The 72,089-nt window shown below is 35.4% G+C and overlaps 7 protein-coding genes and 2 long non-coding RNA genes across 9 annotated transcripts; all 9 read right to left on the bottom strand.

Moving 5' to 3' along the window:
* Window positions 1-1,067: 1,067 nt before the first annotated feature.
* On the bottom strand, window positions 1,068-2,848 carry LOC105971990 (malonyl-coenzyme:anthocyanin 5-O-glucoside-6'''-O-malonyltransferase). Its single transcript, XM_012996925.2, has one exon. The coding sequence runs from the start codon at window positions 2,657-2,659 to the stop codon at window positions 1,178-1,180; it is 1,482 nt and encodes a 493-aa protein (XP_012852379.2). The 5' UTR covers window positions 2,660-2,848; the 3' UTR covers window positions 1,068-1,177.
* Window positions 2,849-19,885: 17,037 nt separating this feature from the next.
* Window positions 19,886-20,361, bottom strand: LOC148765609 (uncharacterized). The gene is made up of 2 exons (XR_016029219.1): window positions 20,290-20,361; window positions 19,886-20,211 (listed from the first exon to the last, which is right to left on the bottom strand). It is a non-coding gene; the product is annotated as an uncharacterized LOC148765609 (long non-coding RNA).
* A 3,745-nt stretch (window positions 20,362-24,106) lies between these two features.
* Window positions 24,107-25,876, bottom strand: LOC148765608 (malonyl-coenzyme:anthocyanin 5-O-glucoside-6'''-O-malonyltransferase-like). Its single transcript, XM_088812201.1, has one exon. It carries the CDS (start codon window positions 25,607-25,609, stop codon window positions 24,227-24,229), a length of 1,383 nt encoding a protein of 460 aa, XP_088668327.1. The 5' UTR covers window positions 25,610-25,876; the 3' UTR covers window positions 24,107-24,226.
* A 2,287-nt stretch (window positions 25,877-28,163) lies between these two features.
* Window positions 28,164-29,725, bottom strand: LOC105972054 (malonyl-coenzyme:anthocyanin 5-O-glucoside-6'''-O-malonyltransferase). The gene has a single exon (XM_088811532.1). It carries the CDS (start codon window positions 29,662-29,664, stop codon window positions 28,315-28,317), a length of 1,350 nt encoding a protein of 449 aa, XP_088667658.1. The 5' UTR covers window positions 29,665-29,725; the 3' UTR covers window positions 28,164-28,314.
* Window positions 29,726-32,259: 2,534 nt separating this feature from the next.
* Window positions 32,260-34,379, bottom strand: LOC105953561 (uncharacterized). Its single transcript, XR_016029012.1, has 3 exons — window positions 34,060-34,379; window positions 32,854-33,179; window positions 32,260-32,763 (listed from the first exon to the last, which is right to left on the bottom strand). It is a non-coding gene; the product is annotated as an uncharacterized LOC105953561 (long non-coding RNA).
* A 6,535-nt stretch (window positions 34,380-40,914) lies between these two features.
* On the bottom strand, window positions 40,915-42,038 carry LOC105948927 (uncharacterized). The gene is made up of 2 exons (XM_088812055.1): window positions 41,706-42,038; window positions 40,915-41,576 (listed from the first exon to the last, which is right to left on the bottom strand). Exons 1-2 carry the CDS (start codon window positions 42,036-42,038, stop codon window positions 40,971-40,973), a joined length of 939 nt encoding a protein of 312 aa, XP_088668181.1. The 3' UTR covers window positions 40,915-40,970.
* An 8,767-nt stretch (window positions 42,039-50,805) lies between these two features.
* On the bottom strand, window positions 50,806-53,893 carry LOC148765607 (uncharacterized). The gene is made up of 5 exons (XM_088811827.1): window positions 53,664-53,893; window positions 52,204-53,164; window positions 51,164-51,980; window positions 50,972-51,047; window positions 50,806-50,860 (listed from the first exon to the last, which is right to left on the bottom strand). The coding sequence occupies exons 1-5, from the start codon at window positions 53,891-53,893 to the stop codon at window positions 50,806-50,808; spliced, it is 2,139 nt and encodes a 712-aa protein (XP_088667953.1).
* A 1,221-nt stretch (window positions 53,894-55,114) lies between these two features.
* Window positions 55,115-57,166, bottom strand: LOC105972095 (malonyl-coenzyme:anthocyanin 5-O-glucoside-6'''-O-malonyltransferase). Its single transcript, XM_012997032.2, has 2 exons — window positions 56,108-57,166; window positions 55,115-55,590 (listed from the first exon to the last, which is right to left on the bottom strand). Exons 1-2 carry the CDS (start codon window positions 57,075-57,077, stop codon window positions 55,205-55,207), a joined length of 1,356 nt encoding a protein of 451 aa, XP_012852486.2. The 5' UTR covers window positions 57,078-57,166; the 3' UTR covers window positions 55,115-55,204.
* Window positions 57,167-59,601: 2,435 nt separating this feature from the next.
* Window positions 59,602-61,402, bottom strand: LOC105972099 (malonyl-coenzyme:anthocyanin 5-O-glucoside-6'''-O-malonyltransferase). Its single transcript, XM_012997039.2, has one exon. It carries the CDS (start codon window positions 61,149-61,151, stop codon window positions 59,781-59,783), a length of 1,371 nt encoding a protein of 456 aa, XP_012852493.2. The 5' UTR covers window positions 61,152-61,402; the 3' UTR covers window positions 59,602-59,780.
* Between the last annotated feature and the right edge of the window lie 10,687 nt (window positions 61,403-72,089).

The following is a 72,089-nucleotide window of genomic DNA, read 5'->3' as shown; positions in this document are numbered from 1 at the left end:
TCAAATGACAAAATAAGGCTATTGAGAAGTATATTTTGTGGTAGAAAGGTGGTGCCTATTAGTTTCATGATGGGAAGATTTTTGTGCTCCCATTGAATAGTTTGGATCTGCAAAATTATTAAAAAAAATAGCGTTCCCATGGAATAAAACTTGATTTTCTGAAGGTGTGTTATCGGACTCTTGTCTATATATTCCGACCATTCTTGAGTTTTAGTTCAGAATTTACATATTATGGCAAATAGAAACGGCTAAGAAGAATTTAGGATTTTTTGATTAATAGGACGAAATATAAAAATGGTGGAACGATGATTAAGAATTGGGGCCACAAGATAAATAATTAGAGAATTGCGAATTTGCCCATCTTTCAGGTTTTCAACAAGTTGCAGGTAATTTTTCTAAGCTAAAAGTGATTTGAGGTGCAATGTACCAAACAATTTATGTTTAAAGGGTGCAATCTGCCAATTTTGCAATTTAAGGGTGCAAAGTGTCAAAATTGTGTAATTCAAGAGTGCAAAGTGCCAAGAACCCCATATATATTTGTCTTATCAGTTTAATTTTTTAGTTTTTTAGTTTCTCTCTCCTCTCACTTTCTCATTTTCTTTCTCTTTCATCCAGCCACTGCCATCACTGTTATTTTCTCATTTTCTACCTTCTCTCCATCTTGAAGTAACATATATCCCTCCTTTCGTCCTTTTTCTTCAGCCGTGGATCCGGCCAGCCACAACTCACCGCGACTCAGATCCAGCCACTCACGACTCAGATCCGACCACCCTCGCCAATATCCGACCAACCACCACGAAATTCCGACGGGAATAATCATTATTGAGCTAAAACCGGGTTTTTCTCCGGTTTCCGGTTTTACCGGTTCTTAGCCGTCGGACCGGATTTTCGCCCTTTGACCCGGTTTTTGGGTTTTCCAAGTTTTGGTAACCAACCGGACCGGATAGGCAGGCGGTTCGCGGTCGAACCGGTTGGACCAGCCGGTCCGATCCGATTTTCAAAACATTGAAAAAAACTCATAATCTATTTCTAAAAGCATTTGCAAACACCACCGCAATCACACCAACTTTTAGATATAAAACACTTAAAATTAAGTTAACTCACAATACATAACTTCCGCTTTTAAATAAGTTTTTGCAAACACTAGTGATAGAGTGATTACAAAAGTTGTCCCAAATCACAATTTTAGGCCATCGGCAAATATAGCAGCAAAAGCAGTCATTCTCTCCTTAGGCAAAGACAAACCAATCTCCAATCCACCCTCCGAATCATTCGACTTACACAACGACATCGAACACCTCTCTCCATCAATCGACACAACTTCGAACTTCCTCGCATTTCCCCACCCAAAATCCGCACTACAGAAATCGAATCTCGGCGAACCCGAAACCCCGACAGCTCGGGCCCACACATGTTTCATACTACCATCCATCCAATTCTCGGCCCCTTTCAAAGCCTCGTCTTTATTGTTACTCATGTTCTTGATAAGTTCAGACATAAATTCAGCCGCAACTAATAACCCTTTTTCGTCGACAAGCCTTTCATGCTCGATTTCCGCTATACCTACGCCTAGGCAATTGCCGAAGTAATTTGTGGGCACCGATGGATTCACCCGCTCGCGAACGTCGACCGCGAATTTGAAGTATTCGAGCGTACTATGATCTTCGTCTTCGACAGCATCTGCAGATTTCAACAAGGTTGTCCAAATGTAGGACGTTGTTATGACAAAAGACGACACGTGGACTAAACCCGGTTTCTTGGCCAAGACGAAATCTTTGAGCTTTTGGATATCGGATTGGCGGAGAGTGTACGTGGCTCTAACCCTGTTCGTTGGTAGTGGGGAAGATGATGGTGTGAAAGGAATCTTTTTCATGACTTCCCAGAATATACTGTCGATTTTGAGCGGATCGTTGATTACGGATCTGTCGAAAACGGGCGGAGATTCGCCGTGTTTGGTTAGAAACTCATCTTCTCCGCCGGATTTACTGATCGAAGCCCACGCCCGCATGAAGCTAGCGATCGATCTCGCGTCGCCGAGGCTGTGGAGATTGGAGAGGCCGATGCAAATTCCACGGCCGGGAAATAGCGTCACTTGCAGAGCAAAAACAGGGACTATTTTGTACTTGGAATCTTCCGTTGCCGGCGGGATCTCCGGCACGTAGTCGTAGAACTGGTCGGCCTCGCGCGGGTGGTTTCCGACGAGTTCGTCGAAGTCGCGGCCGGAGACGGCGATTTTGAGGGAGACGGAGTCGCCGGAGACGTAACGGAGGAGGGGCTTATGGTCGGCGGGGTTTAGAGGGTAGAGGAGGTTTCCGGCGACGGGGAGGTAGTGTTTGAGAGTGAGGGAGAGTGATTCTTTCAGTTTCGGAACTAGGGTTTCTAGGAAATGGGATTCGGAGCAGGAATATTTGTATAAGAGAAGACCGCGCATAGGTTTGGAGTGAATCCAGACGATGTCTAAGAAAGAGAGGGGCAGTTGTAGCTCGGCGGCGGCGGCGGAGCACGGCGGAGGTAGAATCTGACAGCTTTCAACCAAAGTCGTCGTCATTATATTGCAACCACTCACAGGAATACAAGTGTGGTGATATATGGAGATTTTATTCTCCCAGATTTTCTTTTTTTCTTTTTTTCCTGTCATTTTCCATATAAAACGGCCCATTTCATTTTCTTCTACCAATCACATGCAGTCATTAATTTCTTTTCCATTTAATAATAGGGTGTCCCTGATGTGCTTTTCATTTTGCTTTTATTTTTTATTCACCCGCCTACAATTCTTGACAGCAGCTCCCCGCCTTATTTTACTCTTTTTTTTCTTTTTCTCTTGCCACGTGTTATACATATATTCATAGTTGTGGTTCTTTCAGTGTGCATAGTTGGAATAAATAATTTCGTTTTAGCTACGAAAACATTATACCATAAATCAAATTAATACTTAAGGTCCAATTTAGTTATTCACTATTAGAACTTTCTACTTATCTTCAAATTTTATCGACTCATCGGTTTTAATTCTCATTCAATTTTCATCTAAAATAGCCCTTTTTTTTTTCCATAGCAACTTCATTACGCACAATCATAGTGAATAGCCTATACTAAAGAAAAACCACATCTAATTTTGTAGCACTCACACGATCTTACTATTTTTCCCATTGCATTTCCATCTAATAAAATAACACTTAATTTCACATGCAGTCGATTGGACACCGACAGTCCAACTACTAGTATATATATATATATATATATATATATATATATATATATATAGAAAATATACGTTGACTCTACACAATGATGATTAATGCATGTAGATGATTGATACATAATATAATATACCCTACAACCACAGCTACAAGAAAAAATATATAGCCACGCCACACACAAGCACAATATTATATATCGGGTTTCGGGTTTCGGAATTTCGGATTTTTTGAGCATTTTTATTTATATATTTGTTTGATTAATTTAAAAAATGCCCTCTGAATATCGATAATTAACTTGATAATCAAAGTGCTAACGATCAGAAAAATAATGGAAAAGAAATTAATGACTGCATCTGATTGGTAGAAGAAAACGAAACGGCGCCGTTTTATATGAAAAATGACAGAAAAAAAAAGAAAAAAAGAAAATCTGGGAGAGTAAATTCAAGGAGATCGGCACTTATATATATGTAATATACGGCAAAAAATATACACGCGTAATTTTCGTGCAGCGAAAACCCCTGTAATATATGGGGAATACGATGCTACACCCGGTGATTTTCACCGGGTAACTCTCTTATTAACATGTATCCTTTTTAATTTATTTTATAATTATTTTTCTAAAACCCAATGGGCCATAACTGAACCCGTAGTGAGAATCTTATCAATTAGGGTGCCTGGTTAAAATCACCGGGTGTAGCATCGATATTGCCGTGATATATAATAAACTAGTAAATACCTGCCCTAAACTTTAGTCAAAAGAAGAAACCCTTCTGGTTGACTTTTGTGTGGCTTACTCGTTGATGTGCGGCTGATAGCTGATTTTTAGACGTTAAATAATGAAATTGTACCTCGGAATGTATTTATATATATTTATATGGGAAAATTAGAGAAAATGCCAATCTAGAAAATATAGTTAGGGAAACACCCCCTCCCAAAAATAATTAGAGAAAACCCCGTTAGCTAATATTCAACTCAAATGCTATTTTAATAATTCTCAAACCACTCTTATTGATATTAAATCTCATTTTCATGTTTCAAAACCTAACTCATTTCAATTGCCGTTACTTTCTTCTCCTTTTCTAATCTTCTCTCTTATCTTATCTTCTCGACAGAGACAACGATGTGCAAAGAGGGAGCTCCCGTTTGAAAACGTCGATCTTCTTCATCTCAATTTCAAGCCTATTAATGTAATCTTCGAGCTTCGAAATCTTCTCCGGCGAATTTTGAATCCGTGAAATTTCGGCTAGAAAATTGCCGGTTGTTTAGTTTCCGGCGAAGCGCTGCAATCTAAGGTGAGCTCCGGTGGGATTAACGAACTCATTTTTCTTCCAGGTCTTAAATCCTTGGTACGGTAATACGCAAGTGAGCAGTGTGAAAACCAAGGGGTGTATGTATGTATGTGTATATATGTAGAGAGAGAAAGAGATGAGAGAGACAGGCGAGAAGATTCTAATGAACAACGCCGAGTTTTGACAGAGGTGAAAGGCAATGTGATTTCGATGTGTGCACTAACAGATAATTGTATTTATTTAAGCTAATCAACTATGCTATGATAGTCGATTAAGGTATCGACTCCAATTTTAATTTTTTTTTTTGGATTTTTTGTTTATTGATTCAAATTGTACAAACAATTATAATGTTTGTATATTTTTTGTTTTTGTAAAATATAGTTGAGTTTTCATTTTTTTGCAATTGTGATTTGTTATTTTTATAATTGATTCCTATTGTGTAAATCAATTATAATGTTTGTATATTGTTTGTTTTTGCAATATATAGTTGAGTTTGCATTTTTGTAGTTGTAGTTTGTTATTTTTAGTAGTCGGTTCCTTAATCGACTATAGTTCATCATAGTCGATTTAATATACCTTAATAAAAAAAAACGGAAACTGATATAGAAAAAAAAATTAAAAAACAAAAAAAAATTAATAAATAAAGAATTTCCTTAATCGACTATGCTTCATCGTCGATTTACCTTAATCGACTATGCTTTATAGTCGATTAAGGAAACTGATGCAGGAAAGAAAGAAAAAAAATTAAAAAAAAATCGTTGAGCGCGTGACGCAGTGATGAAGGGCGAGCGGGGGCAAAGCTGGAAAACATAATGGCTGAAAATCGATGTCGGCTTTTCTCAAATGGAGATAAATATTTTGGGCCTCTCTCCATTAAAAAGAAATAATGAGGGGGTTTTCTTTTTGGGCCTCTCTCTATTTATATATATTTTCTTTTTATTTTGATTGTTTAGAAATTAAAATATTATTAATAAAATTAGTGAACAATTAAATCAAAAAAATATTAAAAATTTGGTAATGAAATTAAGTATAGGTTTTTCTGAATACAAAATAAAGAAATACATAATACTGGAATTTAAGTTTGCTTTTAATGTACGAATAATTTAAAAATATATATATAAATTATCAGATAATCAAAATAGAAATAAAAGACCCAAATGTACTTGTCTAATTAAGGTATGATAAAAATAAAATAATTAAAATATTTATAAAATAGAAAAAAATATTAATTGCAAAATTCTGGGGGTATTTGTGTCTTTTTATATCAAGTCAACAATCGAATGAATAATGAGCCGAGTGTGCTGTATAAATAATTTCATATGAAGATTTTTGTTAATGTATTTAGTATGGCCATTTATTCTCTTTATATATTTATGCAAATTCCCCATTTGTCTCTCGTTAAAATTGTTTATGTTCGTATACTTCTTTAGTTCCAGAGTCTAACCGATCTCTTATTGTTGGAATATTTTTTTCAACAATTTTGATCTCCCTTTTTTTATCCCTAAGTTCCTAACCTTTTGTTTCTTTTGCATAGTAGCATATATTTTTTTTTTCTTTAACTTAAACTACGAAACGTTCTTACTCATTATTAATTTATATATATTTCATATAGATTTCTTAGTAAGTATTAGTTATCTAAACTAAAATTATATTCTAATATGATTGTATAATGTATATTACTTAGATTGTTTAATTGTCAATTACATTTGCTTAATTTGTTGCATTTATACATTTACTTAGTATTTATCGTAATTATTGTATTATCCGAGTTTGTCAACAAAATGGTCTAAGGTAGAGTACCACGTACCGATTATATCGTACCGAAAGTAACGGTATACAGAATAACGGTATACCGCAATTGTTTGTACGATAACGGTATAGATTTTTTCAATACCACAAATACGGTAGGTACACGGTATTAAACAAAATATTCAGTAACCGTACCGAAACCATCACTATTGAAATGTGATGGAGGTCTAACCAACAGTTGGCAAGATGATCCTATCCAAGTCCCAACCGGACCAGTGACGAGGAGCCGAGCTAAGCAATTTAAGGAGAAGCTTGCTGCATTGATCCATAATGTCTTAACTAAGAAAGCTTCATTCAATGGTGATAAACAAGGGTGGATTATGCATATTCAAGTGGCGGAGTCACCCGACAAGTGTGGGAACCATCCGGGCTAAAGATCAGTCCAAGTTGAGCAAATAAGAGCAAGAATGATGAAGACCAAAGCTCACCCTACCTTAAATTCGTGGGTTCATCTCTAATCAGCTCATATTAGTGTGTTTATGGGCCTATTCTATTAAGGCCCTCTTTAATTTCGTGGCTCACTTGTTTAGAGCCTTTATTAAGTAGATTTAGGGTTTTATTTTCCTTTCTTGAAGACTATGTTTTGGGGGCTATATATATGCCTTCTTATTCATTGTGAAAAGACAGCTTTTGATCATTAATTAAATTGTGAGATTATTCTCTCTAGTTCTTTAGAACTTTTCGAACATATCGGAGGATTCCGTACGTTCACCCGACTTATCAATCAATCTTCCACAATTGATTGTGGCGTCTTCACATACCAAGGTTCTTGTCTCTTTATAGACAACGGGTCGCGGTTCCACCCCCTTTTGATTCCTTCTTTTGGACGGTCCAGCAGTTGATAACCGAAGTATTGTTATCGGGTCTCGTCACATGGTTGGCGTGGTTCGTATCATTTGGTAATCAGAGCCATCTTCCAAGAAGGTTTCGTCTATCCTTTGAGTCTTTTGTTGTTTTTGTTTCGTTTCTTTCCGTATTCCATATCTTTCTTCCTTCTAGTGTCATCTCTTCTTCTTTTGTTTTGTTTCCGTCATCACATCTGTTCTTGAGTCATTAAATTCGTCCAGTATCTTGTTCGTCTTGAGTCTATTGTCAAAAACAAAAAAAAAAAAAAAAAAAAAAAAAAAAAAATCCGAAAAAAAAAAAAAAGGAAAAGAAGCAAAATTCGAAATTATTTGAAAGGAATAAATTCCTTGTTGGTATTATAAGTAGTTGGAAAGGATCCGAATACTGCATCTTAAGTTAGGAAAGGTATATTTTGTTTCCTATCCTCGGGATCCTTGAATATCTTGTCTTCTACTCCATATCTACTTCCTTCCTACACTCTTTTGTTTCCTATAATATTAATTTCGAAATTCAAACAAAATAAATTACTCGTGACTATCCAAAGGTCATTAAATTCTGCTCATATTCTATTTCGATTCAAGTTCATCGTTCATCTTCTCTATCAATTCCTGATAATTCGTGGTGAACTGTTGCTGAAAATTCTGATATTTGTTTGGTGAGTTTGATTGGGACTATTGAGAATTTGAGAGGAAAAAGGCAAGAGTGGTGAGTTCATAAGAGGGTAAAAGCCAAAATTGATTGTGTGCAAACACGAGTGAACTTGAGCGATATCCATTTATTGAGTGAAACACGTAAGGGAGTGTGTGAGGTCCATATTTTCTTTCTAACATTGTTTTGCAGGAATCATGTCTAACAATCAAACAAATTTGGAAGACACACATAGGGAGGTTGATCCAAAGTTTATGATGGAGGCGTTGATGAGCGAGATGAAGAGATTCGTGAGGGAAGAGATGGAGCAGATTCATGAGCGGATGGATCAAATGGAGAATTCACGGCAAGAGATTCCCCAAACCATTCCTAACATGCAAAGGAGAGGACAAGCTCCACCTAGAGAGGCTAGGGCAGAAGAGGATGAGTATTACAGTGATGACTTCGATGACCAACATTCCGTTGCTGTAAATCGAAGGTTTGGAGCGAGGGTTCGTGATGCTCGAAACCGCGAGGATAACAATTTGGGAAACATAAAGGTGAATATACCATCGTTTCACGGCAGAAACGATCCTGAAGCTTACATTGAGTGGGAGCGAAAGATGGAGCTGTTGTTTGATTGTCACAATTACTCGGAACACAAGAAGGTGAAGTTGGCAGCGATTGAATTCTCCGATTATGCCATCATTTGGTGGGATCAATTGGTGCTGAATAGGAGGAGAAATAGGGAGAATCCAGTGGCAACCTGGGACGAGATGAAATCCCTAATGAGAAAGCGGTTCGTGCCAAGCTACTACTTCCGGGAGTTGTATCAAAAGCTACAGAATTTGAAGCAAGGAAATCGGAGTGTTGAAGAGTACTTTAAGGAGATGGAAATTTCAATGATCCGAGTAAATATTGAGGAGGATCGGGAGGCTACTATGGCAAGGTTCTTGGCAGGGCTGAATAGAGAGATTGCTAACGTAGTGGAGTTGCAACATTATGTTGAGATGGAGGACATGGTACACATGGCCATCAAGATTGAGAATCAGCTCAAGCGGCGGGGTAACAATCCACGACCAGCCCCTAGTTCGAGTTCATCTTGGAGGCATAATGGTGTTAGCAAAGATGAGAAGCCAGCTATGATTAAACCCAAATTCGAGCCAAAGCAAAACACTACCAGCCATGCAGCCCAAGGTAAAATCGATTCTAATACAACTCGGAATCGTGATATAGAGTGTTTTAAATGCCATGGCAGGGGTCACAAAGCAAACCAATGTCCAAACAAGAGAGTTATGCTGCTGCGTGATGATGGTGGGTTTGAGACTGAAGAAGAGGAGGATTCCACACCACCACAAGAGGATGATGGAGAAGAAGAATATGCAGCACATGGTGAACTTTTGGTTGCAAGGAGAGCTCTAAACGTGCAAGCAAAGGGAGATGAAGAAGCACAGCGAGAAAACATCTTCTACACTAGATGTCATGTTCGAGACAAGGTGTGTAGTATGATCATTGATGGAGGGAGTTGCACCAATGTTGCTAGCACTACGATGGTGGAGAAGTTAGGGCTGCCTACAACCAAACATCCACAACCATATAAGCTGCAATGGCTTAATGATAGTGGAGAATTGAGGGTGAACAAGCAAGTGTTAGTATCATTTCGCATTGGGAGGTACGAAGATGAGGTACTGTGTGATGTTGTTCCGATGCAAGCTGGACACTTGTTACTTGGTCGACCGTGGCAATCTGATCGACGGGCCAAGCATGATGGTTTCACCAACAAGTACTCATTTGCGTTCAACCAAAGAACAATCACTCTAGTGCCTTTAACGCCACAGCAGGTCCATGAGGATCAAGTGAGGTTACAAAAAGAGAGTGATCAAAAGAAAATGAGTGAGAGTGCAAAAGAAAGAGAGAGTGAGGCTGAGAAAAACAAGAGAGAAAATAAAAAAGAGAGTTTGGCCAATGAGAGAAAAGAAGAGGGAAAAACAAGTTTATATGCGAGGGCGAGTGATGTGAAGAGAGCTATGCGTTCGAATCAGCCGATGATTGTACTTATGTACAAGGAGGCCTTTTTGAACACTAACAACGTTAACTCTTCTTTGCCTAGTTCCGTTGTTTCTCTTTTGCAGGACTTTGATGATGTATTCCCAGAGGAGCTACCACCGGGGTTGCCACCAATTCGAGGCATTGAACATCAAATTGACTTTGTGCCAGGAGCTTCTATTCCAAACCGACCAGCCTACCGAAGCAATCCCGAGGAGACTAAGGAGATACAAAGGCAGGTCACGGAGTTGATGGAAAGAGGGCACGTGAGGGAGAGCATGAGTCCGTGTGCTGTTCCGGTACTTTTGGTGCCTAAAGCGGATGGAAAGTGGAGAATGTGTGTCGATTGTCGAGCAATCAACAATATAACGGTAAAGTATCGTCATCCTATTCCACGCTTAGATGATATGTTAGAGGAATTGCATGGTGCTTGTGTGTTTTCAAAAATCGATTTGAAAAGTGGGTATCATCAAATAAGAATGAGAGAGGGTGATGAATGGAAAACTGCTTTCAAAACAAAGTATGGTTTATATGAGTGGTTAGTTATGCCGTTTGGGTTAACTAATGCCCCTAGTACTTTCATGCGATTAATGAACCATGTTTTGCGATCTTTCATTGGTAAATTTGTTGTAGTTTACTTTGATGACATTCTTATCTATAGCAAAAATCTGGATGATCATGTTGTGCATTTGAAATCCGTTTTACATGCGCTTAGGGAAGAGAAGTTGTATGCTAATTTGCAGAAATGTACATTTTGCACGGATAAGCTTGTCTTTCTTGGTTTTGTTGTGAGTGCACAAGGTATTCAGGTTGATGAAGAAAAGGTTCGAGCTATCCAAGAATGGCCAAGTCCGACGAGTGTAGCGAATGTTCGAAGTTTTCATGGCCTTGCTGGTTTCTATAGGAGGTTCGTGAAGGATTTTAGCACAATTGCAGCACCACTGACCGAGGTGATAAGGAAGAATGTGGTGTTCAAGTGGGGGGACGAGCAAGAGAAAGCATTTCAATTAATTAAGGAGAAGTTAACCAAAGCTCCTTTACTCGCTCTACCAAATTTCGCGAAAACATTCGAGATCGAGTGCGATGCTTCCGGAGTAGGCATAGGCGCTGTTTTGATGCAAGAGGGACGGCCGATTGCATATTTTAGTGAGAAGTTGAGTGGGGCAGCCTTAAACTACCCGACTTATGATAAAGAGCTGTATGCCTTGGTTCGAGCATTAGAGACATGGCAGCATTATCTTTGGCCTAAGGAGTTTGTGATTCACACAGATCATGAATCGTTGAAGCACTTGAAGGGACAACACAAGCTGAACAAGAGGCATGCCCGATGGATGGAATTCATTGAGACATTTCCTTATGTCATCAAATACAAGCAAGGTAAAGAGAACATTGTAGCTGATGCACTGTCTCGAAGGTACACCTTAATCTCTACTCTTAATGTAAAATTACTTGGTTTTGAACAAATTAAGGAGTTGTACATTAAAGATTCTGATTTTGGTACTGTTTATCAAGCATGTGAAAAGGGTGCATTTGATAAGTTCTATAGGCATGAGGGATTCTTGTTTAGGGAAGATAAACTTTGCATTCCTATGTGTTCTATACGTGAATTACTTGTGCTTGAATCGCATGGGGGAGGTCTTATGGGTCACTTTGGTTTCGAAAAGACATTACACATGCTGAAAGAACACTTTTATTGGCCACACATGAAGAGAGATGTTGAGAGAATTTGTGGTAGATGTGTTACATGTCGTCAAGCTAAGTCTCGAGTGCAGCCCCATGGTTTATACACACCATTGCCTATTCCCAATGAACCGTGGGTTGATATTTCTATGGATTTTGTGTTAGGCCTGCCTAGGTCAAAACATGGTAGGGATTCGATCTTTGTTGTCGTTGATAGATTTTCTAAAATGGCACATTTTATACCATGCCACAAAACTGATGATGCGTCGCATGTTGCTGATTTGTTCTTTAAAGAAGTTGTTAGATTGCATGGCATGCCTAGGACAATTGTTTCTGATCGTGATGCTAAGTTCTTGAGTTACTTTTGGAAGACCTTGTGGTGTAAGCTAGGAACAAAATTATTATTTTCTACTACTTGTCACCCACAAACCGATGGTCAAACTGAAGTAGTAAATAGGACTTTGTCTGCCTTGTTGAGGGCAATTATCAAGAAAAACATTAAAACATGGGAAGAGTGTTTACCACATGTTGAGTTTGCATATAATCGAGCTGTTCATTCTGCTACTAAGTTTTCACCGTTTGAAATTGTTTATGGTTTTAATCCTTTAACTCCAATGGATTTAACACCACTACCTTTATCTGAGCGTGTTAACTTGGATGGAAAGAAAAAGGCTGAACTTGTGAAGCAGATTCATGAAAAAGCAAGGCTCAATATGGAGAGGAGAACAGAACAATATGCAAAGCAAGCGAACAAGGGACGTCGCAAGTTGGTTTTTGAACCTGGAGATTGGGTTTGGCTGCACATGAGAAAGGAACGATTTCCAGTACAAAGGCGTTCTAAGTTGCTGCCGAGAGGAGATGGTCCTTTTCAAGTTCTCGAGCGAGTGAATGATAATGCGTACAAGCTGGACTTGCCAGGTGAATATAATGTTAGTACCACCTTCAATGTTGCTGATTTGAGTTATTTTGATGTAGGTGATGATTTGAGGACAAATCCTTTTCAAGAGGAGGGGAATGATGGAGGTCTAACCAACAGTTGGCAAGATGATCCTATCCAAGTCCCAACCGGACCAGTGACGAGGAGCCGAGCTAAGCAATTTAAGGAGAAGCTTGCTGCATTGATCCATAATGTCTTAACTAAGAAAGCTTCATTCAATGGTGATAAACAAGGGTGGATTATGCATATTCAAGTGGCGGAGTCACCCGACAAGTGTGGGAACCATCCGGGCTAAAGATCAGTCCAAGTTGAGCAAATAAGAGCAAGAATGATGAAGACCAAAGCTCACCCTACCTTAAATTCGTGGGTTCATCTCTAATCAGCTCATATTAGTGTGTTTATGGGCCTATTCTATTAAGGCCCTCTTTAATTTCGTGGCTCACTTGTTTAGAGCCTTTATTAAGTAGATTTAGGGTTTTATTTTCCTTTCTTGAAGACTATGTTTTGGGGGCTATATATATGCCTTCTTATTCATTGTGAAAAGACAGCTTTTGATCATTAATTAAATTGTGAGATTATTCTCTCTAGTTCTTTAGAACTTTTCGAACATATCGGAGGATTCCGTACGTTCACCCGACTTATCAATCAATCTTCCACAATTGATTGTGGCGTCTTCACATACCAAGGTTCTTGTCTCTTTATAGACAACGGGTCGCGGTTCCACCCCCTTTTGATTCCTTCTTTTGGACGGTCCAGCAGTTGATAACCGAAGTATTGTTATCGGGTCTCGTCACATGGTTGGCGTGGTTCGTATCAAAATGTGTTGAAGTTAGGTGGCAAGTAACATGGCCACCATTTATTTTATTTGTCAGAGCATCTCCATCACATTGAATTCCCGTTCTTCCCCTCTCCTTCCTCCTTCACCTTTCTCCTTACATATAGTCTATTAAATGTTACACTTAATGTAAAATATCGGGTAGTTTAGATCTATATAAATAATTATTCACTAAAAAGATATACAAATGGGTGTATGTATTATTATGTGTAGATTAATGGTTCAGGACCATTTGATGTATTTCATCATCAGGTGTAACATTTACAAAACCGGTTTATATAGTTGACATTACATTTTTTTTCATTCCCTTTCTTACTATAATAACTAGTAATTGACCCGTGCGATGCACGGGACAAACTATTAGTTGGTATGCGCACGATAAATATATTATCTTCATTTGTCTATGGATCCATAATTTATAGGATACAATCATTTGTGTATGCATTTATTTTCTAAAGAATACAATTTTTTATCATTATGAAGGAGTAGAAATACTTTCTTTTTTTTGCTAAATAATATTCAATAAATAAATTGAAATTGCAATTTTTTCACTGATAATAAACAATGTATTTTTAGTCGCAATTTCCGACTGTAAGATCATTTCCTACCCTTAACACCATTTTTTCACCAAATTCTATTTTTGGTGGTGAAAAAATAGTGTTATCTCCCACCCATAGTACACCATTCTATAATTTCTCTATTTTTAGTGACAAAATAGTGTATTTGGTCTCCCATCAATTCCATCAAATTTTACACCAAATAATAAAATATTAATATTTCACCATTTTACCGTTTATAGAGAATATGATTTGGTTTGGTCTCCCATGGCATTTCACCAAATATATTACAAAATTATAATTTTAATGTTAATTGTAAACTTAGTCTATTTTATTACCAAAATATTGATTATGAATTTGATCTTAAACAATGATTTTATTAAGTATATAATTTAAAATTATGATAAATATCAAAAATTTATTGAAACATGAATGAAAATCGACTTAGATTATTATCCATATAATAAAACCACGAATAAACAATAATTTTATTAATTATTTCCTAAAAACCTTACAACATAAATTAATCATAAAAACATTACAACATAAGTTAATTATAAAAACATTACAGCATTTCTTTTGGCCAAAAAAATTATTTCATTGATAACAGGGGCCTCGTTAAAACCTTGTTTGGCCTAACAAGGAAAGAGTACCCCTTATTAGCAGACGAATCTCATTCACCATGATTATCGTTATCATCTTCAACATTATCTATTTGATCACGTTTATCCCACAAATGTGCTACCAATCTTCTCCTTAGTTCATTATGCTCTTCTCGATTTATCAGATTTCGACGTCGACTAAGAAAATTAACATATTTTGTATTATCTAAATCTCTTGAAAGCTTAGAAGGCGGGAGAGTGGATAGTAGTAATAATAATAATAATAATAATAATAATAATAATAATAATAATAATAATAATAATAATAATAATAATAATAATAATAATAATAATAATAATAATAATAATAATAATAATAATAATAATAATGATAATAATAATGATAATAATAATGATAATAATAATAATAATAATAATAATAATAATAATAATGATAATAATAATGATAATAATAATGATAATAATAATGATAATAATAATGATAATAATAATAATAATAATAATGATAATAATAATAATAATAATAATAATAATAATAATAATAATAATAATAATAATAATAATAATAATAATAATAATAATAATAATAATAATAATAATAATAATAATAATAATAATAATAATAATAATAATAATAATAATAATAATAATAATAATAATAATAATAAAAATAATAAAAATAATAATAATAATAAAAATAATAATAATAATAATATAAATAATAATAATCATAATAATAATAATAATAATAATAATAATAATAATAATAATAATAATAATAATAATAATAATAATAATAATAATAATAATAATAATAATAATAATAATAATAATAATAATAATAATAATAATAATAATAATAATAATAATAATAATAATAATAATAATAATAATAATAATAATAATAATAATAATAATAATAATAATAATAATAATAATAATAATAATAATAATAATAATAATAATAATAATAATAATAATAATAATAATAATAATAATAATAATAATAATAATAATAATAATAATAATAATAATAATAATAATAATAATAATAATAATAATAATAATAATAATAATAATAATTATAATAATAATAATAATAATAATAATAATAATAATAATAATAATAATAATAATAATAATAATAATAATAATAATAATAATAATAATAATAATAATAATAATAATAATAATAATAATAATAATAATAATAATAATAATAATAATAATAATAATAATAATAATAATAATAATAATAATAATAATAATAATAATAATAATAATAATAATAATAATAATAATAATAATAATAATAATAATAATAATAATAATAATAATAATAATAATAATAATAATAATAATAATAATAATAATAATAATAATAATAATAATAATAATAATAATAATAATAATAATAATAATAATAATAATAATAATAATAATAAATAATAATAATAATAATAATAATAATAATAATAATAATAATAATAATAATAATAATAATAATAATAATAATATCTTAAATTTTGAAAACTAATTCACTAATTAACACTAATATATTTACTATAAATACTTTGATAAGTTGATAATCACATGAAATTAGTTAATATAATAATTGTATATGCTAATTATAAAATGGTGTTAATTACACCAAATCCTATTTTCACTTCTATATTTGATAGAAAAAATAGGATTTGGTGGAAAAACTGGTAAAATGGTGGACGGGTGGGAGACGAAAATTTCTTCACCAAAAAATTTGCTGAAAATATAGGATTTAGGGATATGGTGATATAGAGTTTGACTAGGGTGGGAGACTAAACTAAATCACTATAATTTTAGGTGTAATGGTGATTTAGAAATTTAGGTTGGGAGACTAAAAACACCTAAATTAGGTGATAATTATAGGATTTGGTGATGAGTGGGAGATACTCTAAACTAGATATGTTCATTACATAAATGTTAATATAATGACATCAATTTTTATTGTCCTTGAAATTAGATACGATATACATAGTTTGCAGTTTTCACTACAAATTACTCCTAAAAATTATAAGTAACATTATATATTAGACTGTGTATGCTAAAAGCAATATATGTAAATACTCTCTCTCTCTCTCTCTATATATATATATATATATATATATATATATATATATATTAAAGCATAAAAAGCTTAAATTTAACATTTAGATAAGCATGGGTCCACAATAATGCACACTCGGCCAAAATCAGGTTGAAACATGCAAACAATATATACGAACATAAATTTCTATTTTCTACAAAATACACAAAATAGTACAAAAATTATCCAGTTTTCAAAAATAATTCATCTTAATCTTCTAATTGAAGGTTTAATAATCCACCAAAAACATTGTCCAAATGTTGATGAGACTCATCGGCCGTTTGGCCAAACTTATTTAAAATATCTTATAAGTTCTTAGGTTATCTTTGACAAAATATCCATTCATTTTGTTATTTTTTCCATACTAGTAATTGTACCCGTGCGATGCACGGGACAACAAATTGCATTTGGTTAATTTTGTCAAATCATCTCTTTTAATAACATGTCCAATAACATATAAAATGAAATAATTGTTATACATAAAATTTGAAAACTTTGATATAAATTAATGAAACACATAATTTAACATATTCAAATTACCTATAAGCCATGATGGAAAAAGATGTAAACTAATTGGCACACAGTCAATAGGATGAAGAAGAAGATAAGAAACAAAATCTAAACTCGGGTTACCAAAAGAAGAAGCCTTAGGTAGGGAAGAAATAAAATTCAAATGTTGCAGACATTCTGTAAAACGATGTCATAAAATCCACTAGGGATGAAAATCAGATTTATTTACCCTTTTCTGTAAAAATCGAAAATCAGATTATTATAAATAATATCTAGGATAATTTGATGAAAATCGATAATAATATTTAAAATAATATTTAGGAGATAAAAATTTGATAAAAAAATCAAAAAATAATATTTAGGAAATAAAAATCTGACAAAAATCGAAAATAAAATTTAAAATAATAGTTAGGAGATAAAAATTTGATAACAAATCGAAAATAATATTTTAAATAATGTTAATGAGATAAAAGTTGATAAAATATGAAAATAATAACTAGAATAATATTTAGGAGATAAAATATGATTAAAATCATTCCATAATAACTCCAATTCCACATTCATACCACTCCTCGGTATTATATTGAACCATATAGGTTTCCTTGATTGCTTCAAACGTATATTGACCAAACTGATGAATTGTATTATAAAGATGTTTAGGTATGTTTCTACATAAATAATCTTTAGCGCATATAAGATCCTTTCCAATTAATAGTTTGATTAAGTTAGGTGTCTCAGAAAAAAGTTGAAAATTATATTTAAAATTATAGTTAGGAGATATAAATTTGATAAAATTAAAAAAAATATGATTTATAATAATATTTAGGAGATAAAAATTTGATAAAAATAAAAAATAATATTTAGGAGACAAAAATCTAATAATAATAAAAAATAATATTTAAAATAATATTTAGGGGATACAAATATGATAAAATTCGAAAATAATATTTAAAATAATATTAAGGAGATAAAAATTTGATAAAAATTGAAAAAAATTTACAAATATGACATTAGGGTTTCTTAGGGTTGCCCTATCGTTTCTTTCTTTTATATATAAGATATAAGATATCTAGGAGATAAAAATTGATGAAAATCGATAATAATATTTAAAATAATATTTAGGAGATATAAATTTGATAAAAAATCAAAAAATAATATTTAGGATATAAAAATATGATAAAAATCGAAAATAAAATTTAAAATAATAGTTAGGAAATAAAAATTTGATAAAAATCGAAAATAATATTTCAAATAATGTTAATGAGATAAAAGTTGATAAAATACGAAAATAATAATTAGAATAATATTTAGGAGATAAAATATGATTAAAATCAAAATTATGATTTAAAATAATATTTAGGAGATAAAAATTTGATACAAATCGAAAATAATATTTAGGAGACAATAATCTGATAAAAAACAAAATTAATATTTAGGAGATAAAAAACTAATAAAAACATGATAAAACTCGAAAAAAATATTTAAAATATTATTTAGGAGATATAAATTTGATAAAATTCGAAAATAATATTTAGGAGATAAAAATCTGCTAAAAGTTGAAAATTATATTTAAAATTATAGTTAGGAGATATAAATTTGATAAAATTAAAAAAAAAAATATTTATAATAATATTTAGGAGATAAAATTTTGATAAAAATAAAAAATAATATTTAGGAGACAAAAATCTGATAAAAATAAAAAATAATATTTAAAATAATATTTAGGGGATACAAATATGATAAAATTCGAAAATAATATTTAAAATAATATTAAGGAGATAAAAATTTGATAAAAATTGAAAAAAAATTACAAATATGACATTAGGGTTTCTTAGGGTTGCCCTAGCGTTTCTTTCTTTTATATATAAGATGTAATAGCATATGTACGTGCAGTTCATTCTAACCTTGTAATTAATTTGGATTTTAGCTACTAATACAATATCACTAAAACCTTAAACAACATATCAACTATTCAAGCTTAAGAACCATTAAAAAGTAAGAGAATCAGAACTTGGACACTAAACTGGCGCTATCAACATAAAACGTGAGAAAAACTTAATCTTGTCACTTTGTAGGCAGAAGAAAAAGGAGGTTATTTTCAAGATTCAGATAAGATAACATACACAGATGAAATTTCCAGATATATGTACGACCGTGCAGAAATAAATAGAGCAAAAACACAGTAAAAGAATACAAGCGGAGAAGATAACATACAAAGGTGAAATTATTGTAGCAGTTACCTTGTCCCTTTACATGTTATCTTCTAAAATGGATTACATGGTTATTTTGTAATAAACATTGGGGGTTGACAATGTTATTTGCACAATGTTTGTTCAAACTTAAAGAAGAAGTGAAAATGCATATACGATCAGCCTTAACATTTGTTACGGCGGAGGAGAACACACACACACACACACACACACACAAAAACATGTATAAAAATGATGATGATGATGATAAAGAAAAACGAAAAAAGGAACAAAAAAGAACAAAAAGTTTCTTGACTGTCGATATTTACAAAAAAAAAATAAAAAAATTGCATAAACTCTGTGGTATAGAAGTAGACAAATATAAACATGTAAAAGAAGTGAACGTTCATATAGAGTCATACTGTGTAGTGTATTGCTTCAGGAGTTCTCTGTAACCGTCTGGTAATACATCTCTTAAGTTCTCCAACCAATCATTCAAATCCGTCGACTGCATAATCTGGTCATACAATGATGAATGCAAACCCAAGAACAAATGCCTGCGTTAGAAAACTAAGTCAACATGTTTTGAATTTCTTCAATTATTTGAAAAACCTGCAATTAATCAATAAAACGTTGGGGAACAAAAATAAAAGCATTGGCCATAAGTACGAAGAGGCACAATTCGTATATGATTATTATCCATTACATCCCACGAAAGATCAATATAGGTACAACATAAGTAAACTCATGTTATGAGAGAGAGAGAGAGAGAGAGAGAGAGAGAGAGAGAGAGAGAGAGAGAGAGAGAGAGAGAGAGAGAGAGAGAGAGGTACAAAACAACAAATGAAAGAGAATAACGTTTATCCGAAACAGAGATATATTTTACAAAACAACTTCCGATTTTGTTAACTTCGGATTCCTTGGATTTTCCGTCAAATGGGAATCTAAAGAATAACATATTTGCATAAATTAGATGACAATATGCAGAGCAAAATAAACTGAACTTGAAGTAAATAAATCACCTTTCCTGAGAGAAGAGATGGAGGGACGTGGAGAATTATCATCACATCCTAACCAAGCATCATCATCATCATCATCATCATCATCATCATCATCATCATAACCCTTGAATCAAAAGCAATTAGTTGGCAAATGGCACCAGTTCATAATCGGTATATATATATATATATATATATATATATATAAGTATTAGGAGAAATACTTACGGTGGTTTCAATTTTCTCCATTGTTGCAGAACAGTCAAGGGAGTGCTGAAAAGAGACGTGTTTATACGATAAATATGCAAGTGCAACTAATGTGAAGTTGAGAAGTGGAGGGAGAAGTTTCTACACGTGAGAAGTTTTGCAGTTAGAAAAACGTGGGTAGTTCTGTACAAAGTGGGACGGATAAAAAAAATGAAAAAATAGGGTTTCGGGGCAAAACCTTTCTTTTATATGATTTGTTCGACCCTACACCCGGTGATAAATACCGGGTGGGTCTTCTGCTGCCACGTGTCTCTTTTTTGTATTTTATAATAGATTTCCCGTTAGGGTTTACCTTTAGGGGTTTTAGAAAAATAAAAAAAAAAACACGTGGCAGCAGAAGACCCACCTGGTGTTTATCACCGGGAGTAGGATCGTAGGAACCCTTTTATATATAAAGATAAGGGCAAAGCTCATTCTGCACTAATGTACTATGACATTCATCGCCTTAAGAGCAACTCTAAGGAAGAATTAAATAGTATAACTTCTATTTTCATACTTCAAAACTTAAATTTTCATCTCTAAACGGAAAATTAAATTGGTAGTTATTTTGATATTCAACTTCTGGAGATACAAAAATGCAAACTGGAAAAAAATGTATCAAAATATTAACTATCCAATAAACCTATTATCAATTGACATGTGTAAATATTAAATGTATTTATACTTTATTTAAAATTTGATGATTCATTTAATCCCTGTAGTTGAGGTAAATAAGTATCAAATTAATATTTGATGATTCATTTTGATACTTTGCCATTGGAGTCCCTTTAAACTATCAAATGTGTTGAAATGGTTCCTCGGTTTGCAAAATATTCACCACCTTATTCATTTGTTTCATATGACTATCAATGTTGACGTGGCGAATTCACTTTAAAAAAATTATTTCTTAAACTAGCATGGATTTATTCGGACACATTTACCCCCTGAATTGTCATTATATTTTTATTTCTCAATTTTCCGATTTGTTTCAAATGTCGATCTACTTTAATGTGTTGAAAATTTGGAATATACATTTGTCATTTTATATTATTCTATTTCCAACTCATAGAGGTAGGTGAAAAGATCTCAAATAAAAAAAATGGCACTTGAATGAGGAAAGACAAAAGTAAACAAAATTAGAGAAGAAAAATAATGGATTTAGTTAGTGATTGTGAGTTAAGTTAGTTTTAAGTGCTTATTTCTAAACGTTGAGGGTATTTGCAAATAATTCGGAAAATAAACTTAAACAGAAAAAACAGAGTTAGGGGTGCTTTTACAAAAATAACTTAAAGCAGATTATTTTAAGAGAAGCAAAAACAAAAGTTGATTTTGCAAATACCTGAAAATAAATTATGAGCAAAAAAAAGCTCATAATCACTTTCAAAAGGCGTTTGCAAACACCACCTTTATTACGGGGTAAGTACAGTTTGCACCTCTGAACTATAGGGTGTGTCACAAACACCCTCCTTGAACTACGAAACGTAACAAAATGGTCCCTATTATTTTTAGTCAACCGTCAAAAAATTAACACTATTAGTATATGTTTGCATTTACCCAATTTGTCCCTAAAATATGTTTGCATTATCGGGTTGTATCTTTGAGTACAACCATAGTAAAGCACAACTTCTTCCAAAATCAAATCTTGATCCACTGCCACCACAAACATCTAGCCGACAACTTTTCTCCTCGCCACCACTGCACCCACTTCTATGAGAACCTCTTCTTTGATGGTCCCAACTAGACACGGCCACGCGGGTCCAGGTCTGACATTTAGGGGACCCGAAACCGACCCGTGGGGAGGCGGGTCCACCTGGGTTAGGGGTGGAAATCGGAACCGAAATTCTGATTTCCGCCGATTCCGTTACGAAAATTTTCTAATTTGGAACAAATTTTTCATTTCCGAATTTCGAAATTCCAATTTCCGAAATTTCTGAAAAAAATCGGATCGGAATCAGAATGTGATATATAATATCCGGAATTTCCAATTTCCGATCCAAATTGATTCCGAATATTTCCGATTTTTTTCCGAAAATTAATACATATCTAAGAATAATTATATACTTATTTACATATTTTTTATACTAAAATTTAAACTAAGAATAGAAGCCCGGCAATGTTGGCCCATTTTACACTTTTACCAAGTATTAGCCCATTTTACAAGTAAACATACATTTGCTTTCCAAACCCTATCCATCTCCTCTCGTGTGCCGCTCCCCTCTCCACTGTTCTATTTTTCTTTCTTCACTTCATTCCTAATTCTTCTGGATCACGCATTTTCGTCTGTGTAATAATTTTTTTCTCCACGTGTGCATTTGTTTGCGGATCCGTAGATGTATTTCTATTTGTTTCGGAATACGAAGAGAAGAAATAATAGCAGTTGTTCTTTCAAGATTTGATGTTTTATTTCTTCATTTCTAACTTTGTTCCTAGAAAGATTTTAGCCTTTTCATTCGAATTCCCATTCTTGGTTGTGATGCACTGTGTGGATAAACAACCATTGATTATTGTTGGGTTTTAGCTATTTTTTATTGGCTTCAAAGTGTTTTTTTTTTCTTCCCCACTTTTATTTTGAAATTTCTTCAAAATTTCGAAAATTCTGAAATTTCCGAAATTTTCGGAATCGGATCTCATTTTATGATTCCGAAATTTTCGGAATCGGAATCGGTACTGATATTGTAGTTCCGAAAAAATTCGGATTTTTTTCCGAACCGGTTCCGATCCGTCTGATTTCCACCCCTAACCCAGGTCCATCAAGGTCCGGGTCCAAAGCGGTTTTCCAATTTTTTTTCTTTTTTTTTTCCAAATAATTACAAGAAAGAAAAAAAACTTAAATTGAAACTTGAAAAAAATAGAGATGAACTTTAAATTCAAAATTAAGAAAAAAAAATTGAATTTAAACACTAAACAATTTTAGAAAAAAATGAAACTATTAAGACCTTGAGACATAAACTAAATAAAATGAAAGTTGTTAAGATTGTATTAGAGGCATTTATAAGTGTCCATGAAGGAAAAATGATCAAAAAGAAAGGAAAAATATATTGTGTCAAGGGTGCAAAGTGTTAAAATGGTATATTTCAAGGGTGCAGAGTGGGATTAAGCCGATTTATTATAGTGTTTAAATAAGTTTTATAATTTTAAAACTGTCAAATTAGATATATTTCATTTTCGTCCCCAAGGTTTGAAGGGCAATGTGGGAATTAAGTAAAATATATTTGATTTTGGCAGTGAAATTGAATTTGGAGGATGACATTGAAGCAAATTAGAACCTGAGGGACTAATTTAATTTTGGCTGTAAACTTCAGGGATGAAAATGAATTTTACCCTAAGTTAACTAGTGATTGTGAGTTAAGTTAATATTAAATGCTTAATTCTAAAAGTTGGGGGTGTTTGCAAAAAAAAAAAAACCTGAAAAATTAACTCAAATGAAAAAGACAGATACATGGGTGTTTTTAAAATTATAGCTTAAAGCAGTCTATTTTAAGAAAAACAAAAGCAAAAAGTTGTTTTGCAAACACCTAAGAAAAGATTATATGCACAAAAAAACTCATAATCTATTTCTAAAAGCATTTGCAAACACCATCGCAATCATCCCAACTTTTTGATATAAAACACTTAAAATTAACTTAACTCGGAATACATAACTTCTGTTTTTAAATAAGCTTTTGCAAACACTACATTAGTGATTACGAAAGTTGTAATAACATGAATCCACAAATCACAATTTTAGGCCATCGGCAAATATAGCAGCAAAAGCAGCCATTCTCTCCTTAGGCAAAGACAAACCAATCTCCAATCCACCCTCCGAATCATTCGACTTACACAACGAAATCGAACACCTCTCTCCATCAATCGACACAACTTCGAGTTTTCTCGCATTTCCCCACCCAAAATCCGCACTACATAAATCGAATCTCGGCGAACCCGAAACCCCAACAGCTCGGGTCCACACGTGTTTCATACTACCATCCATCCAATTCTCAGCGCCTTTCAAAGCCTCGTCTTTATTGTTACTCATGTTCTTGATAAGTTCAGACATAAATTCAGCCGCAACTAATAACCCTTCTTCGTCGACAAGCTTTTCATGCTCGATTTCCGCTATACCTACGCCTAGGCAATTGCCGAAGTAATTTGTGGGCACCGAAGGATTTACCCGCTCGCGAACGTCGACCGCGAATTTGAAGTATTCGAGCGTACTATGATCGTCGTCTTCGTCTTCGACAGCATCTGCAGATTTCAACAAGGTTGTCCAAATGTAGGACGTTGTTACGACAAAAGACGACATGTGGACTAAACCCGGTTTCTTGGCCAAGACGAAATCTTTGAGGTTTTGGATATCGGATTGGCGGAGAGTGTACGTGGCTCTAACCCTGTTCGTTGGTAGTGGGGAAGATGATGGTGTGAAAGGAATCTTTTTCATGACTTCCCAGAATATACTGTCGATTTTGAGCGGATCGTTGATTACGGATCTGTCGAAAACGGGCGGAGATTCGCCGTGTTTGGTTAGAAACTCATCTTCTCCGCCGGATTTACTGATCGAAGCCCACGCCCGCATGAAGCTAGCGATCGATCTCGCGTCGCCGAGGCTGTGGAGATTGGAGAGGCCGATGCAAATTCCACGGCCGGGAAATAGCGTCACTTGCAGAGCAATAACAGGGACTATTTTGTACTTGGAATCTTCCGTTGCCGGCGGGATCTCCGGCACGTAGTCGTAGAACTGGTCGGCCTCGCGCGGGTGGTTTCCGACGAGTTCTTCGAAGTCACGGCCGGAGACGGCAATTTTGAGGGAGACAAAGTCGCCGGAGATGTAACGGATGAGGGGCTTTTGGTCGGCGGTGTTTAGAGGGATGAGCAGATTTCCGGCGAGTGGGAGATAGTGTTTGAGAGTGAGGGAGAGTGATTCTTTCAGTTTTGGAACTAGGGTTTCCAAGAAATGTGATTCGGAGCAGGAATATTCGTAGAAGAGAAGGCGGCGAATAGGTTGGGAGCGAATCCAGACGATGTCGAAGAACGAAAGCGGCAGTTGTAGCTCGGCGGCGGCGGCGGAACTGGGCGGAGGTGGAATCCGGCAGGTTTCAAGCAAAGTCGTCGTCGTCGCCATAGCGACCTTTCAGGAAAACAAGTGTGGTGGCCGGAGGAGATTTGATTGGCCAACAAGATGATATATCATATATATAGACTTATTTGTTTTATCACGTTCTTTTTTCTAGAGTATATATTTTTGCTATGTTTATAGAAGATGATTGACATTGAAACGCGTTGAAGTTAGCTGTCTTAATTCCACTTTGCACCCTTGAAATATACCATTTTGGCACTTTGCACCCTCGAAATAAATTAATAGCACTTTGCACCCTCGAAATACAATAAATCATGCATAAATTTTTTAAAGCTAAAAAATATAAATTTAATATTTGTAGTGATATTTTTTTAGGATGCCAAATGTCAAATATTTTTTTTATTCATCAATCATTTTGAAACTATAAAGTTCAAAAATAAAAATACATTCCATCAACATATTTAAAAATTATATTGTTTTATCAAAATAAAATATTTTACGAAAAAAATCATTCAGCTATTACGTTATCAAGTTATCTGAAAATTATTTTTTCTTCCAAATATTTTCACCTAATATTTTACAAACTGTGACATAAAAGATCCACAATCGAATAATTTAGTGATAAAAGATTATTTTTTTTATTTTTCTTTTGTAAGATAATGTAGTTTTTTTTAAATAATCCGGTGTAATTTTATTTTTTCGCACTTTGTCCGCTCGAAATTAGGTTTGAGGTTCAAGTAAACAACAATTTTTTTTATTTTGTACCCCAAAAAGAAAAACACCAATGAAAAATAAATTGCCTTTATTATTCAATTGAGGGTGCATTGTGAATGATTTATTGTGTTTTGAGAGTGCAAAGTGCTATTATTATTTTTCGAGGGTGCAAAGTGCCAAAATGGTATATTTCAAGGGTGCAAAGTGAAATTAAGCCATTAAATGTTGATGTGGCAAGTTGACTTTAAACTTTTCGTTTCTTAGCATTTAGATTTATTTGGACGCATTACCTCTTCACTTGTCTTTATATTTTTATTTCTCAATTTTCCGATTTGTTTCAAATGTCGATGCACTTTAATGTATTGAAATACATCTCCCATTTTATATTACGGTAGACTATATATGGCTACTCCCCTAAGTTAAGGATAAATTACGAAAAAATCTTTTATGTTTGTGTAATTACAACCACCCATTAACTATAAATTTTCTTACACGTCCACCCTTATGGTATTAAATTCAACATAATTTTCTACATTCCATAGAATGTTCTCTAGTATGTACTCGTTTTATGTTGAAATGCAGTTTCTGATTCAGTCAATAGACACATCTTATGATCATTTTGTTTCAAAATATGGAGCTCGAATGGGATAAATCAGGTATAAACTGGAGAATATTCTTCATAATCTATAAAATTCCACTAAATGCACCGTAAAGATGCACGTATAAGAAGATTTGTAATTAAATGATAATTGTAATTATAAAAAAAAATGATTTTTTTGTAATTTGCGTTAAGTCAAAGGATGGGTGTAATGTACCCTTTATATTATTCTATTTCCAACTCACATGGGCAAGACAAAAGATCTCAAATAAAATAATGGCAAGAGAAGATATCTCAAATAAAATAAGGGAACATTAAATGTTGTACGAGGGCTTCAATATTTTACTGCAGCCTCCTTTCTCACTTTTTCTTCTCTCTCTGATTGTGCGCCTCAGATCTGTTTAAAACCTATGCTATTATTTTGTTTTCGTTTTTTACCCTCTTCTTACTCTTCCTTCTTCCTTAATAATATAAAACTAGTTTTTATTCCCAGTTTTATCCGGTTTTGTCCGGTCCGACCGGAGATTTTCCGGTTCTCAGCACAGCGACCCGATTTTTTCACCTTTTCGGGTTTCTACCCGCTTCTGTCTCTCTCTCCACTCTACAAAATTTCTATCTCTCTCTTTTGTTATCTCTTTTTCGATTTCTTTATTTTTTTAATCCCAGATCTGTACACTACCATCGTCTCCCCTACTCTTCCTTTCGTTCACTGCCGTCGCCTCTCTCGCTCTCTCTTTGGTTATCTTTTTCTCTCTCTGTTGATTTTTTTTTTCCATATATATACACCACCGCCGTCGTCGCCGCCTCCCTCTACAACAACTTCGTGTTCCGCTACTGTAGTTTTATAGTCGGATATGACTACAGGCCAGCTTTGTAGTCATATGTAAGATATGTAGGTTTTTTTTTCCTAATGTATAGTGATGTTGACAGATTTTTTTTCGTAAATAATAGTTATTTTTTATATAAATTGTTAAATGTGAACAAGAATATGACTATAGTCATATAATTGGAAGAAGATAGTGGAAAAACAATTTTAATATTGACTTTTCAATTTTCTCAAAGAAGAGAATATTGAATGGACTTCTGGCTTTTAAAAGAAGTATTGAGTGAGTTATGGAACAGCCACCATATGTTAATAAGTTGACCATATATTTGATGAGATGTTGTTCAATATGTTCATTTTTAAAAAAGAATGGTCCAAATTGTTTTAATAGATTTTTTTACATAAATGCAAAAGCCGTTCAAACTTCAAATCGTATAAAAATATTAAAAATAATACAAAATTGGTTTGGTTTGAAAAATCATAGTTTATATAAAATTTTGCATTGATATAGCTCAACAAAAATAACAATCAATAAATGGAACCGTGTGCATATTTCTGCCCCATCATTTATTCTTCCTAATTCCAATTCTTATAAAAACACTTATTATTACAAAATCACGATTTTAGGCCATCTGTAAATACAGCAGCAAAAGCGTCCATTCTCTTCTTAGGCAAAGACAAACCAATCTCCAATCCACCCTCGGAATCATTCGACTTACACAACGAAATCGAGCACCTTTGTCCATCAATCGACACAACTTCGAGCTTCCTCGCATTTCCCCATCCGAAATCCGCACTACACAAATCGAATTTCGGCGAACCGGAAACCCCAACCGCCCGGGCCCACACTTTGTTCCTACTCCCATCCATCCAATTCTCGGCGCCTTTCAGAACCTCGTCTTTATTGTTCATCCGGTTCCTGATGAGTTCAGACATGAACTCAGCAGAAACTGCAAGCCCTTCTTCACCGACGAGCCTTTCGTGCTCGATTTCCGTTATGCCCGCGCAAAGGCAATTGCCGAAGTAATTTGTCGGCACTGCTGGATTCATCCGCTCCCGTATGTCTACTGAGAATACAAAGTATTCGTGAATACTCCGATCTTCTACGTGATCGTCTGCAGATGATATCAACAAGGTTGTCCAAACGTAGGACGCTGTCACGACGAAAGACGACACGTGGCCTAAATCCGGTTTCTTGGCCAAGACCGAATCTTTGAGCTTTTCGATATCGGATTGGCGGAGAGTGTACGTGGCTCTGACCTTGTTCGTGGGTAGTGGGAAAGAATATGATGGCTTGAATGGAATATTCTTCACTGCTTTCCAGAATGTATCGTCGATTCCGAGAGGATCGTGGACCATGGATTTGTCGAAAATCGGCAGAGATTCTGATTCTTTGGATAGTTTGCACATGGAAGCCCATGCACGCATAAAGCCGACGATCGATCTCGCGTCGCCGAGGCTATGGAGATTGGAGAAACCGATGCAAATTCCCCGGCCGGGAAATAGCGTCACTTGCAGAGCGAAAACCGGGACTATTTTGTACTCGGAATCTTCCGTTGCCGGAGGGATTTCCGGGACGAAGTCATAGAACTGATCGGCGTCGCGTGGGTGGTTTCCGACGAGTTCGTCGAAGTCTCGGCCGGAGACGGCGATTTTCATGGAGACGGAGTCGCCGGAGATGAAGCGGAGGAGGGGCTTTTGTTCGTCGGTGTTTAGAGGGTAGAGGAGGTTTCCGGCGAGTGGGAGATAGTGTTTGAGAGTGAGGGAGAGTGATTCTTTGAGTTTCGGAACTAGGGTTTCCAAGAAATGGGATTCGGAGCCGGAATATTCGTAGAAGAGAAGGCGGCGAATGGGTTGGAAGTGAATCCAGACGATGTCGAAGAAGGTAAGTGGGAGTTGTAGCTCGGCGGCGGCGGCGGAGCTAGGCGGAGGTGGAATCCGGCAGGTTTCAAGCAAGGTCATCATGGCGACCAAGTGGGGTTGGAGGTGATTTGTTTTGGAAACTATATAATATATAAATATATATATATGTATATATATATATATATATTTAACATACTAATGTTTTTATTTATTTTATAATGTTTCATCTAGTAGATGATTCTATAATGTTTCTAGAAGATGACAAACTTTTAATTTGTTTTTTGGAAATTGGTAGATGGTGGAATGTGGAGAACGGTGGTTGCATGTGGCGGGTTTGTAAAAGGAATTAAACAATTGGGGGGTGGAACGTTGTGAGCGGTGGTTGTGGGGAATATGGGTGTGTGGTGGAAGGTGGTGAACGGTGGTTGTGGTGGTTTTGTCATTTGTGAGATGTGTTCAAGTTAGATGGCCAATGGGACCGGCCATTGTTTTTGTTTATTTGTTCCGGTTAAATACACTTTGCACCCCTAAAGTATAATTTATGTAACACTTAGGGCCCGTTTGACAGGATTAAGCGATGAATGCCTGAATGCTGAATACGTGTCTGAATGGATAAGAGTTGTGTCCGAATGCTGAATGCTGAGCAATTAAGTCCATTTGATAATTGAATGTCTGAATATTGTTATTTTCCTATTATACCCTTATTTAATGCTGACATTTTATTTGTTAATTAATTAATTTTGATTAACATCTATAAATAAACAAAAAACAAATAAGCATGATCTACGTAATCAATAAAATTTAAAATTTAAAATATTTAACATAGATAAAATATAAAATTCAAACAACTAATAAATATAACATTCACAAATAAAAATAGCTAAAAAATATGGAAATACATTAAAGTCGCTAAAATTGACCTAAAAGATTAAAGTCGCTAAAATCAACGTCAAATATTTAATAAATTCTAAATGGTCACTCACTCAATGCATCAATCAAGTTGTGATCTCATCACGAACATTAGCCATATACTGCATGTCATCGACCCCCCACCATGGTCCGGTAGTTGTACCATCATTCTCGTGGTCTTGTCCATCCTCATTCGCACCATCAAAAGGCATATTGGGTTGATCAAGCTCCTCAAAAAATTTATCACTAATACGCTCCTTTCTTATAAAATTATGCACAGCAAAACAAGCAATCACTATATTTCTTTGCACATCTAATGAAAAAGGGGCCATCTTTTCTAAAATTGGAAATCTATTTTTCAGAACTCCATAAGTTCGTTCAATGACATTCCTTAGTTGAGCATGAGCATGGTTAAATTTTTCTTCTTTAGTCAAAGCACGTCTACGACGATAGTCTCCTAACCAGTATTGCACATTGCGATACGGAACCATAAATCCTCTAGTATGTGTGTATGCTGCATCACAAAGATAGTATTTACCTGTAATAATAATAAAAATAATTCAAGATTAGATTTAAAGTATAAATGATTAGAATTTACAGTTTGAATTTAAAGTAATACCAGCGGGAGGCCATGGAAAACCGTTTGTGGGATCAGCAACTGTATCTGTTAAGACTCTTGAATCGTGTGTTACCCCTTCCCAACCTGCCCAAACGAATGTAAACATCATATTAAAGTCGCATATTCCTAAAACATTTTAATAGCATTGGCTCTTTCCTCTACCCCTGTACATAGTTTCCTTTGAAATTGGAACAACTGCATGTACTAGTGTACCATCAAGTGCACCTACTGCTCCCTACAATAAGATAAAAATAAGTTACGGAAACAAAAAGAAAATTAAATAATGATAGAAAATGGAACGATGCACAATATCTACCTTAAAAATTCGGTGTAACCTCCTAAAACTTGCCGAAATATTTGGATTTGGGTCAAATGTTGTTGGTACTATTATGTCCCTTGACATATTCATCATTGCACTCAACACTTCGTGAAAATACGCATGAACTGTTTGTGAAGAGTGTTGAAATCTACGCTTCACTACACGAAGACGCTTATTATGCCCAATAATTTGCAAGAACATTGCCATTTTTTCTTCTACTGATACATGTCTACTATCATGCAGCCACCCTCGTTGTCTAAAATGCATGCTCAAACGAATATATGCAAGACGAGACATGCGCATTAATTCAATACATTGTGTGTCTGATCCAGACAAGAGCTCCAATGTGTAAGCATGTCCCGACAATGTTGAATTATTATCTCTGTTTCTTGGTATGCGCATCAAATATCTCGGACAAATTTGTGTGTACCAATAGATCATCATCAATATCATAATCTCGTAAATTTCCATATTGATCTGTTAACAAAACTGATCAATACATTAAATATTTGAGAATGTAAACTATCATTAGCAAATATTGAATCATAAAGGGAACCTAATTCACAAGGTAAATGTAAAACAAGTCTATTATTATAAAAAGTACCAACTAAACAAGTCTGATACTAAAATTGAAACTAATAACATAAAAAGTTTGCAATAACTTACGAAACTTAAAATAAATCCATCGTCATAAATAAATACTACTAAATTATTAAAATTTGATACATAAGCCATTGCAAGTTAAAATTAAAATCCCGTATTTTGTCCAATTCTTTTAATCCATTCTTTTAGAACTCCGACATTATCCTTAGGAAGCGCCATCCAAGCTTCTCTATCCCATATATCCCATATATGCTTTCAGAACTCCGACATTGTCCTGCACAACTGCCAAAGATTACAACAGCTGAAACATATAAGATGTCTTCTTTATCCCATTCAAGTTCATCCAATTTAGCAATACAATCTGTAACTGAAGGCCCACTATTATTTTTAATCATAAACTTCAAAGCTGCTGACATCTCATTTATTAAATTATTATCACCGGGCGAGGATTGACTATTTTTCTTTTTCTTTTTAGGCTTTTCTCCTTGAGAACGATGGGCGAAATCATTAGTCTCAGTCCCTCTGGTATCCCTAAAATTTCCATCTTCCTCACAATAAGAAATATCTTCTATGTCTCTTTGTTCCACATTCCGGACATTACTCGAAGAAATGAGGTAACACCAGGATTTTGTTCTTGGGAACTAGGTCCTCAAGAATGAACACCAGTAACAATGGCACCGTCGAATAGTGCTCTACAAAGGTCAGGATAAGGTAGAGGTGCAAGTCTTAAACTCTTTGCCTTAGGATGAGCCTGTATTGAAGTATCAAATTATAATTCTTAATAAAATCTTATAATTACTAATAAAAGTTAGATAAACCAATAAAAACCTAAACAATAAACCTTTATATACTCTGTCCACTCTTCATTTGTCATGTTGATGGTGTTGGTGGCATGATTGTAAATATTGCCTGTTTTCATAGTTAACGGCAACCAAGCTTGATACTTTTGTTTTAAGTAGTCATATCGATTCTTCATTTGTCTTTGACAAACAACAAAGTTATGATTTTTCTTCAAAGTGTTCATAATTGTGGCCCAAGATTCTGACTTCAGACTACCTCCTTCTCTACCATTTAGAGCACCTTCTTACATACACGCTTCGAGAAAACATTTATCTACTTCACTGTTGTTCCATATGACTCCATTATTTTCATCCGATTCCTCCATTCCTATATTCATGAATATTTATTCTTCAAAGTTAACCCTCACGAGTTGTGATTAAAAAGTAGAAACAAATGTCATGGTGGTATTGATAATTTACAATTAGTCGAAGCTTCAAGAGTAGTTTTTGCAGTGTATGATTTTTTTTAAATGCTAAATAGATGAAGGCTATGTAATGAGATATTGCATGCTTATCGTATCTTTAATTAAGTATTCTTATTTATGGATCATTGTACCAAATCAGTATTTTTTATTCCATCGAAAATCAAAACGACTTAATCTAAAAAAATCATGTCTAGAACAAATTGTACACAATACACAAGAATCAACTGAAGCCTGAAAGATCACTCCATATAAAATATATATATTTAATTCATAAAGGATCACTCCATATAAAATATGTATATATTCAATTAACAAAGTTACAAAATCTCAAATCAGAAGTACACGATTTTGAGAATATACAACTACTACATAGTGGCCCAGAAGTCAACGTTAACAAATGAAATATATATATATATATATATATATATATATATATATATATATATATATATATATATATATATATATATATATATATATATATATATATATATATTCAATTAACAAAAAGTAAAATTTCAAATCAGTAGAAGTACATGATTTCGAGAATATATAGCTACGACATAGTGGTCAGAAGTGCGAGAAACAGCAACTAACAAATTACTACGAATCAAAAAAAAAATTACAGGTTAGATCGATTTTCTATAACGATCCCTGCTCAATTATATATTAATTTGTGTATAATTATAATTGCAGATGGAGTAATAGAAAACTCAACAAAAGAAAATAAAACTATAATAAAGATTAAGAATTTGTCAAAACCGAAAAAAAAAAAAAACTTACTTGGAAATTTCAAAAATTGTCTTGCAGAGTTCTGCTATAGATTTCAGTGATGTGTGAGCAGTGGTGATGAAAAGACTCGTAGGAGGGATATATTATATGATGGTAGGGTTGGAATTTACAAGATTATTTATGGATAAAAGAAATAAAAAAAATATTCAAAACTAGGTCTGACTGAATAAGCGTGAGAATTGCGGCTGAATCGGTAAGCAATAAATCTTTCAGTTAAGAGATTCCCTCCAAACACGCTAAATATTATTATGCTGACCAAATCAGCAGAAATTACTCATTAAGAGGCCAATAAGAGGTAATCAAACGGGCCCTTACTCTCATTAAATTATTTTGGGTAATACTTATCCCTTCAACATTAATTATTTTATATTTTTTAAATTTACATAATAAATATAATAATCAAATAATTATTGGATGATATAAAATTCAAAAGTAACTAAAATTGATTTATTGAAAAATAATTAAAAAGTAATATATATTGTATAATAATGAATGACAATATATTTTAAGAAATTAATGAACTAGAATAAATTTAAATACTTAAGATTACTATTAGTTATGTATTTATTCTTAAAACTTATCGATATGAAAATATTCGATTAATTGGTCCAACAACAATTAGATGTTATTTAGTATTTTTGAATTTTAAAATACTGTATTATTCAACAAATATTTTTAGTTGTATAATTTAATTATTCTTTTAGTTATTCCTTTCAATAAAAGAGAAAATTTTAAGGTATTATAATTTAGGGGCTCTTTGAGGAAACCCCCTCATTACTTTTTTTAATAGAGAGAGGTCCAAAATATTTCAGTCCATTTGAGAAAAGCACAAACCCATTTTGAGCCATTATGTTTTCCAGCTTCGCCCCCGCCCGCCACATCATCACAGCTGGGTCACGCGCTCAGCGATTTTCTTTTTTTTTTTCGTTTTTTTTTTCCGCTTTTTTTTTCCTTGTTTTCTGTATCAGTTTCCTTAATCGACTATGGAGCATAGTCGATTAGCCTTAATCGACTATGGAGCATAGTCGATTAAGGAAATTCTTTAATTTTTTAATTTTTTTTCTACATCAGGTATATTAATCGACTATGATGAAGCATAGTCGATTAAGAATCTGCTACTAGACATAACAAATTACACTTGCGAAAAAATGCAAAATCAACTATATTTTACAAAACACAAAAAATATACAAACATTATAATTTGATTTATACACTTGGAATCAATAAACAAAAAATACAAAATAAAAATAAAAAATTGGAGTCGATCAACCATAATCGACTTTCAGAGCATAGTCGATTAGCTTAATCGACTATTGAATATGTACATAGTCGATTAAGGTTTCAGCCTGCGCGAATTTCTCTACACCACCAACCCAGGAAAAAACCACCAAAACAAAACCACACTTCAAAAAATTTGTAGCGAAATTATATTAAAATCCATAACCTGCCCTCCGTTGGCCAATAATCATTGGCTAAAATTTTCGAATCCAACCCAAATTATTTGTACCATCACCACACCATATCAACTCCTCTAAAAGACTATACTCCACCCTTGCATCACCGCGTTGTACCTTACCCTCCCTAAATTGTACATTGCACTCATACCTGGGCATTCTTCACTCCCCATAAATATTCACGATCTTTTGTCTTCTCCAATTTTCATTTGTACCAAAATAGCTTATGCAAAAAAATTGATGGTACAAAACAACCAGCCCCAAGGAGAGGCTACTCCGCCTCAGGCGGCGGCATATCCCCTAACCCGCCGTACCACCATCTCCTCCAGCAACAGAGCATGAAGGCTGGAAATGATTATCACAGAACATCCACCTAAGCCATGTATTAAGAATATTATGAAGGCCGAAGAGGAAGTGCGCATCATATCGGTGGAGGCGGCGGCGCAGCGGAGTGGAGAGAATATGGTGAGATTTGGATGGAGAGGAAAATAAAAGACGAGAGAAAGGAGTAGGGTTAGGAATTAAGTTATTAAAACTAAATAAGGGTAGTTTAGGAATTATTAAAGATTCATTTTGCTAGAAATATACCTAAGGGGTTTTTCTCTAATTATTTTTGGGAGGTGGTGTTTCCTTAACTACGTTTCCTAGATGAGGGGGTTATTGCTAACTATCCCTATAATTTAAAATACAACTTAAAGTGTGCTTGAGGGGAGTAAGTGTTACAAATGATACTTAAATTGGATAATTGTTACAAATGGTATACTATAGGGGTGTAAACTGTATTTAACCCTATTTGTTACAAATGGTAAGTGTTACAAATGGTAACTGTTACAAACGATTTTTTTTCTCTTTTTCTTTTCAACACCCTTAAAAATATTGTCTACGTGTTTTTTTCCTAATCATTACATAGGTTTCATTAAGGTTGTAACAGGCAGAAATCGGATCGAGTCGGTAGACATTTTCTCACGGTTAATCGGTGCGGCCATGATTAATCGACGATAAATAGAAAATAAATTGATTTTTTGAATTTAATATAATATAATTCTAGATATTATTTGTAAATACTCAAATCTTATATAAAAGTATTTTTAAACATGATTTAACATATATAATAAAATTTTAATAACAATAAAATCATAATATAATTAAAATCATTACAAAATAAAAAATAAATAAAAAATCTTCTGCATCCCAATATATGCTTGAATATGGCAAGCATATATCAGCTCTTTTAAAAAAAAAAATTAAGATTAACAAAATAAAACATGTTATAAATATATTAAAGAAAATCAAGTAAAACAAGAATATGGGAGATCAAATGTAAGGATAATAGAACCTTTTCTTCTTATTCTTTCTTGTTTTTTTTCAAATCTCAAGTGTGTCTTTGTCTATTACGAAGTAAACTATTTATACTTGCAAGGAAGATTAATGTCCTAAGAGTTACAAGAGTGTACTTCAATTAAAGACCATTAATGGTTGGTAACTCTTCATTAATTTGGACATCCACTTAATGCATTTTCAATGCATTTACAACACCCCCCCTTGGATGTCCATCTTTATAGAGTAATATGCCTCGTTAAAAACTTTTCCAGTAAAACCCCATGGGAAAAATCTGGACAAAGGAAAAAGAGTACATATTCATGTGGAGCTTGCGATCGTGAAACACTGCCTCGTTAAAACCTTGCCAAGAAAAACCCAGTGGGATAAAAACTTGGACGAAGGAAAAAGAGTACAGTGTGTGAGAGTTAATAATCACGCTCCCCCTGATGTCGACAAGAGATCTTTGAGTCGACGCATTCCAATACTATGGACCATCTTCCTGAATGTTGTAGTTGGCAGTGCTTTAGTGAATAAATCTGCCAAGTTGTTGCATGACTGTATCTGATGAACGTCAATATCACCATTCTTTTGTAGCTCGTGAGTGTAGAAAAACTTGGGTGATATATGTTTTGTTCTATCACCTTTAATGTAGCCGTTTCTGATTTGTGCAATACAAGCGGCATTATCCTCGTAAAGTATTGTGGGTGTATCTCGTATTGAAGTCAGCCCACAATTTTCTCGAATATGTTGGATCATTGATCTCAACCATATACACTTGCGACTGGTTTCATGCAATGCCAGAATTTCTGAGTGATTTGAAGAAGTCGCTGCCAGTGTCTGTTTCACTGAACGCCATGAAATTGCAGCACCGCCACAAATAAAAATGTAACCACTCTGAGATCTGCCTTTATGTGGATCAGAAAAGGTAGCCGGCATCTGCATAGCCCACTATTTGGGGTTCTGAATTGTTTGAGTAAAACAAACCCATATCAGTTGTTCTACGAAGATAGCGTAATACATGTTTAATGCCATTCCAATGTCTTTTAGTAGGCGCAGAGCTATATCTTGCTAATAAGTTGACCGAAAAAGCAATATCAGGTCTAATGTTATTTGCAAGATACATTAGTGCTCCAATGGCACTAAGATAAGGTACTTCTGGACCAAGTAATTCTTCATTCTCTTCTCGAGGGCGGAATGGATATTTCTTTATATCCAACGATCGAACAACCATTGGACTACTCAAATGATGAGATTTATCCATGTAAAATCGTTTAAGAATCTTTTCTGTATATGTTGATTGATGGATGAAGATTCCGTTGGACAAATGCTCGATCTGCAGGCCGAGACAAAATTTTGTCCTTCCGAGATTTTTCATCTCAAATTCTTTCATCAAATAGTTTGCGGTCTTTGTGAGCTCTTCAGGAGTTCCCACAAGATTTAGATCATCCACGTAAACCACAATAATAGCAAATCCACTATTAGATCTTTTGATGAAAACACAAGGACAAACTGGATTATTTATATACCCTTCTTTAACAAGGTATTCACTTAGACGGTTATACCACATTCTTCCAGATTGTTTTAAACCGTACAAGGATCGTTGCAACTTAATTGAGTATAGCTCACGAGACCTTTGTTTAAATGCTTCAGGCATTTTAAATCCTTCAGGGATTTTCATATAAAGATCACTATCTAATGATCCATATAGATATGCAGTAATAACATCCATAAGGCGCATGTCAAGCCTCTCTGTGACTGCTAAACTGATCAAATATCTCAACGTGATTGCATCGATCACGGGGAAATATGTTTCATCATAATCAATTCCGGGTCTCTGTGAGAAACCTTGTGCAACTAATCGTGCTTTATATCTCACGATTTCATTTTTCTCATTTCGTTTTCGTACGAATACCCATTTGTATCCAACGGGTTTTACGCCATCCGGTGTTAGGACTGCTGGTCCAAATACTTTACGATTTTCAAGGGAATTTAATTCAGCTTGAATAGCATTTTCCCATTTTGGCCAATCATTTCTATGTCGACATTCTTCGACAAATTTTGGTTCGGGGTCCTCATTTGCAATATCAATTGCAACCCCATAGGCAAAAATATTATCAATAACAACTTTATTTATATCCCAATTTTTTCTGTTATTCAAATAGTTTAAAGATATCTCTTCGGATATAAGTTCTTTCTCATAATCCTCTCCAGGGGCATCATGTACTTTAGACTGATCAGTCACATTTTTCATAGCGCTTTCTTGTTCACAGATAATATTCTCTTCAGGAGAATTTACTTCTATTACCCTTTTCTTTCTAGGGTTCTTATCTTTTGCGCCAATAGGGCGCCCACGCTTCATGCGAGGTTTCATTATCTTTTCATGTTGTCCTTCAGGGACATCAACCTGTGCCGGGTATATGAGATTTTGTTACCGTTTTCATATCGGTAAAAGCATCCGGCAATTGATTTGCAATATTTTGCAAATAGATTATCCTTTTTACTTCTTTCTCACATTGGTTTGTGCGTGGGTCAAGATGAGACAAAGACGGTACATTCCACGTAATTTCACGCCGTTCAACTTGAACCGACGATCTTTCTCCCCCTAACGGCGGGAAAATTGTCTCATCAAAATGGCAATCAACAAATCTTGCCTTAAACAAATCACCCGTCAGGGGTTCAATGTATCTAACTATAGACGGGGAATCAAAACCAACATAAATTCCAAGTCGTCTTTGTAGACCCATTTTTGTTCTCTGAGGTGGAGAAATCGGAAATAAACAGCACAACCAAATATTTTTAAGTGAGAAATGTCTGGCTGCTGGCCAGAAACAAGTTGAAACGGTGAATACTTCTGAAATGAACTTGGTCTAATCCTGACCAATGAAGCAGCATGTAATATTGCATGTCCCCAAATAGAAGTGGGTAAATTAGACCGTAAAAGCAAAGGTCTAGCAATCAGTTGCAATCTCTTAATAAAGGACTCTGCAAGTCCATTTTGAGTATGTACATGGGCAACTGAATGTTCAATATCAATACCAATTGACATGCAATAATCATTAAATGCTTGAGATGAAAATTCACCGGCATTATCAAGACGAATAGTCTTGATAGGATAATCGGGAAATTGAGCTCGTAATCTTATGATTTGAGCAAGAAGTCTAGCAAAAGCAACAGTACGTGTTGACAATAGACTTACATGTGACCATCTAGATGATGCATCCAATAGAACCATAAAATAGCGAAATGGTCCACAAGGTGGATCTATAGGTCCACAAATATCCCCTTGAATTATTTGTAAAAATGTTGGGGCCTCACTACTAATTTTCATTGGAGATGGTCTTATAATTAATTTCCCTTGTGAGCATGCAATGCACACACATTCATGGGGCAAAAGAATCTTCTGGTTCTTTAAAGTATACCCATATGAATTATTTATTATTCGACGCATCATGGTCGATCCTAGGTGACCAAGTCGATCGTGCCAAAGAGAGTAAAGTTTCGGATCATTGGATTTCTGGTCCATCACAATATTTGTTTCTATTGCGCTTATAGTCGCATAATACAACTCTGATGAGAAAACTGGGAGTTTCTCTTTAACATGCTTCTGGCATGAAATATTGGTTGTAATACAAAGAAATTTCATATTCCCCACATTCATAGTCTCGATATGAAATCCATTGAGACGTATGTCCTTGAAACTTAATAAGTTTCTTTTGGATTTATTAGAGTACAAAGCCTCTTTGACTAAAATGTTCGTTCCACCAGGCAAAACAATATTAGCTCTTCCGGAGCCATCAATTAGTTTGGTAGTACCAGAAATTGTACTAACACTTGCCTTTGCCAATTTCAAACTCGAGAAATATTTTTGATCTCGAAGAATTGTGTGTGTTGTTCCACTGTCAACCAAACAAATGTCTCTATCGTTCATGTTGCTCACGGACTCATTATATTCCATTTTCTGGGAATACAATAAATAATATAAGAAGATATAATAAAATTTATTTTCTTATATCAATCAAACCACCAACCACGCATCAAAATTATTTCGAACTCATTTAGGGAATGAAAGATAAACATTATTTAACTCAAATGCAACATAAATGTAATATTTGATCAATCCTGATTGATCTATTTGTTGCCATCATTGTTATCATCACCATGAAATTTGATTTCATCAATTTCTCCACTTGGCGCGGGAAAGAAATCAGCAACATCCAAATGGGTAAGGTCCATTGGATCAATATGATCATTCTCGGTGTTGCTAAAATCAGTAAAATTGATTTCTTTCCCTTTTCCTTTTCCCTTGATGGATGCTTGATATAAATCCACAAGGTGCCTTGGAGTACGACATGCACGTGACCAGTGCCCTTTCACTCCACACCTATGGCAACTCTCATTTTGATTATTATAAGGGCCAAATTTTACAGCCTTGCCCTTGTCTTGTTTTTCACCATTTTTATTCCACTTCGGGTGGTATGGTGCAACTCTAGGACCATCTTGATGTCGACCGTGATCACGGCGATACCCACGCCCACGGCCACGACCCCGACCACGATTATACTTGTTTGCATTCACTTCAGTGAATGAAACATTTGCATTTACTTCTGGAAATGCTTGTGATCCTGTTGGGTGGGAGTTATGATTTTTCATCAAGAGCTCGTTGTTCTGTTCAGCAACGAGGAGGCAAGAAATCAATTGAGAGTATTTGGTAAAACCTCTTTCACGATATTGCTGCTGCAGGAGCATATTAGAGGCATGAAATGTGGTAAATGTCTTTTCTAACATGTCATGTTCTGTGACATCGTCTCCGCATAATCTCAATCGAGAAACAATTTTAAACATGGCGGAATTATACTCATTTACCGATTTAAAATCTTGCAAACGCAAGTGCATCCATTCATATCGAGATTTAGGAAGTATCACACTCTTCTGGTGATCATATCTTTCCTTTAAGTTATTCCATGGAGTAGCAGGGTCCTTTACCCCAAGATACTCGGATTTTAAGCCCTCGTGGAGATGATGGCGAATAAAAATCATTGATTTCGCCTTATCTTGTTCACTTTCCTCATTACCATCCTTAATGGTATTTCCGAGGTTCATGGCATTCAAATGAATCTCAGCATCAAGGATCCAAGTTAGATAATTTCTTCCGGAAATATCTAGAGCAGCGAACTCAAGCTTGGTGATGTTTGCCATAGCACTGTATCATAAAATTAATAGTGTTTTAGATTATATATATACTCAAAACTTCAGGTTTGAGTCTAATTTATTCAATATATCCAAGCTTCAGGCTTTGATATTCGATATAGACTTCGGGCCTATATTTTCTATAAATAACTTCATGTTCTTATGATAATTTACATAACAATAAAGCAAATAAATAATAATTAAAGAGATAGCATTTTAATTGATGCATAATAAATTAATATAATTATTGTATCAAAACGTTTAATATCATTAAAAGAAAAACGTAGGCATGTAAAATACACACATGAATAGATAATAAAATGATTATGCCAAAAAGAATATAATAATTCTATGAGTACATGCAAATATATACGTATACACAAGCATATATGCATATATGTAAAAAAAATGCTAAATGGATAAACAAATTTTATTAGCGTAGGCATGTATAGACATACGACGTATATTAATGCACAGACATATACATGTATTAATGAAATCAGTTGTAGCTAGTGTTATATGATTTTTCAAAAACAACAAAAGTTAGGGCCGAGAGAAAGTGTTGGAAATATATCTATATGTCTCGTACTGAGATTGAATTGTGACAATAAACATGAAATGCATGTCTATTACCGAAACCAACTTCAAATAAAAACATGAGCAAACTCGTGCTGATAACGTGTTATAAATATATTAAAGAAAATCAAGTAAAACAAGAATATGGGAGATCAAATGTAAGGATAATAAAACCTTTTCTTCTTATTCTTTCTTGTTTTTTTCAAATCTCAAGTGTGTCTTTGTCTATTACAAAGTAAACTATTTATACTTGCAAGGAAGATTAATGTCCTAAGAGTTACAAGAGTGTACTTCAATTAAAGACCATTAATGGTTGGTAACTCTTCATTAATTTGGACATCCACTTAATGCATTTTCAATGCATTTACAACAAAACAAAGCATAAACTCATTTTTTATAAAAAAAAATGATTTTTGACCATTTTTACTATTAAAGTTTGACCCGCCTCCAAGGCTTGACCGTCTGAACCTGCCTCAGACTGCCTAAAACCACCTCATAGACAAAAATCGATTTTTGAAACTTTTACACCAAAATTGTAAAGGTGTTGGATCGCCTCCGCCTCGAATACCGATTAATCTGCCGTCTCGACCGATTTTTAAAATACTGGATTTTTTACATCTCTCAAAATCGACCACATGTACGAGTCGCGTAGGACCCGAGTAAACAGTAATTTGGTAACAGTCAGAACAATCAAACGCACATATTGCCCGAAAGTGGGTCAAACTATCGATTTTCACCTCTAACATAGGGTCAATGGGGTTAAGAAGCATTTAACATAGGTTCACACCAATGAATAAAAACGTTAAATAATTCTAAATATAGGGGGAATATCCGTATTAGACAAGCTCTTTTTTTTTTGAAAAATTTAAATCCTGTTACAAATTATGAAAGTAGGGGAGGAGGTTGACATATACTCTAATAGTAGAGGGTTATAAAATATTTAAACACATTTAATACCAAAATTTTATAAAAATAATACGAAATTAATGTGGTTTGGAAAATCCATAATTTATTTAAAATTTGCATTGATAAGCTTAACAAACAAAACAAATCAATAAATGGAACTGTAGATAATAAAGTTTGAAAAGAGGTCCGAGAATACAAGTCGTGTCCGTTTTCATGCGATTTATTGAAGCATGTACGAAAAGACAACCACCGGTACTAGACTAGACTCTTTAAACGGCTGGTTCGCTTCCATACGAGATAGGACCAAGTCCCCGCACAATCATTAAAACCACACTTTATAGTTGTACCAGATATTTATTTACTTTTATTATTTTTAAGTTTTAACTAACTTTAATTTGATTCATGTATATAAATTATAGGCTAAAACAAAGACGCGTAATTTAAAACAAAGATCAGTTAATTAAAAAATGGCTTTCAAATCTTGAGCGGTTTATGAGATGTGCTATTCTACGGTAGAGACTGTCCACTCATAAGCATGGCAATAGAGAGACCGAAGAGTATGAGATGTGCTATTCTACGGTAGAGACTGTCCACTCATAAGCATGGCAATAGAGAGACCGAAGAGAGTCCTATAGGACTGAAATTACATGTGAAGAAGCATGGCAATGGAGAGATTTAGGAGAGTTCTACATAACTGAAATTACATATGAATAATGTTTTTTAGTTAGGTGCTTGACATTTTTCATTATTGTTTTTTCTTTTCTTTTTTTACAGTAAACATCACATTTTCTTATTGGACGTTTTATTCTAATTTTTGTGTGATTATAATGAAAAGAAGAAAAGAGAAAAAAGAATAGCACTTAACATTGAAAGAAAACAAGTATGGTTAGTTGATGAGTTTACAATGAACATATTTTTATTTATAGGCTTCAATAAATAATTCTAGAGACCTACTAGAATTGATCTATCTCTAAAAATATTTTTATGATCTAGATAATTTTGAACCTCTTAAAATATGGCATATCTCATAACATTTCGATGGATGCAATGCATGTTGGTGACTAGCTAGTCTTCTTGAATAGTTTAGATATTTATAAACATTTCTTAAATGAGTAAAAAAGAAAGGGGAAACTACAGATAAATCCATAATCCAAAACTCAACTCACAGATCAGTCCCTAGGTAGTTTCCCCAAGCAATTCAGTCCCTACTCACGCGCCTAACATGCAGTTCAATCCCTAATAAAATGTGCAAATACTAAAATACCCTTTACTTTATACTAATTTTACATAACTTCTTTACAACTTCCAACGCGCCGTTTGTGTTACACGCTCTTTGCCCGTTACATTTCAAAAATCAAACAACAAAAAAGAAGCTAAAAAGGCGCATAAAAAAACCACCGTTCAGTTATACCCATTTTCAGACCAAGAAGAAACGAAGAACAGAGAAACCAAGAAGAAACGAAGAACAAAGAAGGAAGAAATTACGAAGCACGAAGAATCAACAAACCGCAGAAAAATAATAAAGCGAACAGAAAAATAAAAATAAACAAACCCATTTATAAACAATGGTGAAGCAGGGCAAACAACAAGGTTTGATTTTTTATTTTTTTTTCATTTTCTTGGAAACAGACCCATTTGGGTGTTGATTAAACAGGGCAAAAAGGTTTATTTGTTATAGAATTTCATGATTTTGAACATATCCACTCATGGGTATTATGCCTCGACTTTATTCGGTGTTTCCCCTAATCATTAAATCGGTTCCAATATTTGTTGTTCTGTTGTTTGGGTTTGCAAAGATCATTTATTTGTTGTCGAATTTCATGATTTTGTAACAGTTTTCTCATGGGTATTATTATTCGGTGACATTAGCATGTCCCCAAAGCATTTTGAGTCCTAACAAGGGTTTCATATAGGATATGGGAAAGAGGCTTATTGTATTGTTCGTACTGGTTCTATAGTATGTGTCATGCGCAGTAATGGTATTAATAGTGCATTTAGATGGTAGTAACATGTGGTACTCGAAGTATAATGTTTGATGGTTCTGTAGTATGTGTCATATGCCACAATAGTATTACTAGTGCCTTTGAATGGTATTACTAGTGACTTCGGATGGTATTGACATGTGGTACTAGAAGTATAATGTTTGATGGTCCTGTAGTATAAGTCATATGCCATAATAGTATTACTAGTGCCTTTGAATGGTATTACTAGTGACTTCGGATGGTATTGACTTGTGGTACTAGAAGTATAATGTTTGATGGTCCTGTAGTATAAGTCATATGCCATAATAGTATTACTAGTGCCTTTGAATGGTATTACTAGTGACTTCGGATGGTATTGACATGTGGAACTTTATAGTACGTTGTATTTGTTATAATTGTATTTGTTTTATGTGTATGTAATTGCAGGAATTGTTGTAAAAGAAGATTGCAGCAAGCTATCAATAGGCTGCAGGTGCTCACCGTTCGCCTTTCAAACAACTATGGAAGGTGTGAAAAAAGTGATGAAGAAACAACATTATGAAGTACTGAAGAAAAATCCGTTCTATCACTACATGGACATGCCTAAAATAAACCACAGCTTCCCTAGGGTTGTGTCTCTCATGCAAGCGTACAATGCAGAAGATCGGGCCTTCTGGTTTGGGGGAAATACTATACGCTTGGAATTCACTCCGCAGCAATTATCTATCGTATTAGGGCTGCAGTACGAAGGCATACCGGTGGATGTGAATATGGATGGCAGAGACACTGATTTCATTACACGAATTTTTGATGGTAAGTTATCATTAATGACGAGGCCATATATTGGTTATAAACTGGAGGCCTATGCAGTTATGACCGATCAACAATCTGTTGAAGATTTCAGCAGATTGTACACTATTTATCTGTTTAATACTATTCTACTGCCAAAGGGTAACAAAACGTTAGAAAGGTGGGTTTATCCGCATGTAGAAGATTTGGAGGTTTTAGGGTCTTTTGCATGGGGAAAGTTGGTATATGATACTCTTGTTGAGAATATGGAGATGTATCTGAAGGGGGGGTTAAAGTATTTTGATGGATGCACTATCGGCTTATTGGTAAGTGATATCTAATAGTGAATATATATTATATTATATTGAATATACCAATTAATAATGATTCCAAAATACGCAGGCATGGGTGCATGAAAGGATCACGTCACTAGGGGTTTCCACCAGCGTTTACAAATTTCCCCGGTTCTTCCGGTGGCGAGACAGCAAAATCCCAATCGATGAAGAAGCAGCTAGGTTGCTTTTTGATCAGATAAAACAAGTACAGGTAACACTTTGAGTTACAAAATATATAATGTATTAGGTATTTGCTAACAAATTTTTTACGTTTATTAGGTTATACCATTTTCTGTGTACCCAAAAGAGAAAGCGTTGCTTTCTCCGGTTTTGGAAGTAATTTCTGGCCCAGTTGTTGGAATTAGTGCTGATAGGTTTGTTGAAATAAGTTCTGAAGGTAGTGAAGATGAGATTGAAGACGTGGAAGCAACACCTGTAAGTCATTAATACAATAAACCCTAAACTTCATACTTCCGTTCACATTGGAACATACTATATGTCAACTAATATAATACTATTGTATAACATGTTTCGTACTATTGTTTTTTTTAGTTGCAGCATAAGAAGAATAACATAAAAAGGAAGAGGGGGAATGTAACAGAAGAAGAAAATAAATAAAAAAAAATGCAGAGTAAGAGAAAGAAAGAAAAAGAGATAGAGAAAGAGAAGGAGATAGAGATATGGAAAGAGCAGGAGAAAGAGAAAGAGAAAGAGAAAGAGACAGAGGGAGAGAATGAGAGAGAGAATGAGAGAGAGACAGAAAAAGAGAGAGAGACAGAGACAGAGAAAGAGATAGAGATAGAGGCAGAGATAGAGATAGAGGAAAGGGAAAAAGAAGGAGAAAAAAATGAAGTAGAGGGGATGGAAGGTGAAGGAGAACGAAGTGAAGAAAGAGAGAGAAATCAAGGTGACGAAAGTCAAAGTCAAAGGCCAAAGTCAAAGGCCAAAGTTCCACGCGTGCGAGGACGAGGACGAGGACGTGGTCGTAAACAAGTTCATGTGTCCAAGGTTTCGGTTTCAGTCCCTGGGATCAAGGTATTTATGATTATATTAGTATTACATTATTATTATTTTTTGTCATAATTGGTGTGATTTATTCGTTATATAGACTGCCGATTATTACCGGGGAAGAAAGGACTACGTACGTCGTGACCAAATATCCGAAGAAGAGAGGATATTGTTGGATCTGTTCTTGGAAAGTGTTGATTTAGGGTAAGAGCACAACCACCTTGATAGTACATGTTAATGTCTTTAATGGTATATGTCAAGTGAATACATAGTACATATTGACTGCATGTTATAGTATGTAGTAACTTTGTACATAGTATAAGTCTACTTATCCAATAGTATATGTTGACCACATGTTATAGTATGTAGTAACTTTGTACATAGTACAAGTTTACTTATCCAATAGTACGTGGTTATGTCTTACTGTAGGGAAATTATTGTGGAGAGAGGCCCACATCAATTGACGGGAAGGCATATGTGCGAACTTTTATTTGATGAAATGCTGAGTGCAGAACACATAGATTTGTACTTGAATCTATTATGTTCCGAATCTATCATGAACCAGCATGGACATGAGATTGATTACCTTGACTCCCCTGCCCAGGTATATAGTGGTTTAACAAATAATTTTGCATACATTACAATGTTTATCTAATATTCTCTATTATGTTTCGTAGCAAGAGTTAATGTCGCGACCTCGGGTGGACGTAGAACGAATGAGCGATGCCAAGTTTGATCGTCTTCTCAATGATTTTACTATTTTTGGAACGATGGCTTTTGACAAGCTAAACACAGCAAATATCTTCAGTAAAACATTTGTCATGATACCTATCAATTCCAGTGAACACTGGTTCCTGCTTGTTCTGAACCCAATAGATAAATGTATTTACCATTGGAACTCCATAGACTATTCTCCGAATTTCCCAGGATTGCGGATTATGTCGTAAGCCCATATTCTTGTAATTAGTTATTCTTTATTCTTACGAATTGTTGTAGACTAATATAATATTTTATTTTCGTAGGCCTCGTTTTACAGCAAGGTGGTTGAAAGAAGGTCTGGGTTGGAGATACAATCGGAAGCTAAATGGGTTCATGGATGCAGGCAGCAGGATGGGAACCTTGATTGCGGCTTGTTTGTCTACATGTGGGCATATTGTCATGCTGTAAACAGTGAAGATATTTGGTTTAAGGCAAAAACTTGCGATATCAAAATACTTCGCCCAAAACTAGCAGCTATCTTTCTGAGGCATCGGGGAGTAGAAGTGGAAGCTAAATATGAAATAGATCTGGCGTTATTGTGAAAAAACTGGGAGTGGAAGTGTTTTGGGGTTCTTGTGTTTTTTGTAATTAATTAATGAACAGGTGAATGTGTTTTTATGCCATAAACAATCTGTCCTTTTGTTGTAGAGCTAATAATGCTATTGATTAGCTCTACTCGTACTTTTTCATTGTATACATTGTACTATATGTTTCGATGAAATGTACTTGCCTTTTGAACACATGGTACTTTATTTTGCGATTAATTAGTTTGTATAAAGAATATAAGCGTACCATAAAAATGAGCAACAAATACTTTCTAGTCCATTCGAAGATACCTTGTCAACAATAGACTTGTACTTATTTGATGAACAAAGCGTACTTCACATGTGTATTTACGAAAAACTTACCATAATCGATGTTGATCGACTCCCACATTGTCTCCATTTATGTTTTAAATGATTATTTTAAGGTAGGTGAGCATTATTGTTGCGTTTGGAATACAAGATCCCATAAATATGTTGAATTTCATACATGATACTCATTTTCCTCAATTTTTACCATAGTCGATGTTGATCGACTCCCACATTGTCTCCATTCATTCTTAATAGTCTTAAACCGAAGAGTTGTGTCTTAAAATGCGATCATATGGATGCATTGGCCCGACAATAATATATAGAGTGTAAAAATACTATATGAATGGCAAACATATACTTTAGCAGTGAACAAATAGTACTATAGTTACGACTCACGTGTACTTTACCAGCATATTCATTGTACTTAATTGATGAATAAAGCGTACCATATTTTTTGATGAATTGAATTGTACCAATTTCATTGACGTTTTAATGATCAATAAGTACGGGAGATGCATAAATTATGTTTTAGATGATTATTTTAAGGTAGGTGAGCATTATTGTTGCGTTTGGAATACAAGATCCCATAAATATGTTGAATTTCATACATGATACTCATATACTATACAATATATTCATACAAGTCTACAATGCTCAAGTATAAAACTAATATTTTCCTCAATTTTTACCATAGTCGATGTTGATCGACTCCCACATTGTCTCCATTCATTCTTAATAGTCTTAAACCGAAGAGTTGTGTCTTAAAATGCGATCATATGGATGCATTGGCCCGACAATAATATATAGAGTTTAAAAATACTATATGAATGGCAAACATATACTTTATCTGTGAACAAATCGTACTTTAGTTACGACTCACGTGTACTTTACCAGCATATTCATTGTACTTAATTGATGAATAAAGCGTACCATCTTCACGAATAACCCGAACTTTACCAGCTTATACATTATACTTAATTGGTGAACAAAGCGTACTATATTCATGAATAACCCGAACTTTACCAGCTTATACATTGTACTCTTATGTTCACTAATTAAACAACAGTACATAGGTTTTACATATCATGTAGACTGCAAATATTACTAGATTCAACACTAACAAACTATGAACTACTCCACCTTCAGAATTGCAATTCTTCACTTCACTTTCTTGATGGACTTGGTTCATCGACGCACTTGTAGCTTCATTTTCTTCACGATTTGAGTTGGAAAAAGTTTGCCCAACTTCAAATGGTTCACACTAATGGGAGTAGCCATGGTGTGGGCAACAGTAAAATAACCTTCCGGGATTCGAAATAGTTTCTGAAACCATGATTATTGTTTTCTTCCCACAATCAAGACGCTTGCATTTCCCTTTTTTGTATTTTAACCCACTCATTTGAGTGGTGCTACTCGAAGAAGCCATGAATTAGAAACAAATGAGCCTATGTGTCATTTATGTTCATATTATGACTTGACTAGTTCTGACAATAAGCAACGGCTATATTAGTTTGTAACGGTCATAAATTGAGTAAGTCATACCATCCTATCTCATATCCAATACCATGTGTAAATAAAAATAGTACCATTAGACTGAAAATGATAAACCATCAATGAACAGAGTACCTAATACATAGTACAAACTACAAATAGCAAAAACATAGTGTAAATTAAACATAGTACATAGTGCAAATTAAACATAGTACAAAGTTCAAATCAACATAGTACAAATCACATAATAATAAAGTACAAACAGCCAGTTTTCATTCACTTCAATCACTTGAATAACATAATGGGCAATCATGTAAGCTCTCCTCCATCTTGTCCTCCCTGATGAAAAACATAAAATTTACATTAGAAACAAAACTAGTTAGTTTAAGTAACACAAATGCAGACAGTATTTACATTAAAAAAAATTGCTAGTCAGATTGGTTGTGTGCAAGTACGACGATTGTGTCCAGGCTTCCCACAACGAGTACACTTCAATTTACGAGTTTGCACTTGTGAAGGAATTCTTTTTGTCTTTCTACGTCCCGGTCGAGTTCTCGAATCAGGTGCATTAACAAAGACATCGGGCGGAGCATTACACGCATCGTACAAGTCAAAGTCCTCATCAAACGAGGGAATTGGGTTAATCGTGAATTGATATACCTGTTTGTACGTATCAATATGAAAGCATGGATCAACAAACTCATATACTGAGTATCCTTTTGACTCCAAACATGCACATGCATGTTTGCATGGAAGTTTCTCTAATTGCCATGCTTTACAAGAACAAGTCTTGTCCTGCAAGTCAACCTTATACGACTTGTCCTCATCATACACCTCAAAAGCGGTACTACTTGATCTACAATATTTTAAGGAACGAGAGGCCATATGATTGATTGTTAATCTCTTTAGAATTTTCTTGCACAATATGCCAGTCATTGCCAAACTTTTTCCTTGTCGTTTAACTAGCATCTCCATTATTTTGATCCGTATGTGATCAATCATGGATGGAACAGGCAAAGATCGGGCATCTTTAACCCAACCATTCCAATTTTCTGCCTGATTATTGTTCACGATTCCCCATCTTTCTCCAGAAAAATAGGCATTGGCCCAATGATTTGGATCAGAATTCGAAATAAATGATGCCGCGAGAGGCATAGATTGCACTATACGATAAATAGTTGCATCGAACTCCTGCCGAGTAGGGGCATATGCAGCATTATGTAAAACACTCGCCCAATATAACTTGTTGTGCAATGGGTACTTCCTCAGGACCTATATTATTTTGAAACATGTTATACAAATGTATGAAACATGCTATACAAATGTATGGAACATGCTATACAAATGTATGAAACATGTTATACAAAAGTATGACACATGTTACACAAATGTATGAAACATGTTATACAAAAGTATGAAACATGTTATACAAAAGTATGACATGAGGTGACAAATGGTACGTTCCAATTTGCCTTTTTAAAGAGAATCAAAATACCTGGGTTCTAAAGTTATCCACCAAGTGTCGCAAACAATATGCATGGTGGCTACTAGGAAATACCGACGGGACGGCTTTAAGAAGCCCCGAATGATGATCAGAGAAAATGGTAAAAGATCTATTGTCATTGTGACAATCTAGAATTTGTTTCAATTTAATGCAAAACCACTCCCAGTTTTTATCATTCTCAGCATCAACAACTGCGTATGCCAATGTATATAAGGAATCATTTGGATCCTTGCACACAGCAGAAAGCAAGCATCCTTTGTACTTATTTTTAATGTGAGTCCCATACAAACATATCATCGGCCTACACCGACGAAACCCGGAAATAGAACTCCCAAAACTAATAAATATTCGAATAAACTTTTGAGTAGCAGGTTCAATCTCATACTCTGCCATGCTACCAGGGTTATGCATTTTTAATGCACGACAATAGCGTCTCAGTTTATCATAACATGTCGTCTCATCACCATGGATATCACGCATGGCTTTTTCTTTACCCCTCCATGCTGTGTAGTACTGAAGCTCCAGACCATAATCTTCTCGGATATCTTCTAACATACCACATGGTTTGTAAGCTGGCTGCGTTCTCAATTTTCGTTTCATAATTTGGGCAATCCATGTAGCATCGGCTTTAGGATGACCCCTTGTACGAAGAGTAGCATCACCACAAGTGTGCTCAAGATTGCACTTGCGAATGCTAAATAACTTATCTGGCTTGTACAATGATGCATAAACCCTCCATTTGCAGTTTTCGTCAATGCATACTGCTATGATCTTTTGTTGATCATTTTTCATGTACTTAAATGATCGATTATTAGCAATAGAATAGATTTTCAGCATATGCCTAAAATCATCAGGATCTTTAAAAAACTGATTCTCCCCACGGATGCAATGTCTCCATGCATCAATTGAATTTCCAAGCGGATTACCCTCGATTTCCATCGATTGATCGCCGCTTTTGGTTTCAAAAAAATTTTAAAAATGGATTACAATAGAGTGGAATCCAAATAACAATGTACATGAAAATATCATAACAATGCACTGGTTCCATACTATCTTCTCCATTATATAATACTAAGTTTTCCCACAAATAGTACCAAGTTTACCTATCACCCATACTATTCAGATGAAGGTTACGTACTATCTTCCCCATTATATGATACTATGTTTTCCCACCAACAGTACCAAATTTACCTATCACCCATACTATTCAGATGAAGGTTACGTACTATCTTCCTCATTATATGATACTATGTTTTCCCACCAGCAGTACCAAATTTACCTATAACCCATACTACTCAGATCAAGGTTACGTGCTGTAAGTACCATACGTCCATACCATATTTATATTAGCATGATACTATTATGTGCCATATTTTATACTATGTATCACACAATAATTAACAACCATAAAGAAATGCATTTCAGCAGTACAGAAAAAGATGGAGACCTACCAGCCATCGGTGCGAACCCTCTTTCCACGCGAATTAGCTTCATCTTTGCGGATCACGACAATGTCGACCACACTCATCTTCATTATCAGATGCAATGCAACCATATTCTCCACATCTTCATCACTGCCCAATGTCACATACAATCTTTCCCGAGGAGCCAAGTATTGGAGGATCAGTGCATCTGGATGGATATGATTCCATTTGTTGATAATAGCACCATATATCTCCATTAAGGTCGAATTACTTTTTATGGAAATAATGTGAAGTTGATTTTTGTATCGACAACTTCCAAGAATCACAGTGGGTAAATCATTAGATACATCATTTGTAGCCATTGTGGGGTGGGTGGGTTTTACAGTGATTTTTTCGCCGGAAAAAGAGCAAACCAGAAGAGAGAAAGGGAGAAGAAATAGAGAAGAAAGAGAGCACATGAAGAAAGAAAGAGAAGATGAAGAGAGAGAAAAGCAGGAGAGAGAAAAGCAGGAGAGAGAAAAGGGTGAGAGTGAAAAGAGAATATAATAAAATATTCAAAATTCACATTAGGGACTGATCTGCATGTCAGACGCGTGAATAGGGACTGTATTGCTTGGGGAAACTACCTAGGGACTGATCTGTGAGTTGAGTTTTGGATTAGGGATTTATCTGTAGTTTCCCCAAAAAGAAAAGAAAAATAAAATAAAAAGAAAAGAGAAAAAAGAATGGGTTACGGCAAAGAGGTCAATGACTGGGTCCAACTCTTTTGTTTTGCAAATATATTCCTCCTCTAATACTTATTTGCTATTAAGAAAAACTCTCTCATATCTAAACCAAAATTACGCCAACTAATTAAAACCCAGATTTAATCTTAATTTCATGTTAAACCCTATTAAAAAATAATTTTTGACTGATTTTTACCACCGATCTTTAACCCGCCTCCAAGCCTTGACCGCCCCGCCAAAAAACACTTCATAGGAAAAGGCCGATTTTTCAAACCGTTACACGAAGATCGTGAAAGTTTTTGACCGCCTCCGCCGCGGAGACCGATTAATCAGCTGCCTTGACCAATTTTTAGAACACTGAATTTTATACATCTCTCAAAATCGAGCACATGTAAGAATCACGTGGGACCCGAGTAAACAGTAATTTGGAGCCGATCCGAAAGTGGGCCAAACGACCGATTTTCTCCTCTAGCAATGGTCAATGGGGTTAAGAGGCATTCAACATAGGTGCGCACACCAATGGAAAAAAAAACCGTTAAATAATTCTAAATTTAGGGGGAAATCCGTATTAGACAAGATTTTTTGATGTTTTTTTTTTTTTTTTTGAGAAATTCAAATCTTATTACAAATTGTGAAAGGAGGAGAGGGGCAGGATAGGATACGGACCCTCAACCTATAAAACATTTATTCCTTGCTAAAACCATATTTAAAAATAATAAATCATACGACACACAAACGGATTATGAGTGTATATTAGCAATATGCAACATGCCCATCATTTATTTCTTCTCAACACATAGTCATTACAAAAGTGGTAATATTATATATGATTCACAAATTAAATCAAAATTTTAGGCCATCAGCAAATGCAGCAGCAAAAGCATCCATTCTCTCCTTAGGCATAGACAACCCAATCTCCAATCCACCCTCGGAATCATTCGACTTGCACAACGAAATCGAGCACCTCTCTCCATCAATTGACACAACTTCGAGCTTTCTCGCTCTTCCCCACCCAAAATCCGCATCACACAAATCGAATCTCGGCGAACCCGAAACCCCAACAGCCCGGGCCCACGTATGATTCTTACTTCCGTCCATCCAATTCTCAACGCCTCTCAAAACCTCGTCTTTATTGTTAATCCTGTTCTTGATATCCTCAGCCATGTATTCAGCCGCAACCGACAACCCTTCTTCACCGACAAGCTTTCCATGCTCGATTTCCGCTATACCTGAAAAAACAAATACAAGGTAGCCTGTTGATAACCACGTCGCACCAAAAGACCTATTTTTTATCATAGGTTCGAGTCAACCAGTAACTAATAAAATAAGGGTAAATTACAACCACACCCTGAGGTATGGTCAAATTACGAAACCCCCTCCTGTTTGGAAAATTACAACCACCCCTCAACTATAAATCTTCTTACACGTCCACCCTTGCAGTTTCAAATTTAGTGGTATCTTCGAGATTATATGGAATATTTTCACTTTTGTACCCGTTTTATCCCATTCGAACTCTACATTTTGAAGCAAGAGGATCATAATATGAGTTTTTTGGCTTGTATATATCAGATTGTGATGCTTCAGAAACTATAGTTTTGCACAAAACGAGTACAAACTAGAGAATATTTCACGGAATCTAGATGATTATGTTGAATTTGGCAGCATAAGGGTGGATGGAGATGTAAGAAGAAATCATAATTGAGAGGGTATATATAATTATCCAAACAAGTGTGATTTTTGATTTACCTGCGCTTAGACAATTGCCGAAGTAATTAGTGGGCACTGCTGGATTTACCCGCTCGCGAATGTCGACTGCGAATACGAAGCATTCGAGCATACTCTGATCTTCTTCTTCTTCTTCAACATGATCTGCAGATTTCACTAAGGTTGTCCAAATGTAAGACGCTGTTACGACAAAAGACGACACGTGTCCTAACCCCGGTTTCTTGGCGAGAACCATTTCTTTGAGCTTTTTTATGTCGGATTGCCGGAGAGTGAACGTTGCTCTGACCCTGTTTGTGGGTAGCGGGAAAGATGATGGTGTGAAAGGAATCTTTCCCATCGCTTTCCAGAATATATCGTCGACTCTGAGAGGGTCGTTGATTACGGATCTGTCGAAAATCGGCGGAGATAATTCTGATTCTCCGGCGAGTTTGCACATGGAAGCCCATGACCGCATAAAGCCCACGATCGATCTCGCGTCGCCGAGGCTGTGGAGATTGGAGAACCCGATGCAAATTCCCCGGCCGGGAAATAGCGTCACTTGCAGAGCAAAAACAGGGACTATTTTGTACTCGGAATCTTCTGTCGGCGGTGGAATCTCCGGCACGAAGTCGTAGAACTGGTCGGCGTCGCGTGGGTGGTTTCCGACGAGTTCGTCGAAGTTGCCGCCGGAGATGGCGATTTTGAGGGAGACGGAGTCGCCGGAGATGTAGCGGAGGAGGGGCTTATGGTCGGCGGGGTTTAGAGGGTAGAGGAGGTTTCCGGCGACGGGGAGATAGTGTTTGAGAGTGAGGGAGAGAGATTCTTTGAGTTTTGGAATTAGGGTTTCTGAGAAGTGGGATTCGGAGCAGGAGTATTCGTAGAAGAGAAGGCGGCGGATTGGGTGGAAGTGTAGCCAGAGGACGTCGAAGAAGGAGAGGGGGAGTTCTAGCTCGGCGGCGGCGGCGGAGCTAGGCGGAGGTGGAATCCAGCAGGTTTCAAGAAAAGTTGTCATAGTGGAGTGTGGAGGAGATTTGATTGGAAACTGACGAAGTATGTATAAAGATAATACACTAATGTTTTTATTTTAAATTTATTTATTTTATAATGCTTTTTTTGTTTTATTGTTTTGAGTAGATATTGTTTTTATTATGTTTCTAGAAGATTGATTAAAATATCATTTCTATAAGTATATTGTTGTTTTGTTTTTCGTCTGTCCCAAGGCAAAATTCCATGATTTGGTCCAATTATCATTAATAAAGGGGGATCAACGTCGTTGACTGCGGCGTTGACTGGTTATGTATGGATTAAAGAAAATGGAGCATAACATTATTGGAAAATAGCGAAAAAGTTCGAAAATAATAAGCAATTTAAAATACTCTTTTATTTCCTCGATAGTTGTTTAGTTGCACACATATTAAGAAACTCAATAAATATACATAGATAGTAGAAAAAATATAATAAATTACTAAAATGCCCATATCCTTAATTAATTTTTAAATAATTATATTTCAATTAATTATGAGTGAGGAAGGGCAAAATTGAAAGATTGCAATTAATTATTTATTGGAATGTAAAGTGACAAATAATTTGAAATATAAAAAAATGGCAAAAGTAATAAATATTAAGGGAATGAGGGAGTAACTTATAAGATATTTTAGAGATTATAAGCACTTTTAAAGTATTTGGTATTATTTTCTATAAAATTTTAAAAATTCATAAAATAAGTTGCTAGCTTATTATCCATATATTTCGAAAATTAATTATGAAATATGTCGTTGTAGCTTATTAGATTAAGCGCTTATGAACTGTTTAGAATAAGCTTACCCGAACAGGCTCTAAAATTATGATTATAAAATTGGATTATTGATATTTATTTTTTGTTTTTTGATCGACAGTGCAAGGACACTGTCGAGGAGCATACTAATGCGTATAAATGCAGTCGGAATTCGTTATTTTGTTCTTAATAACACACGAGTTCGATGGTTTTTTTTTTTTCCTGAGTTATGATTTGATTATGTGTTATATGTAGGTGGAGTTAATTGTATTTGTTATATCTCGAGCTCGATGGAAAAAGTCACCGGAAAATTCAAACCCAAACAAAATTCAATGTGTTATTATCAGATAAATCAAAAGTGGTAATGAATGAATGGATGAAAATAGAATAGTATTAAAATGTTGAATGATTGATCCATAAGACTTTTATTTGCATTGAAATGATCAAAAAGCGCCCACCGCATTTGTCGGGACATGTTTATTCTTTGTACAAATCATTCTTTCCAAGTACCATTAGTTTTTATGTAACATAGTTGTCTTTCATGTTTACATTTATTATTTATATGCTATGAAAAATCATTGTTAAAATTTATTATCTGGCAAAAAAATATAATTTTAGCACGTCGCATTTGACTGCATTAACTAGTGGTTTTAGAAAAATATGACAAGTAATGTTTGGACGTAAAAAATAAAATGTATGAATTTTGGAGAGCTAGAGTTACGCGAAGTATTTTAAATCGAGAACTTTTTGGGCTGAAAATAAAATTACAAAATTTCAGAAAATTAAAAAGAATTCAAAAATATTAACCAGGAAAAAAGAAATTCATAAGGGTGAAATTTTTAGGCCGGGACAAAATGGCAGAAATTTTAAAGTAAATTATAAATAATTTTCAGAATATAATTTTTTTTCATAAATATGAGTGAAATCTTTAAGTTCTAGAAAAAAAAAAAAGGAGTAGATTGAGTTAAAAAAAAAAAAAAGGAAGAAAGAGGCACATCTTTTACACACAATGAAAGGGTATTTCCAAGTAAAAACAACTCAAATAGCTAGTAGGGTATGTAATAAAAAGTTTGAAACGTCTTAATCTACGAATTGAATTTTCTCCAAATGTATGAAAGAAGAAAAAATTTCCAAAGCTCTTGTTTGTAGTGATAATACCAAAATATCAAGTTGACTCAATCGTCTTTATGTTGATCCTTCCAAGCCACTTGAATTATCTCTTTACCTATTTTTAATTTGTTTTTTTCTCTATCACGACTTTTTTCCTTTCTTTATTATTGATTTATTATTGAATTGATAGGAATTTTCTAGTTAAGACTCTATGAATCAATTAAAACCTTAGATTCATATTAGAATCACGATGATTCAATAAAAAAATCATAAGCAAAGCCAAAAATTCCTTGAGTAACAACAATTGGATCATCACGTGAAATTGTCCAACATCTAGTGCAATGGTCAGTCAACTATATAAATAGACAGATTCTTTAATATCATTTAACGGCATGGGCCACATTGTTGCATTTTGTAGTACATAGGTATATATAGAACAGTGATGATAGTAAGTGAGTCTAATTTGTATTTAACCCTTATTTTTACGCTAAACTTTCTAAATGTCATATTAGGTGTGTGTATTTTTTTATGCACATAACCAATAAAGACATACTCAGTGTATTTCACATCATCTAACATGACATAAGCCATAATAACTAAATAATCGAACAATAATTTTGCAAATTGTTTTATCCTTAAAATTCGACCCAAATTCCGGAATTCAATTGTATTTCATGCGTCTCATAACATATGTTATTTTGGTTGTTGCACAGGTATTAAAAATTATAGCGACAAAACTTATAAAATCACTAAAATACATTTGTCATTAATTGCTTCTCAAATATGCAAAATTATCTAGTTTTATTCAACACACATGCTTAAATAATTTGATCATAGTCCATTTGCAAATATAGCTGCAAAAGCTTCCATTCTATCCTTCGGAAGAGCCAACCCAATCTCCAATCCTCCTTCCGAACCACCCGACTTACACAAGGAAATCGAATACTTCTCCCCATCAATCGACACGACTTCAAGCTTCCTCGCCCTTCCCAATCCGAAATCCGCATCGCACAAATCAAACTTTGGCGAACCGGAAACCCCAACCGCCCTCATCCCTACAAATTTCTCGCTATCGGACATCCAATTCTCGACGCCTTTCAAAACCTCGTCTTTATTATTAACCCTATTTTTAATATCCAAAGCAATCGCCTCCGCAGCAATCACAAACCCTTCGTCCCCGACAAGACTTTTATGCTCGATTTTCGCCATTGAGCCACCTAAGCAATTGCCAAAGTAATTCAGCGGCATCGGCGGATTCGTCCTCCCTCTAGCATCCACCGTGAAAATGAAGAACTCGAACACGTCATCGTCAACTTCCTCGCCAACCGCATCTCCTGATTTCAACAGGGTTGTCCAAACGTAGGACGCTGTAACAACGAAAGATGACACGTGGCCTAAATCGGGTTTCTTGGCCAAGACGGAATCTTTGAGCTTTTCAATATCGGATTGGCGGAGTGTGTACGTGGCTCTGACCCTGTTCGTGGGAAGTGGAAAAGATGACGACTTAAACGGAATATTCCTCATTGCTTTCCAGAATATTCCGTCGACTCCAAGAGGATCGTGAATCACGGACCTGTCGAAAATCGGGAGGAACTCGCCCTGTTTTTTAAGAAACTCTTCTTCACCGCCGAATTTGGCGATTGAAGCCCACGCCCACATGAACCCTACAATCGACCTCGCATCGCCGAGAGTATGGTGGTTGGAGAAGCCGATACAAATTCCCCGGCCGGGAAATAGCGTCACCTGCAGAGCAAAAACAGGGACGATTTTGTGGCCGTCGGAATCTTCCGTCACCGGCGGGATTTCCGGGACGAAGTCGTAGAACTGATCGGCGTCGCGTGGGTGGTTTCCGACGAGGTCGTCGAAGTTGCCGCCGGAGACGGCGATTTTCATGGAGACGGCGTCGCCGGCGGCGTAGCGGAGGACGGGTTTCTGGTCGTCGGTGTTGATAGGGTAGAGGAGATTTGCTGCTACGGGAAGATAGTGTTTGAGAGTGAGGGAGAGTGATTCTTTGAGCTTTGGAATTAGGGTTTCTGAGAAATGGGATTCGGAGCCGGAATATTCGTAGAAGAGAAGGCGGCGGATTGGGTGGAAGTGAAGCCAGAGGACGTCGAAGAAGGAGAGTGGGAGTTCTAGCTCGGCGGCGGCGGCGGCGCCCGCCGGAGGTTGAATCCGACAGGTTTCGAGGAGAGTCGTCGCCATTACAACTAGATAAGTGTGGTGTGGATAGTTTTGTGGTGGAGATTTATATAAGAAAAGTTTTGCCCGAAAACGACACCGTTTTTGGAAGGGGCAAGTGGAGATGATTTGGGCGGAGTTAGCGGAGAGCCGCCGTGGCTTCCATTGGTGGAAGATTTGATTGTTTTTTCTCCGATGGAAGTTTGGATTGATTTGTGCAAGATCACCGGCTAAATATTTTATTACCTTTTGTATTTATCTATATTTCAGAAAAGTCCTTAGAAAATTTATTTCTATATTATATGTCGGCTTATATGTATCTTTGGAGTTTTTTCTTTTTTCCAAATTATTTGTTATTTCACAATTTCAATGCAGCATTAATTGTATTTTTATCGATTTTGCACTATATTATTCTTAATTAACTAATTAAAAAAGATTATTTTAGTATTCACTATTTTATTTTTGATATAATTGATTCTCTTAATAGACGCACAACCACAAAAAACGACATATAATATAGAACGGAGGGAGTATAGTCTAGAGATGTAAATAAGTTGAGTCAAGTATAGTGTAGATCTGCTAATGATCTGAGTCGGCTCTTGAACCCGATTATCTCGAGTTTTTTGACAATTTCATTGTGGAGTCTACTTTATGAGTCAGCTCATGATTTTTTTTCAATTTTGAATTCTAATTTAAAATATTAATAATATATAATAATATAATAAGTATTTATGTGATACACGGTGATGTAGAAAATTTCATACGTGTAATTCACTATCATAAGTATTTCATGAGTCACCTCATGGGGTCTTTGGTTTGAGTGTTTAGCCGTGATGGGAAGGATATTCTCTCTTAATATACTGTTTGGTCTGCCGGTTGAATCCTTCCATATTATTGGTTTCACAGATTTTGTCAACCTAAAATCGGGGTGATATTTTGTCACCCCATAATTCCACTTGGCTCTGAAATGTTCAATTACAACGGTGCCCTTATGAATTATCTAGGTTACTTCTTTTCTTTTTCTTTTCCCCCTCGAACATGGCGGCTCTAATCTTCAAATTGTTAGAGACCCAAAATTTCTAATTCTAACAAAATTGGTTAGTGTTTTTTTTTTTTTTTTTTCTTATCTCCATTCCTCGTATTTTAGTCTCACCTTTTTACCAATGTTATCAGAACCAGACCGGACATAAAACCGGATAGATTTTCGGGTCACGGTTGGACCGGTTCGACCCGGGTTTTTAATTTTTTAATTTATTAATTTTTTTAATTATTTTATTAATTTTAAACTCTACAAATACAATATTCCCATATATATTTTATATATTTTACATGTCTTTTCCATTTTAATATCATATATCTCACTTCATTTTGTTTTATTAATATTTTTATTAATATTTTTTTGTTAACATTTTTTGTATCTCTCACTTGACATGTCTCTTTCTCTCTCTTTCCACTTTGTTTTTCCTTTCTCCTCCACGCAGCAGCCCCCCTCTCTCTCTCCTCTTCCTTTCTCACTCCTCTGTAAATCCAAAAACTTTCATTCTCTTCTTTTCTCTTAATTTTCTCTCCTTTATTTCTCCATTTCGGCCTCCGACCACTGAATTCAGCCCACCACCGCCCAGGTTCGCCCACGTAATATAGTCTTTACAACCGAGATTCGTCCACCTCCAGCCTCCGACTACCGGATTCAACCCACCGCCGCCCAGATCCGCCCACATAACAGCCTTTACGGCCAAGATCCGTCCACCATATACTTTTTTTGACAAAAACCGGGGTCATTAACCGGTTCGCCGGTTTCCGGGTTTTACCCGGTTGAACCGGGTTTTGTTCATTTTGACCCCGATTTTTAATTTCTCCGATTTTGGAGTTCGAACCGGACCGCCTAATTGCTGGGTCCCGGTCGAACTGGTCCGACCGGCCGGTCCGGTCCGGTTCCGACAACATTGCTTTTTACCCTTTTCTCTTTTGCCGATTATATCTTGCTTATGTTCCCTTTTTTTTCTTTTTTGAAATAAATGAGTTAATAAATGTGTCGATTAAGGAGAATTTTTTTTTTGGGGGGTAAATAAAATTCTTTTAGCAGTTTAAAATTGGAAATAATCAAATAAATGAATTTATTTTCAGTCTCTGAATATAATAATATAAATTCAACTTTTGAATAGTAAATCCCTATAAATTTACTTCCATATCAATTGAGGAATGAATCAGCCAGATTGTTATAAAATTTTGTTTTTCATTTTTTTTTTTTATGTTGAAATGCTACGGCATAACTCTGTAAGACAAAAAAAAACGAAAAAAAAAAGAAAGACAAACTGAAACATATTTTTTATGTTTTCCAGAGTAGTTTATATTGTTTTATTATTAAATTAGTTGATCCACGTGATATTATATATTTTATGGGCATCTTTGGTTGGGGTATTACAAGGGATGGGATGGGATATACCAATTTGTACAATGTTTGGTTTGGTTGATTTTACCATCCTTGACAACTGAGCCCACCAATTTAATCCATCAATCGAATTATTGTTAGTCAAGCCAAAATTGGCTTGACTAGTTATCACATACTCAATCCCATATTGTGACCCATGTGAAATATCGAAAATATCCTTCCAAAATACCATAATTACGAAATTAATAATATATACACTAAATCTTCATCTTCCTCTTTCAAATCTCGATCTCCTGCAGGTTAGTATATGTAATAGCATCTCCTAGTATCCCCTTCGTCTGCATATTTACGAACACCCTTCGAGCACAGTCAATTCTTTCGTTTTTACACAGCCTCCGATTTATCGACCGATATACCGTGACATCAGCACAGAGACCCTTTTGCACCAACTCGTCCCGCAATTTCAAGACAGCATCGTCATCGTTTAAAAAATCCACAAGCCATGAATATACGCAGTATCTCGGAGAAAATCCAGAGCCAATCATATCGAATAAAATCTCTTTCGCACTAATTACATCCCTCGACTTGCAAAATCCATGAATCAACGCCTTGTGAGTGAATTTGTCGGGTTTTAATCCAGCCTCCAACATCTTGTTCTTCATTTTCGAAGCGGATTTCATATCTCCGATATTGCACTACGCGTTGATTAACGTATTGCACGTGACATTATCGGCTTCGATTTTTCTTCAACTCATTTCATTCATCAGTTTATTCGCATCTTGTATCTGCTTCTCTTTGCATAATTTCCGTAAAATTGCATTGTAAGTCACCCCCCATCCCAACGTACAACCCTTTCACCTCCATTATACCACGAAGCTCTAAAGCTTCTTTTATATCACCAACTCTGCAATACCCGCGAGCAAAGTAGTATACGTCACATTGTTCGGAGAAAAACGTGTAATAATATCGTTAAAAAGCCTCAAAGCCTCTCTCATTCTGCCTTCTCTACAATAACTATAAACGAGCGAATTATAAGTTATAATATCGGGACATACTCCTCCTCGTTCCATCCTATCTTAAACGGGTAAATCCTCGTAATGCATACCATTTTTGGCAGTACTGCGAAATCAATGTGTTGTACGTGAAAATATCCGGGTGTACGTTTTTCGACCCCATTTCACCGACACCAATTCATCAGCCTTCTCTACATCCCCCGACTTGGAACAAGCGTGCATCAAGACATTGTAGACATGTAAATTCGGAACAATCCCAACTCTCGTCATCTTTTTGTAGACTTTTCACACAGTTTCGGCCAGCCTCTCTTTGACCAATGAATGAAGAAGCATGGTACAGGCGTGCAAATGGGTCTTATATGAACCAGTGTTCTAAATATCGGTCGTGGCGGCCGATATATCGGCCGCCATATCGGTATCGGTTATAAACCTTTACGATTTTGTTGAGGCGGTTTGGAATATCGGTTTTTTACGGCGAGGCGGTTTGCGGCGGTTTTTTGGCGGGTCAAACCGATATATCGGTCAACAAATCGGTTTTTTTTTTTTTTTTTTTTTTAAATTTAAATTAAAATAAAAATATGTTTTGATTTTTTATTTTTCTCCAATTTTTTCAACTTCCAAAACCAAACCAAGTACTACCCCGCAATTTATGCTTTGTTGTGTTTATATTAATTGTTGATGCGAAAGACTTGTTGAGGTGCAAACAATGTCCCACATCGGTTTAATATGGGAAAGATCTATGGTTTATAAGGAGGGGATAGTAACTCCATGTATATGAGGCCTTTTGGGGAAACCCAAGAGCAAAACCAGTTGGGCCCGGCCCAATCTGGACAATATCATACCAATGTGGAGTTCGTGCTATCCCGGCGGGGGCCCAACAGTGGTATCAGAGCTCGTTGCGTAATTAATTGCGTTGTATAATATGCTATGATTTTATGCATGTTCGATTTATTAAAGTAGTGATTGTCGTATTATGTAATTGGGAGTTTTCGTAAGTTTAAAATATTTTTTGAAATATTGTTTAGAATTTTTCCAGCTTTAAAATTGTTTAAAATTGGAAAATCGGATCTGAAATTGTTTTAAAAATGTCAGGGTTTTAATTGTTCGGATCGAACCGGTCGAACCGGCCGGTTCGATGGTTGTGTGCGATTTAGTTGACCGAATCCAAGTGGATTCGGGTCGGTCATACCGGTTCCCGGTCCGATTGACCCGGCCCACTGATTTGGGTCAGCTGGACCGGGCAGAACCGGACCGCTTCGGTCCGAACCGGTCAGACCGGTCGGCCGAACCGGTTCACTGAAAATAAAAAAAAAAATAAAAAAAAAAAAAATTATTTAAGATTTCTAAAATTAAACTTAAAACAAATTGATTTTAATTATTGGAAAATTATTTTCAATTAATCCCAATTAGATAATTGGATCGACAATCATCTATTTTAGTAAATAGGTGTTAGATTAATTAAATTAATTTAAATTGTTAAATTGATTTCAATTAATAGAACACATATATAATATTGATTATAAGTTCAACTTAATTAGTAGTACCTCAACATTATATGAATGATTTATGCTAGTTGAGGTTCTATAATTATTTTGAAAAACCCGATAATTAATTAATGTAATTAATTATATAGTTAGGTCGTATGTTTCTCTTAGGACAATATGCGTTTCCATATACCTTTAGAGAACATAGATGTAGGAATCACATAGACCAATCCGAACCTTCTGATGAGATAAAACTTTTTAATAAAAATCCCTCATTCTTTTAATTAAGAATCATTTCAAGCTATAAAGAAAAACCCAATCTGTTGAGTTATTTTTTTCCTTCTGCCAACGGTTGGATTATGTGTAGCCCTTTGCTGTAGTGCAGTAAGCCGTGTTAGCGGGGAGTGCTATGGTAGAGTAAGCTGTAATTCAATTGACATATCGATGAAGGTAGCCATAGAAAAGGGTTATGTTGGATTAACGTGGTCGGCTAGATTAACTAGGGACTGCATTAGTTTGGCATAATCAAGTTCTATGAGCATCTTTGATTGGTAGGTTAGACTTGACACACGACGATTTTGATATTCGCGAGATTAACTTAGGTCATTAACAAGTGTGAGGAAAATTAATTTAGGGTCATATTGTGGATATGATTGATTGTGATCTACCTTTGGGCAAATATAATCGGGCTAGATTAACTACGGGTTATATTTGTCTATTGGACCTAAAGCCCATTAAGAAAAATCAGTTTTCTCGTTTGTCTACTAGAAGGAAGTGGAACTCGATAAAATTAGTGGGAGAACAATTAAATAACATAAGGCCAAACATTTAATTGTAACAATCATTTAACGCGAATCTCTAATAATCCTCTTCCCTATACCTCTCAGATAATCATGTCTAAGAATTCCATAATGTCAATCCTCGACAATAAACTCAATGGCCCTAATTACCTGGATTGGTTGCGTAGTCTTAAGCTTGTGCTAACCGTTGAGGGGCGTCTCTATGTTTTGAACGAGAGACTTCCCGCCACTATACCTGCCACAGCGACTGGTGCTGAAAAGGAAACTTATGAAGCTTGGAAGAAAGATGACACACATGCTAGGTGCTATATGATAGCCGCCATGGAGCCCGCGCTTGCGAGGAAATATGAGTCTCACATGCATGCTTTCGATATAAAGGCTCATCTCGATAGCATGTATAGTGAGAATATTAGGGCATCGAGGTACATTGCTACAAAGGAGTTGATCACAGCGAGACTGCGCGAAGGGACTTCGGTCCACGAGCACTGTCTCAAAATGATCACTCTCCTTGAAAAGCTAGTGCATCTCGATGTCACCCTCCCGGCCGAGCTCTCGTTGGATTTGATCCCGTTGTCTCTTCATAGTTCCTATGAATTGTTCATAGTGAACTTCAACATGAACAAACTAGATCCTCCCTTGGATTAGTTAATGAACATGTTGGTCAGTTTCGAGTCCACCATTAAGAAAGAGAAGTCTGTTCTCATTGCTGTTACTTCTGGAAAGAATAGTTCTCCCCAAAAGAAGAGAAAGGAAAGAGTTCCCTTTCCAAACAGCAAGTTCGAAGTGGGTGAAGGTAGTGGGGGCCCCTAAGGCGAAATTCAGCAAAACGTAGTGAGATATTAATGATAAAGAACTTTGGCATTCCCGGAAACCCAACTACAAACATATTAGGATATGGGGTTTTCCTGCTTATGTGAAGCGATTAGTGGGAGATAAGTTGGATAGTAAATCCGACTTGTGCTATTTTGTGGGGTATCCCGAAGATTCAATGGGATACGAATTCTATTATATCAAGGAAGCAAAGACGTTTGTTTCAAGAAATGCCACCTTTTTGGAAAGGGAGTTTCTATCCGATAGAAAAGGCAGCATGATAGAACTTGAAGTAGTTCAAGAACCACAAAGTGAAGTTCAAGCGCAAGAACAAGTAATCGAACCAATACAACAATCCACTAATATACCTCCTGAACCTACGGTACGTAGATCCGAAAGAGTTCGGAAAATGCCGGATAGGTTATTCCTCCTCGAAAATGATGAAGATCATGTTGATCTTGGACGAGATCCAAGAACATACAATGAGGCCGTATCGGATGCGGACATGGGACATTGGCTAACTGCCATGAAATCCGAAATGGACTCCATGTACTCCAACAAGGTATGGACCTTGGTAGATCCACCCAAAGGAATTGTTCCTATAGGCTGCAAGTGGATCTATAAGAAGAAAATTGGAGTTGATGGAAAGGTATCGACCTATAAAGCTAGATTGGTAGCAAAAGGATACACTCAAAGGCAAGGTGTTGACTATGAGGAAACCTTTTCGCCAGTTGCGATGCTGAAGTCCATTAGGATTTTGCTGGCCATAGCTGCGTGGTACGACTACGAGATATGGCAAATGGATGTGAAGACCGCCTTCCTTAATGGAGATATTGAGGAAGAAATTTACATGGCGCAGCCGGAAGGCTTCATATCTTCTGGAAGTGAGCAAAAGGTTTGCAAGCTCCAGCGATCCATTTATGGATTGAAGCAAGCATCCCGTAGTTGGAACATTAGGTTCGACTCAACTATCAAAGAGTTTGATTTTGAGAAGAATCCGGAGGAACCTTGTGTATACAAGAAGGTTAGTGGGAGGGCAGTGATATTTTTAGTGCTTTACGTTGATGACATTCTACTCATTGGGAATGACGTAGGAATGCTGCAACAAACGAAAGCATGGTTGTCCACACGTTTCTCAATGAAGGATTTGGGAGAAGCATCTTACGTATTGGGAATACGCATCTATAGAGATAGAGCAAGAAAGATGCTTGGCTTATCCCAAAGCCTGTACATAGACACCGTTATGAAACGATTTAGCATGGAAGAATCCAAGAAGGGATTCTTGCCAATGTCCCATGGGGTTCGTCTCTCGAAATCTATGTGTCCCCAAACACCTAGTGAAATCGATGAGATGAAAAGGACGCCCTATGCTTCTGCCATAGGAAGCATAATGTATGGCATGCTATGTACGAGACCCGATATTGCGTATGCTGTGAGTGTCACAAGCAGATATCAGTCTAACCCCGGCCCGGCTCACTGGAAAGCCGTGAAAGATATCCTCAAGTACTTGCGAAGGACTAAGGATATATTTTTGGTCTATGGGGGTGCCGAGTTGAAATTAGAGGGTTTCACTGACTCTAGTTTTCAATCGGATGTGGACGACTCAAAGTCGAATTCTGGATTTATATTCACGCTTAATGGTGGTGCCGTGTGTTGGAAGAGTTCCAAGCAAAGCACGACGGCTGATTCCACTACCGAAGCGGAATACATTGCAGCGTCTGAAGCTGCAAAAGAAGGGACTTGGATAAGGAAATTCATCCAAGAGTTGGGTGTCATTCCTGATGCTAGTGATCCAGTACCATTGTACTGTGATAACACCGGAGCCGTGGCGCAAGCTAAGGAGCCACGATCTCATCAGAAGTCGAAGCATATTCTGAGAAAGTATCACGTGATCCGAGAGATCATTGATAGAGGTGAAGTTAAGGTTGAACGAGTCACCTCGGAAGAGAACGTTGCAGACCCCTTCACGAAGCCTTTACCAAGATCGGTCCATGAGAAACATCGAGAGTCGATGGGATTGCGGTTTATGGGTAGTTGGCTTTAGGTCAAGTGGGAGATTGTTAGAGTAGGTGACCAGCAAGCCAACATGTGGCTGTGGTCTTTCGTATTTATTATTGTAATAAACGAACCTTTATTCGTATTAATGATTAAAACACCTTGGCATTCTATATCTTTGTCCCTTTGTCACAAGCATAGATATAGTCCTTACAGTTATTACAAGTACTAGTAATTGATCATTAGGATCGTGAGATATTTACTTAAGTATTATAACTGTTAAACGTGTTCCTAGTCGAAGGGTTACGCCACTAATGAGGATATCGGCCTTTCCCATTAAGACTAGCACTTAGTGTATGTGTACTGCATCTCATCAGTAAACGGTATTGTGATATCGGCATGCATAAGTGGGTGCTCGTAAGTTGACGAGTTCACTGAACTCCCTCACCCTAGAAATCTCTAAGTGGTTCCCAATAATCGAGTAGAGATATCTATGGTATAGTTGTACACCATTAGTCCTTATGACCTAGACATCACCGTGACTTCACTAGAGGACCAGCTGTATCGTGACCTATCCCTAAGTTCCACCGAGGACCATCCCAAGGGCCAGTGTTCGTGCAGTCCGAAATCTAGTGGGAGGTCTGTGCATTGTAGTCGGGGATTCGATCGCTAGAATAGTCTTGGATGTCCTGTGTGTTCTAAAAGTTTGTAATCATTCTAAGTCTCTGGCCAGAGCTGACTAAGTGATGATTAGAGAATTCGATTCTCTAAGTCATGCACGTAAGGATTACAACACTTGGAACGATCGCACCGTCATCGAACATATAAAGAGGTCTCGATGAACCAATGCCTCTAGTTCGATCGGGACATATGTATCGAAGGGACCGTACTGTACGTTAACTATATCTGAAGGTTCTTGCATGCACTTCATTTGTATCTAGGGAATCATGACGCGTAGTTGCTAGACGCCAATCTTGATTCGTTGGGTGATTAAGGTGAAACGAGTTTCATTTTAATCGTAACTCTAAGGGGACGAGTTTTGACCACAAAGGGTTGTGGGCCCACGGCTAGCTTACACCTGAACCATCGAGGGTCACACTGCTCGTGTACATGAGATCTTTGAATAAACGGTCAAAGGTAAAATATGTTTATCTTTGCATGATTGGAAGTCAATATGATTGGGTCCAACATTCGTAATTTGGAATTATGAATGAGAATAAGAAAAGGAAAAGAATAGGCGAACGTATTAGTGAACCTTCTAAATCGGGAAGTTTCCAAATTTAGAAAGTGCACTGAATTAGGGTTTCCACTTTTGGAAAGTTGGAAATCGAGAGTTGGAACTCGTAATGACGAGGACATTATAATGATTCCGAAAATGTAATCGTTACAATTTTCCGATCATTGAATTGAGAGAGACGAGCAAGTAAAAGAACTAGCGGACTTAAGCTGTTGGGCCATGTCCAAGTTAAGCCCGTTAGGGTTTTATGCAAGACATATAAATACTTGATTTATAGGTCTTGCACACACACAACTAAGAGAACACACGTTCATAACCCTAGCCGCTGCCTCTCTCGATCAGCCACCCTCTCCCACGGCCACCACCACCGCGCCATCGCCGGAAATTCGCCGGAATCGGCCACCCGTTGGCCGATCTCTTTCGGTATTCCTTTCCTTCTTTCTTTTCTTCTGTTATTCTGACTATTACGTGTCTAGTGCCACGTGTTTAGTAGATCGAAGTATACGAGGTGAAATCCAAGAGGAGGAAGATCGAAGAATCGAAGATGCGAGAAGGCAATTCCGAAAAACTGCTCTCGGATTTTCTGCGCTGCCCACCGAGAAAATTCGCCATAAATCAACCGGTCATCCGATGGACGTGAAATTTTGACAGCAGCTTCACGACTCATAAATCTATAATCCTCCAGAAGGAATTGTTCATCCAGTAAATACGCATGGAGATACTGAAGTCGGAGCAAGGCTGTAATTTCAGATCAGCAAACAGGTTGGATCAATAGGAGTGGGAAGAGCAGCTAGCCATCTTCTCTGCGCGTGAATCACATGCGCCGCCGTAGCTCGGATCATTGCCGTTGCTGCCCCGGATTGCACGGATTGGTTTCCGTGGCAATCTAGCTTTGCTTAGTGCGCCTACCTCACGCTTCAAGAGGTAATGTTTCGAATCTATTGTCATTCGATTCGGTTACGTTTAAATTAATATATGCATGTTCGTTTTAATAAGAAACTTGTATGATTTTATGTGACTACATGAAATTGGTTTTATTATTGCGAGCATGATTATTTGATTTAAACGCGAGCATGCTAATTGATTTAATTTCGATTAAGTAATTAAGCATGTTGTTGTTTTAATTTCGCTGGAAGCGCAAAGGTACGCAATGTATGTTGTTTTAATTTCGCTGGAAGCGCAAAGGTACGCAATTAATTGTTTTTTAATTTGTCGGGCATGTGATTGTGTGCTT

The sequence above is a fragment of the Erythranthe guttata genome, chromosome 13 (assembly GCF_056151865.1).
Source record: "Erythranthe guttata isolate IM_541 chromosome 13, IM_541, whole genome shotgun sequence".
In the NCBI taxonomy this organism is placed as follows: Eukaryota; Viridiplantae; Streptophyta; class Magnoliopsida; order Lamiales; family Phrymaceae; genus Erythranthe; species Erythranthe guttata.
Note: the sequence above shows the minus strand (reverse complement) of the source record. Positions and strands in the feature narration are given on the sequence as shown.

Bases quoted from the DNA above. Each gene is read 5' to 3' on its own strand.
- LOC105971990 (XM_012996925.2), bottom strand. From the start codon at position 2,659: ATGGGCCGTTTTATATGGAAAATGACAGGAAAAAAAGAAAAAAAGAAA.
- LOC105972054 (XM_088811532.1), bottom strand. From the start codon at position 29,664: ATGATGACCTTGCTTGAAACCTGCCGGATTCCACCTCCGCCTAGCTCC.
- LOC105948927 (XM_088812055.1), bottom strand. From the start codon at position 42,038: ATGGCAAACATCACCAAGCTTGAGTTCGCTGCTCTAGATATTTCCGGA. The intron at 41,577-41,705 runs GTAAATGAGTAT...ATGCTCCTGCAG, and splicing joins GTTTGCAAGATTTTAAATCG to CAGCAATATCGTGAAAGAGG.
- LOC148765608 (XM_088812201.1), bottom strand. From the start codon at position 25,609: ATGGCGACGACGACGACTTTGCTTGAAACCTGCCGGATTCCACCTCCG.
- LOC105972095 (XM_012997032.2), bottom strand. From the start codon at position 57,077: ATGACAACTTTTCTTGAAACCTGCTGGATTCCACCTCCGCCTAGCTCC. The intron at 55,591-56,107 runs GTAAATCAAAAA...TTGTTTTTTCAG, and splicing joins CGGCAATTGTCTAAGCGCAG to GTATAGCGGAAATCGAGCAT.
- LOC105972099 (XM_012997039.2), bottom strand. From the start codon at position 61,151: ATGGCGACGACTCTCCTCGAAACCTGTCGGATTCAACCTCCGGCGGGC.
- LOC148765607 (XM_088811827.1), bottom strand. From the start codon at position 53,893: ATGGAGATATATGGTGCTATTATCAACAAATGGAATCATATCCATCCA. The intron at 51,981-52,203 runs GTATTTTGATTC...AAAATAATATAG, and splicing joins TGGATAACTTTAGAACCCAG to GTCCTGAGGAAGTACCCATT. The intron at 51,048-51,163 runs GTACTTGCACAC...GTTTTTCATCAG, and splicing joins GAAGCCTGGACACAATCGTC to GGAGGACAAGATGGAGGAGA.